Below are 71,911 nucleotides of genomic sequence, written 5' to 3'. Positions count from 1 at the left end.
AAAACCTCCCTGTCGGTGCCCATGCCGCAAGGAAAGGAGTGGGAGCAAGAGCAGGACTGGGCTGGTTTCCACCCCCAGGCCCTTGGACCAAAAGCCTCAGCATCACTTGCGAGGGACCTGCAATCTTCTTCAGAAATAACTTACCAAAAGAGAAGCGTCTGTGACTTCTCATCTGTCTTAATTCTATTTCAAAATTCATTTGACCCTTTCCTCTTGCAGGACTTGACGCTTGCCTCAGTTTGTTGTCCACCTCACACAAACATTTTGTGGCCAGACAGTTGCTCATAGTTTTCCTTTCTATTATGGAAACAAAGTCCTTTGTCCTTCAACTGGTCTTTTCACAGAGGTGTGACACAGCTGACAGTCATAATGGGACTGGTTTTGATTTAGTACATCAGGACACTGAGGTGGATTTGCCAGGGCAAACAAGGGGGCTACCGAGTGTGTTGTGCATGGTTTGGTGACGGAAGAGCATCGCTGCACAGTCCCACTGCTCGTGCTGTGGCTGCATGCAGCTCTTTAACACTTTACCTTGTCCAGAAATGACACAATGGCCCTTCAAAGTCAGCCTTCCGTGGCTCCTATCAGAGATTTTCAAGATCCAACTGGATAAAGCCCTGGGCAGCCTGGTCTGACCTCCTGATGGACCCTGATTTGAGCAGAAGGTTGGACCAGAGCCCTCCAGAGGCCCCTGCCAGCCTTATTTACCCTGTGGCCCCGTGGCTTTATGATTATTGTTGCCTTTCAGAGCTGCAACCCCATCCACGGGACTGAAAAACATTATCCATACTGTTTTGCAATTTAGCATTCAAGCCTACTCCTGAGATATGTCACCAGCATCTTTATTCCATGGTAGTCTCTGCCTTCACTCAAAGGTATTATATTTCCATTACCCCCCTTTTCCCTCAGGCAATGCTCCTCATAGACCTACCGACTGCCTTTACGTGTCCAAATCTCTTTTCCACCGGAGCCAACAGAATGCCGAGCTAAATATTGATTTTTAAAGGAAAACCGAATTAAGGTGAGACCGTTCTCCGCACGTGTTCATGGAGAGTGAGTCTCCCACAGCTCGGCAGCTCCTGCTGGTTTTCAGGAGCAGGTACCCCCGCAGCAGTCATCGGTTGCTATAGGAAGAAGCTTGGCTAGAGGTGGGGGAAGCTGCAGGGTGACCACAGCAGGGCTGCGCGACCGCTGCTGCAACCTTTCCGTTCCCGTAAGAGCGCTGCCTGCCCAGGCACCCTTCCCCATCACAGCCCTCTCCCATCCGACACCCCGCGGCTGCTGGGGGGGGGAATGACTCGAGCGGTACCTGGGCTTGGCGGCTACACGGGGCTATTTTGGGAAATATTAATCACTAGACCAAAAGACCATGCGTTTCACCTTTGGCCATGTGTCTTTGCAGTGAGTAGGCTGCTATTGCGGTCTCTACAAACTGGTGTATGTTGTGGGCATGGAGAAACAGTGACCAAATGGCCAAATCCAACACAAGTTACATCGTTGTCCAAATCCCCTTCTTATTCCCATGTTTCAGGAAAAAATATCTTCCTTCTAATGCTCTCTGAGGGAAGCTGTCCCAGCGTTTGGTAAGGACTACATTATAACACCACCTCAGGGCTCCAGCTGAGATCAGGGATTTGCTGTAAATGGTTCAGTTTACAGCAGAAATTACTTATTAAAGGGATAGTCTCTGCTCTGAAGATTTTGCACTTGAGAGAAAAAAAAGTACTTCAGGGAAAATAGAGAAAATTTGTACATGGTCTTGTCTGTGATGGAAATTGTTGTCTTTGCTGACTGCTGCTGTATTATATACACAATGCCAAAACTGCATGTGCAGCTGCCACTTTCCACTAGATCAGTGGTTTTCAAGAAATCACGATCTAGTCACAATTTTAATACACAACCACATATTTTTCATTCTTCCCTTTGCAGTAACAGTCACAAAATACCCTTTCTTCTGTGTAATAAGAGTCACTACTCCAAAAAGACCAAAACACTGTGATAAGACAAGCCATGCTAAGCAGTAGTGACAACAATTAACACTACATGAGTATTAATTTCCTTTTGAGGATTTCTGTATGCAAAGCAAAGATAAATTAACTTAGGCAAATAATTGATAGACAATTTTTCCATTTGCCAAAGGAGAACAATACCTTGATGAAGCAACTACAGTCATGTAGGAAGTCTGTAGTAAAACCAGGGACTGAATTCATATCTGATTTATAACCCTAGTCTTTGGCTGTATGCCCATCTTTCTTCCTCCTCATTTTTAATTTCAATTCTAAGTTTGTGGCAATTGAAATTAAAAAAAAAAAAACAAACACTTTCTAATCCAACTGCATATCTATCGCAGTTTTCCATCCAAGGAAACTACTTATGAAACATGCTCTAACACTTTCTCTATCAACTGAGGAGTCAGAAGTAAACTGGGACCAACATGAGTCTTGTTTTCTAAGAGTGACACCTAGAGTTTCATTTGAAAAATTAAAAAGCTTTACTTGTCTAGTTTTAAAAGGCTATAAGCTTTTGTCCATACTTATTGCTTTGAATTGTCAGTTAAATATGTTTAATACTAATTATTTTGCTATGTTTTTGTGAAGGTGCAACACAATATTTTTGGCTAAGTGGCCTGTGTATGGCGTGTGTCACTTATTGCAACATTTCTTTATTAAATAAAGACCTTTATTTTGCAGGTGCTATACTTTGCCTTTCATTCAGGAGTGTTTAATTAGTTTAGAAATGTGATTTGCATTACTGCATGAAGATGCACCATGCCCAGCGGTGTTACTGCTCTCATTTTATAGACAAGGCAACTAAGAATCTGCAAAGTGTCCTAAGCCCTATGGAAAATGAGAGCGAGAACCCCCAAGTCCTGAGGTTTTATGCCGTAAGATAACTTGATTTTCCTGTCAGATGGGTGGAGCCGCTGCAGGGCTGACCCCCCACGAACACAGTGGGGTGGCCGGGCTTGCCCTTCCCCAACCCCTCCACCACAGGGCATCGTGCTGATCGCCAGGGAAGAAGGTGCTACTTGTGGGTTGATTAGTAACTAGACAAATCGGTTAAATCTAGACGGAATCTGTGAAAATTAGTTATCGGATTCATTTAAGTCCCTTTCAAAGTTCATCTCTTTCTTTGTGTGTCACCTACATACCTTTGCATCCCTTTGAAAATCAGGTGGCAGTGCTCATTTTGTGAAATTATTTTTAGCCATGGAGCTCATATCCACCTTTGCACCTCAGCACAGCAGAAAAGACAAATAATCCACATGCAATCATTGTAGGCTGCTTCTGGAGTTTTCTTTTTCAACTCTGAACATCCATGAGGGGAGAAAAAGAAAAAAAAAAATCCCACTGACTGGATGTGGTAGTTCAGCAAAATTTCCACAAGAAAAATCTTCAGTGACTTGAATCACCTGAAAACATTGCCTGTGCGTTCTGCCAATTAACAGTGGAAGTTTTTGTGTTTGCAGGTGTCACTGGCTCTCTTCTGCACCCGAGAAGCAGCAGTCGTTCCTGCTCCCACAGCCGTGGGGTTCCCTGTGCTGAGCCCCCAGATCCCAGCTACTGCTCCCTGCCAGCGGCAAGGACTGGACAGTGACGTCTGATGAAGGCTGGCTGGGCCATGCCCACGGTCAGTTTTCTATTCCATACACCGGATTTTGGGCAAAAACCATTAAAACAGAAAGCAAACCTAAATCTCACAAACAAATGGATGAGCTGTGTGAATAGATTCATGAAAACGGACACCACATTAAACGAAAATTAAATTACTTGCTTGAAAAAGACCACAACGTTAAATGTACCACCTTTGCTACTGTCCCTATAACTAACCATTTTTGTTTTAATTGAAAAAAATGTGTTTTGAGTTGCAACCCCTTTGTATTAGTTAGACGTTCGCCCTGACACTGCAAGCTGTTGTTGAATATTGACTCCTCGGGACGGTAGGACTTCAAGGCAGTTGTTCGTCTGTGGGGAGAACGTTTGGAAAAACAGAGTTACGCTCTTAGGGGTGAGCAAGTGAACGGACCCCCAGCCAGATACACCTCCCTTTCCTCGGGTCCCCCCGCTGCCCAGCTCACCCTGGAACAGCATCGCACCTCGGGAAACCTTCAGGCTCCTGCTTCAGCCGTGTGTGGCCAGGATGGGTGCTGGGCTGTCGGGCGGTGGGGTCCTGTGCCTGCCCTGGTCTGTCTCTGCAGCCTCCTGTTAATTAAAGCACTGGGCCAGCTTTCCCTGCTTCTTCTCCCTGAATGTGCTATTTTGGCAACAACAGGCTTCATGAAATCTAAACGAGAGAGTTAGGGCTGCATTTTGGTCTCGTTAGCCTACTAGGTGTCATCTTACTGTGTAAGAAGAGCATTCCAAAACAGCAAAAAAAAAGGAAATTCAGTAAGATCTAAAGTCCAGAGCCAGGAATGCTGTGTTCAGACTTTGTTTTTTAACATAGTTTGCTCAAATAAAATACAGTTGCCTGGTAAGGTACTGCAACAAAATCTGGTGTGTCATATACTGCAACTCCCTCTAGTAATAAAATAACAAATAATGAAATAATATAACATAACATTACTAATAAAATAGAGGATTAAACCCGTGTCTCATTGCTAAACATGCAAGGCATTCAGCTGGAGCTGGTATTCCTCTAGAATAAGGGGCATAAGGCAGCTTTCCTCGCCTCGCCTGCATCTGTTCTATATTACTCCATATATGTTCTGGATTGGCAGGTCCCTGTCAAATTTAAAATCACCACGTAGGATGGCACATTAGGTTTGCTGTCTCCCCGGGTAAGAAAGTATATGCATAAGAACATTTTTTGTCAGGCATATCTATTATCCTTCACAAGGAACAGGTTTAAATTTATAGTGCCGAGGTATTAAGAACAATTTTAGCAGATGATATATTCCTCAGTGTTTGGGTCCTTTTATGGGGTTTTCTGTTGTTGGGGTTTTTTGAGAATTATTTACTGACTAGCTTTTACAGGACAGTTTGCAACTGAATTTATCTTACAAAATATTCTCACTCTTTTCTTGTACTCCTACCGTGGTAACCTGGGCAATCTATTCCCAAGTTCCGTCCTTTCATGTACATGGCTGAGGAAGCTGGAGATCAAAGACGATGTGAAAATGCTACAGGTCAAAAAAATATGAACTCTGCTTTGAGGAGCTTTCAGTCATCATCTGACTAGTTACGTGAGAGGTAACATTGCTTTATTCATGTATCATATTTCCTTTTGTCTGCATAACTGATTTCCCATCTTCAGAAGAGTAACAAGAAATAGAATTTGCCTGAGAATTGTCCATGGCAGAGACTGTTGGATTTTTTTCCTCCTTTTAGAGTTCTTTGAGTCAGTCCTTTTTTTTTACCAAACCTGTGGGATATACATAATCAGGTGAAATCGTGTTAATGGAAGAAAATGCTCAGCAAACTACCACGTATGAACATTTTTTTTATATGTGTTAGACTAAAACGTCTCCAGTGTTTATCCTAATCCATTAACAGGTGTGCCGAGTCAGCTCCTCTGAACTGGCACGTTTAATATATGATGACTAAAGTCAACACAGGGACATTGAGATGCCCCTGCAAAAGATGTGTACTGGTGCCATGGCACTGACTGCTGAACCCCGGAATACACTGAGCACACGAAGTGCACGCTGTTATTGCGGTCCTGGCACCATAGTCAGTCAGTGGAATTTCCCAAGAGATCCACCATTGTACTTTAACAGAAAAGTGTCCCATATTTCAGCCTGTAACTAATATAATTCCTTGATGTTAATTGCTAGAATACAAAGCTAGACAGTCAATGGTATGACAGGTCATTGCTTGTGCTGAAAGGCTCATGTCTTTATTCCACCGTTCTTCATATTAAACGTAAGTATAAAGAAATTGCCTTGTGTTCTCATTGGAGATAAGCCTTTGCATCTGTCTGAGGTCATTTGTTATATAAACCACAAATGCTTATAACTAGTCTATTGTCATCAGAAGCTGCTGTGTCTGAGATTTGCTGAATGTTTCGGCAGGTTCCCAAAATGATGGCATCCTTCCTTTTTTTTAATGAAGTAGAGGTGCTAATGAGTAACTTGCACATTGCAATTTAATATTGCTTTTCTTTGGCTTTTGCCACAAGTGGCCAGTGCTAACGCAGTGGGTTGCAAAGCTATGGAAAGAGCTGGTAAAGCAAGCCAGCCACGCTCCAGGTCATTGAGGCATCAGAAAGGACAAGTCACACACATTTTGCGGGTAGGGAGAGGTGAGGTGGGGTTGTAAGGAAGTGCTGGAGTACGGTCTAGCACGTAGCTCTGATCCCAACAGAAGCAGATCACAAGCTGGATTCACTTACAGCTTCATGCTTTCTCCCCTCCAGGATGCTGGGCAGTGATTTGCAAGTTGAAAGACGAGATGATGCTCTTCTCCCTCCTCAACCCTCACCATCCACTAACAACTCACCTGGATGAAGATCAACAGCCCACTAGCAGCAGTGTTGGCCCTTTCAGGAGTTCAGGAGTGGGAAGAGGCTAGGCTCCCTCCTACTGCTCTAGCTACCACCTGCGCGGGGACCCCAGAGAGTTTCTGCACAATCCCTGAAGGAACAAAAATGAAGGTGCGCTGCCCATAGCCTGTTCAGAGAGCGTGTGTTGTTGGACCCTGGAATCCAAAGATCACCTGTCAGAGACCAACCGCCACCCCTGGGCTCCAGAAGGCCACAATGCAGAGGAGGAACTGGCTCAGGTTCGTTGGTGTCAGCACACCCATGTATTCAATGCCCCTGACATACTAGCACTATGAGATCTGAAATTTTGCAGACTTTCACCCCCGTGGAAGTGCAAACATACAGGTTGGGAATATTTTTATCACCTAGATAGTTTCTTCGGGTAAATCTTTAAAAATGTGAGAAAGCTAGAATGCCATCTTCATTCTGTACCATATGAAAGATATTTTTGGAAACCACTACCATCATTTGAGTAACAACTTCCCATAAATGTCTTTCAAACCATTTTGCAATCCTAGTCCAAAGCTAATCCATTTACTGTGTTTTCTGCATTGTGTGATCTCATGTAGAGCATGTGGCATCTGAAGGTCATGCATGAGTCATAGGTGAAAGTTTTGACATTAACTGGAGTGTGTTTATTAGGGAACAATTATTACTTTAAATTAATAATAATGATAAGCAGTATATAATTAATTTTCTTATTTATATGTAGAACAGCTTGTGTATACTGTTATATAGCTATAACAACAAAAAAAAATGTTTAGCTTAGGGGAGGGATTTTCAAAAGTGGTCCTCGTTGCTTCGAATTGTAATCACAGGGGGTGGCACAAGGCATGGCTAGACCGTGCCCACGGCACACGGGACATCATTGTGTCTGATCCACATGGTAGCAGATTTCAAGTTACACCCATGCAACGTGTCCGGGGTCTGTCGGCGAGGCAGCTGGTAGGACAAGAAATACATCAGCGTGCTGCAACTGCTCCGGAGGCTGCTCTCGTACCGCAGGACAGGCGTAGCTGCTATGCCAAGCCAACCATGAAAGCTCTTGAAAATCCCTCTTTCTGCCACTGTATTACAGAGGCTCTCCTTCAGTGGGACGGAGTTACTGCCAGGCCCATTGTATGTCCTGCTCTCGGTTGATTTTCAGGCCTTTTGGGTAAGGATCTGTTCTTAGGACAGAAGCGGCGTGTTGTCTGTCACTTCCTCGTTCTTCATATGATGGTTTGTATGTAAGCCTGAATCCAAGGAAGGAGAATATCCAGCTCATGGATGGCCTTGTAGATTCCCTTCTCTCCAAGCTGTCGAGAAGATAAAGACGTTAGAAAAAAAACCACCCACAGACCTTGAACAGGGCAGCTGGGAGCCAACGCCACCTGCTCTTACCTTAAGAAATGTTTTCTTTAATTTTTTGACTGCAGAAGTTAACCTTTTGGATGGAGCACACGGAAGCTGAAAGGATGAGAAGAAACCAAAAGAGCTAGTTGCAGCAAAGATGCTGATGTAAAGGTGTAGTGGCAAGGGAGACTCCAACCCACAGTGTGGCACCACAGGACTACTGGTAAAGCCTGTGAACTCAGCATCGCTTCAATATCCTCTGTTACTACAAGTGTGTTATTTTACTTGTGTGCTCCCTAGCAAGTTTAGTTCATGGCACAAAAAATGGTAACTTGAACGCCACTAAGTCTTCTTCTTAAACACTTTCTATTTATCTCAGGGATCTTTACATCAGCTGCAGTTACAGCTTTTGTACAGCTCATCCTAGCTCTGAGATTGAAAGCCCTTTGAATCTGAACCTTCAGAGAAGGCGACGCTAAGGGCCAAAGAACTTTACAAATACAGAGGGCATTTTCACACTTTTCTGCAAACCCTTCAAATACGCTTATAAAGCTAATTTATGCTTCCCCCTATTTTCCTGCCCATTGCTCCAGCATCTGGCTAATTACAAGCTAATCCTGAACCCTTTTGTCAAGCTAAGTCTTCCATTAAGATCACTGGGAGTTTTGCCAGAAAGACCCTACCCAGCTCCCAGGCATCCCACCCAAATCAGTCAACAACATCTTACTTGCACGTTCTGGCATCCCTCTACCCCCGCTGTGATACCAGAGGCACAGGACTGTGTTACCACTGCAAGATTTGAGTTGGAAGCTGGTTTTAGGAAGGAAAGAGTCAATCAGTTCATCCTACAGGACCCAAAGGCTGCACCCCGGGTTTAACCCAGCCAGGGCACAGCTGACAGTGTCAGTGGGTCGATGCTCCATCCCAGAGGGATGCCAGGAGTGGGAACACTGGGGGACACCCATGTGTCCCCCCCGCACCAATGACCCCCGGGGTGCCCCATCGGGCTTAGCCCTGTCTTCACCACCCGGCTCTGACAGACCAAAACTGGTCCAGCCGATTTTTTTGGAGTTGCCTGGCTGAGCTTACTGAGCAACGCGGCTTGCTGACTCCCCAGCTCTCCAGGCTTTCCAAGGGGAAGAGTCATTCTTTCAGGGAAAAAAACCTGGAAAAACTGATGTTTTCGAATCTACAAAGACAACATGTTTGAAAAGGGAAAAGGCAAAGGTCCTCAACTCATATGAAAAGACATGACTCCGCTGAAATGGTTGGTTCGTCCTTCTTTCTACCTCACACAGAGTACTTCAAAAAGGAGCACAAAACATTTTCAAGTTACCATTTGTGCTTCTTAAACTCACCTCGCAGGATAAAACTGTAAATAAAAGCAACTCTAATTTGCAAACCTTTAAAAATCTTCTAACTAGGGCAGTTCTTTCTGACTCGGGGCTTTTTTTTTTTTTTTTAAAGTCAGCTTGTACAATGCAGATTTCCACAGAAAACATTTAGTAGCAGAACTGACCTTAAATGACTATGCTGGCTTGAGTGGTGATACACATTGCAAACTCTGTTCTTCCTGCATAAAGAGCAAGTAAACAAATGAGCAAGCAAGTAAGCTTGCTCATTGCAAGCGATGCTGCAGTCTCTGCTCGAGGTCTATGAGCTCTGCCTACAATGACAGAGCAAGGATTAAAAATCCTGCAGTGAATGTGTTGCCTTTCTGCACTCCACTCAAATACGAGAAAAAACTTCCATAATCTGCTACTGATGTAGAAACATAAGTCTGACCTCCGAAACAACTTCATACTGTTCTCAGCAGTGTTGCCAACCAGGGCACATGCGCAAGTAAATAGGTCAGTGATGCTGCAGGTGGATGTTCCCAGTATCCCAGGAAAAATGTCTGTTCCCTTTACCATGCAGTCATACTCTAAACAAAAGAACCTGATTTTACTGCAAAAAAAGGGATTTAGAGATTTTAGAACCTATGTATTTTTGAAAAACAGGACTCGGGCTCCTAAGTCATTGGAAAATGTTAATGTTTCCTTATTTGGACAAAGTCAAGAACTAGCAGGGTGAGAATCATAATAATAATATTGTACAAAGTCTTTGGAAGTGGTTTGGAGACAAATACTGTTCAGATTTTTAAATAGCATGCATGCCTCTAGCTGGCTGGATTAGAGCCTGAGTTTATGAAGGAATATATGGTGGGTATATATATAAAGGTATCACTGTTTCCCTCAACTGTATAAAGAACTTTATCCTTGAAAGGTAACAAATTCATTACATAGGTAAGTTGCCATGGTAGAAATCCCTTCTGATAAACATCTTATAACTCAACTAGATAATACAAATTGAAGGGCTTATGTAGATGGTTGAATGAGTTTGCTAATTTGTTGGGGAATAATATGATGGAGAAATCCCAAATTTGGTATTAGCAAAGGACCCATTACTTTCATTCAGTTCACAGTTTCTATTATTCTTTCACATGGTTTTGTATTGTTGGCTTTGAATTAATACAAATACTTTAAAATATGTTAGTTTCCAGGAATGAGATGTCTCCTAGAAAATCATGACAAGCCATCATTTTTCAAAGGTAGCTTTCTACTACCACAGGAAGTCTTTTCTCTCCTACCAGTATCTTTTAAGATCCAGGAATGTAAATTGTTATGTTTAGACTGGTGTTGGGTAAAACACTGGCACTAATTATGGCACGAAGAATGTAGGAGCTTTGAAAAATCTGCAGCTCTTTGTCTCCATACAGCACAGAAGCAAATGTATAACTAAGTTATATAGCAAGCTCCAGTCATTGATGGTATTTTAGAATAACTGATACTCTGCATTCAGTCACAGTTGACAATCTGAACTCCTCAGTGTGTACTGGCACTTGTACAGGGTGCAATTGCTTTTCCAGACAAGAATGAAATCTCTGTGTATTATAGCATACAATATCTGGAATTTTGATAGACACAGATAACCACAGCGGTGTGTTGAATGCTGTGAATAATGACTGCAAATTGCAACTGTTTAGCATGGATTTAAATGCAGAACCTGAAAGCTGGTGGAGTTTTCTCCCATTGAGATTTGAATCTTTTTACGTTATACAAATATTCCAGTTGTGTTTTGAGCTATAACTCTGCACAGACATCTCTGAAGCTGCTTATTTTTGCATTGCAAATATTTGCATGCATGTAGAACCAACGTCCTTTTCTTTCATGCTACCATACAATTCAGGTTAGACAGTTTTAATTCATTAACATTTCATTGACTTCTCGTCCTGCCCTTGCTTTTTAAAATCGCTATAGACATTTGCCTAGATAGCCATAGCCATATCTCACCCTAAGTCACACTCCACTTCTGGGGACACCGCCACTTGTGAGGACTGCAAGTTTGGGGGAGAAAAAAAATAGCCACAGGACATAAAGTTTTAAAGCACACTCTGTTGTTACTCATCTACCCTTAAAAATAAGACAAGAAGAGAAATGACCCACAAGTGACAGTGTCGTCTTAGCATCATAGTATGTTAGCATGCATATTTGCACGGGCAAAAGTGTGCTTTATCTGCTGTCCCATTGTTATTTACGGAGTGGGATGATGACATGGTAAAAGTGCCTCTTCCCTGGGACACCTGGATCCACTCTAGGGACATTTTGCCAGTGTCACTCCGTGACAACCTGCTCTGGCTGCGGGCATTGCCGACACATGGAAACTGCCCCAATGTGCTTCATAATTGCAGTCCCTGCTTACTCATGAGACACCACCAGGTCTTTCAAAATTCATTTACGGAGGAGCAGAGATGACATGTGAGTAAAGATGACACACGTCCAGTGGGTATGCTGCTGAAGAAGGAAAGCATACCCAGTGTTACACCGCGGAAACTTGAGGAGCCACATTTCTCCCTGCGATTACCCCGTCTCTTTGCAGCTTTGGTGCTGAGAAGGCAGCACGAGGCAACCCCATCAGCAGGGAAGTGGCTTGTCCCCACCGTATCTCCACCACCTTGCCCGCTCCCCGCAAGCTCACTCTGGGAGGAAATGAGCGGTGTTAAACTTCCCCAGCCCCAGCGGGGAAGCCCTCGGGAAGTTGGGTCCTCTGTGATGTGGGGCACACCATGACTCTGAATCACCCTCTCTGCTGAAAAAAAATGAGATAGAACTTTCCCTAGCCTTTCAGCCGGACACAGTTAGTTTGGGTCTCGGGAATATACTCACACAGGCGTTCATGTTCGCTTGCAGGACCTGGAAGGCACTAGTAAGGTACAACTTGTCACTTCCTACTCCAAGATGACTGAAAACATTTTTCACGTAGAAGGAGAGGAGCTGATCTCGAACACTGCAGTTTGTCTGAAAACAAAGCAGGTAAAGAGTTGCGAAATGAAAACCTCGCAAGTCAACTTTGGCCTAAAACTTCAGCCTCGTGAAAATTCGCGTGTTTAGAAAGCGTACAATCAATAAAAACATTTTCATTAATTTTAGTATCCCATTGGATTGCTTCCTTTCTTTTTAAACAGCTCAATGTACCCTTATGGTTTCTGAAGGAAAGGCAGGAGGATGCTGTGCTGGCAGCCAGAGGAGCCAGTGGTTAGTAAGACTAACCATGAACAGAAGTGACAGCAACAAATCTATTTTGCACCCAAAGAATAAATGGAAGATAAACTGGGGAGTTAAGTCAGACCATCTTGGCCAAATTGTAGGAGTCATTATGGGTGTCGTTGTTCCATTCCTCCACGTTGGTGTCCCATACCATTTGAGATGCTGTAGGGTATCCCACCCATCCCCAGCTGCTGCTCCAGAAGAGACCAGTCATCCTATACACCCTGTGTCATGTCTGCCTGGCCTGTGGGATCTCTTGGATACACAAAGGCATTGCAAATGGCTATATGCCTATTTTTAGGCAATGGAACCAAGTATCAGGTGTGAAATTCCCACCAATCTGCAGCTGCAGATTAAGCCACCCGGATGCAGGTGTCCATGTGTAGGTCCCACAGGCAAGTGAGGAGCCTTCACTACCACAGTAATCAATGAGATCCAGCGGACCTGAAAGGCCAGTAGGTCTCTACGTCAGGATAAACTGACTCAGTTGGCCCTGCTGACTAGATCTCTGCATTGAGGAAGCTAAAATATCTCACACACTTGTAGTTACTTACAAAGAGGCACCCCAAGTTTACTGTCTCACTCCCATGCTGAATCGCACTGGAGGACTCTGATCTCCCTCTTCCAGTGCACCTGCGGAGGTCAAAGCCCAAAGCAGCTCCTTGGGTGTCCCGGCTGCTCTGCAGCATCCCCGGGCCATCCACGGTGCCGCACACTCTCAGCAGAAGGTGCCTCCGCTGCCGGGAGGGTGGTGGTGGCCCTGGTCCTCCTGTCAATGGGCTGGTGCCTGAAAGTATTGCTGGGGGGGATTGCACCCTCTCCCCAAGACCCCTGGCAGAGCACCACTACAACCGCCTAGAGAGAAGTGCCTCCAGCCAGGCTTTCCAAATCCACCTCTTTCTCCCCGTTCCACGCTCAACTCTCCCCTCATGTCCCAGGGGAATATCCCTTTCTATGGGGCAGAGGTAACACCCTTCCTCTAAGCAGAGGACTTCATTAAATGTATGGCTTTCATAAATAGAATGTCCTTCCCAATTAAACACAAATTATTTTTGTCAGCTGTCATTCCTTTTGATCACACATTCCTATCTCTACTGACCAAAGGAAAATCAAAGTAAGAAAATGGAAAACCAGTAGTATAAATCTTACCATAAAAAGCATTTTTGTTGGCTTTTTAAGCAGTCTTGTGTTCTTGATGAGATCCTTCTGTAAAATACAATGTGCTAGTATTAATTAAGCAGAGGAAGGGAGACAGAGTTTTAAGTCTGGTTTGTACAATACTTAGTAGTAATAATAATCATCATCATCTTATTCAGATGTAGGATGAGGACTCAGCAAATCTGTCTTCCAATCCCAGCCCAGCTGCAAACTTCTTCCATGGCAAACTCCTTGGCAAACTCATCCCACCTCTCTATGCATCTTCTTTTTTCCCGTCTTTACAAAAGGAGTAGCATCATTACCCTCTCTCTCAGGACTGTAGACAACATTCGGCTTATTGAAGTGTTCAGGTCCTCAGTAATGAAGCTGGCAAAGAAGGATCTATAAATAAAATAAAGTTTCCAACCAGTGGGATCAACTTACAGGAATAGATGATTTTAAACTAGTTGCCTTGATACACAGGTTCTCTGTCACTTGGGAGAGGAGTCCTTTTCGGCAGGTATGCTTTCCCGTAGGTGACTTTTTGCCTTCCACAGTGAAAAGACAAAGCAGAACTAAAAAACGCCCAGATCTGAAAATAGAATATACTTTCATCTTCTCTCCCAAATCTTCGTGCCTCTACAGTCACACCAGCGTATGTGATACAGCAAGACTGGTTAGATGACAGAGGTTAACCTAATTTTGTTAACCCTCAAAGCAGCTTCTGCACTGAGATGCTCACGTAGATAACCTATTGCTTGTGTGCTGGCTGATCAGTATTGTTGCTGTGCTTTTTTAAACATCTTGCTCCACTTTCAACAAATTTGACCACAATCATCTGTGACGTTTTTCTAAACGATATCTCCATATTTACTGGCAGCAGGGTCAAGGTTTCCAAGAAAGAAGAACTTCCCTCTCATGTGAGAAGTCTTCTTTCATTTAAGTGGTGGTCAAGTGAGGAAAAAGTAGTTGAGCTGGTTAGTTTGGTTTCATAACAAAGTACATCAAATGTGTGAAATTTTTTTGATTTTTCCACAAAACCTTATGGCAGCACTTTTCTGGAAGGTAATGGCCTGGAGAGAAAAAAATCTTTGCTAATTTACACTAAGAAGCATTAGAAAAATCAGTTACCTATAAGGAAGTTGGACTGCACTGCCTTTAAAATTTCACTGTCCAGCCTTTGAGAAGTGTTTTCTTTCAGGGGTACAGCAGCTGGTAGCAAAGGAATTCGCTGCCTATTTTAATGTCTGTAATTAGTCTTTTGCCAGGGCAGGATTTGCCCCTGTAGAAGCAGCAGGCTATTTAGTGTGAAAAGGAGGGCTGCAGGGAGGGCTCTGTTCAATGACCGGGCATGCCTGGCTATCAGGTTGCCTGATGAGCCCACTAAGAGCCGTGGGCACTGGGAAATAACATGCAGGGTCCCAGCATACCCACCATGGATGTGGTAAAAGTAAAACCATAAAGTCAGATAGTCACTCCTCTACAGAGATGCTCGAACAGGGATTGGGCAGTCTATGTCCCTGGCCTGTTTCTGAGACAGCCAAATGGTGAGGGATTCTCGGGTACCACTCCAGACACGCAAGGAACATCACACCAAGGATAGACTTGGAAATGCTGAAGTGACACCAGCAATGTGAGGCTGTTCAGTCAAGGAAGGATGCAAGTCAAATGTCAGGACTCCTGGGACTGGTGTATGCAAGAAAGGGGAGAAAGCAGTTTTTGGTCCAGCATAGCAATACTTCAGCCTAGAGTGGTACCATTTTTGTTGGTAGTAAAAGCAAGCTCTTGAAATGTTCACCCAGGAGAGAGTTTTTTATTCCTTTAATGTTTCAAGAGCAACATAGAAGGGCTTAAACAGATCAGAGAAAATTATTTAAACTACTACTGATACCACTCAAAGGGACCTTGAGTTGCCAGAGCCAGCGGCAGAGCTCTGTGTCCCTCTATGGCACCACCAGCGCACCCATGGCAGGGGCATGAGCTGGCTTTGGAAGGAAGAAGGATGAGATGAGCTGGATAATAAACTCACCCAGCCTTGATCCCACTGGCCATTTACACAAACAAACACGCACGCAGCTTTCAGGCCAAGCTGGACGCACATCCAGCTTCAAGGATCCCACCTGTAAAGTTCTGGAAAATGCATTTTACCACAGGACCACCCACACAACCCAGTAGCTTCACCAGCACTGCAGTGCTGATGGGGTCCAGGGACAAAGAGGACCAACAAGGGGAGGAGAGCTTATATTTTTGGGAAGTGGAGATGATGGAGACCTGAGGCCCTATGTGCATTTTAGTGCGCATTTGAACTGTGGTCTGTACTTAAACTCTCTAAATGCTGTCAGGCTTGCCAGATGAGCTGCACCAAACTTCAGAGTACAAGGCAGGTGGACAGCAGATTAGCCACTCACTCCTAGTTTGTTCCTAGAAGAGAGGATCTTGGGCAATAGCAAGAGTAGAGTCAGAATGCAAAACTGCCTTGGGTTCCCAAGGCATGGTACTCCCTGGTCGACAGTTTTCCTCTAAGTGGAATAAATGGGTCATGTCGCCAGTCTGTAATGGCTTTTCACAAGAAAATCAATAATTTTCAACACCGCTGAAACTTCTGATGTTGCTGGAAAACCCTTGAGCCCACAAGTTTCATTTTGTCTGTTCTGCGAGCTCCTATCCCCATGCTTAGAGGGCTGTAGCAGTGACACTGTTGCGTTGGGCTCTAGAGACCTCCACACGTGAATCAGCTAACACCTCACTGAATTCGCTAACTTTTCAACTGAGTGGTGTAAAAGGGTAGAAATGGATGCAGATGCATGGTGACCATCTTTTAAAATAAATAAATAAATAAAAAGGAAATAGGGCTTTCCTATCTTCCCTGTCACAGAAGGATGGTGGGTACCATTTACTATCCAATCCTGTAAAATCAGTTACACTTCCACCTTTTTTGATATGCTGACTTAATTACTAATCAGAGAATAGCCAATATTCTTGAACTTTCTTATCTGTTACTCGTTCAGAACAAAGATGGTCTTTTCTTTTGGGGTCTCCTGTAGCGCTTTGTACACTGGATTTTAGTGCCACTTCAGCACTCAGACATAATTATGGTATAAATAATATAGAATACCAAAGAACCAGTATTTTTCAGTATTTTAAAGTTATATGAAGCAGAGGAAGAAATTAATTCAGGGACTCCAGCCCTTTTAGCCATGAAGACAGAAAAGATCTGCAAAGGTTTTTATGGGCAATGGAACTGATATCCAGAGCCAGTCTGAGGACAACAACAAAACACACCACCAAGCATGTTGACTTCCAGATGTAGGCTGGGAATGACAGGAATTCAAGGAGCTTGCCCCATAGAAAATGGGCTGTCTGCATATAGAAAATTTTAAATGTACAGTATCAGCGAATACTTAAGGAACAATACAATACTGATTACACATGCGAAGTTCATGTGTTACATTAATACAAAATGTGTAAAGTTTATGATCATGAGAATGAAAGAGAAAGAAAATAGCTAAGAAGAATAAGAAAAACTAACAGAGTAGCCAACTTATTAGAGAAGAAAATCTTGCCTGATTTACCCTGGCTAGGGACTAAGTTTCAAAGAAGGCTCTGTGTGGCCCGTGCTCCATGTGAGTCCATGAGACCACCAGTCTGGAGAAGATGATAGTTTCTTCACCATCTTATTGTGAACCATGGAATTGTCTTGTTCTATATGAGTTCACTAGATATTAATATTATACTCTCTTGATCCATGTAGACCGAACAGATATATCTACTACTGCTGCGAAGTTCCGTTAGTCTATTTAAGGTAACAATCATATCTAGTGGTTGTTTTGCAGCTTAATTGGCTTTCTGATCTCCATCCATAAAAAGCCTCATCTAGTTTCTTAATTCTGAATCTTCTCACCTTTCACGTTTTCTGTTTATTTTATTTCCTGTTAGTATAACTAGAACTAAATTAGTCGTGCACTTCCTATAAATGTTAGTCATATTTGCTTAGCTGCTGCTAATGTTATGCTGTCTCTTAAGACGATTCTCTACTATTTCTTTTTTTCCCTTATCCTGTTTAATTCACTTTGGTCTTCTGAAAAATAATAGGTCTACATGAAGAACTGCAGTATTTGTGCTCAGAAATGTGATTTGATGAGTAACAATGAAGTCTAGTGAGATTTTCCAAAAAATGATGGTGACAATACTCCTGTAGGACATAAAAAATTGAGATACCCTAGTGCCTCCATTGAAGAGAAAAGTTTGGAGTGGAGCAACTCCTAGCATCCAAAATGGATTCTGCAATTTTCTGAACATGGTTGTAATGAACATAGGCACATAGGCAAGCACAAAATACCCACCAGTGCTTAAACACTGTTTCTTGTAACTTTCTATTATTATAATAGGAACCTTTGGAGCTGCTGTAGATTTTGTACAATTACTGAACAATTATTAGCCAGTTTTTCAGACATGGGTACTTAAATTACCCATGAAACTCAGCACATAGGCACCCGACAATTCACTGCCATCAGCTTCAATAGTCATAAAAGGCAGGGGAACAGAATAGCATGAACAGATGGTACTAGCAGCTCCTGCTTGAATATTGTACATACACTGCTCTGCTTAGGAAAAAAAACTACATAACTGAAATTTGGAGAGTGTCAAGAAGGCTGAAAACATTGGATGCCTAGGACTGGATGTCAGTCGGGTGCCTTTCTCATCCCTAAACACGAAATCACTACACTTATTCCCATGACACACCCACGCTACATGCTGCCTGTCTGGGTGCACCTCGACTGCCTTTGCTGATGAACAACAAAGGCTGAGGTTGGAAGGGATCTCTGGATGTCACCTTGTCCAACCCTTCTGCTCAAGCACGGCCACTTAGACCCAGTTGCCCAGGGCTGTGCCCAGTCGGGTTTTGAATATCTCCAAAAATGGGATTCCACAACCTCTCTGGGCAACCTGTGCCAATGTTTGGTCGCCCTCACGGTAAAAAACTGTCTTATTGTGTTCAGATGGAATTTCATGCATTTTAATTTGTGCCTATTGCCTCTTGTCCTGCCACTGGGCACCACTGAGAGGAGCCTGGCTCTCTTCTTTACCCCCACTCCCCCTTCCCTCAGGTATTTATACACATTGATAAGATCTCCCTGACCTTTCTCTTCTCCAGGCAGAACAGTCCCAACTCTCGCTGCCTCTCATCAGATGAAAGATGTTCCAGTCCCTTAATTAGCTCTGTGGTCCTCCACCACCAGGGCCACATATCCACCACACCCAGAATTCTTTCACTCTATGCCTTAGACAAATTTCATAAAAATGTTAAGACATTAAGTAAAGCAGAAATCAGACTCAAACCTAGATGAACAAGACAAACCAACCAAAAAAAACCAAAAAACCCCCAAACCAAACCCAATTACATTTCCTCTGGGCATTTGCATCTCTTTGCACTTTATGAGTAACATCTTTTGAATAAGCCTCAAATGTGAATTGCTATAAAACATACAGTTAGTCTGCTCTCATCTTCAAGAAACGACACAGACTGGTTCCAGTGGTGGATCTCCCTATGCTACTGTCCCGGTTCTGTGTTTCACTTTGGTGACAGATGGCCGACAATTGTCTGTCAAGCTGGTTTTACTTCAGCCATCTGATAGGAAGGTCTCAGCACATTCAGGCTTTTCAGAGACAGATTACAGAGTATATTCAGGGTCCAGTTTGAAATCACCAAGGTACTAAAAGTAAAATTTTGCCTCTGTGCACAGAAAACAGACAACAGTTTAAGTTTTCACAGCAGTTGTAATTTTTATGGCCAACAATTAGCTGCTTTGAAAGAATGCTCAGCACTCCCTGAATATCTCAAGATGCCTTTCAAATGTCTCCAGCTGTGTAATTAAAAATCAGTAATCACTTCATGGCTAGACAAGGGTCTGAATTTGACATAAAACCGTTATGCATACAGCCTTTACTAGTCACATTCTTGTAGTCTTGTATTTGAGAAAAAAGATTATGAAAGAGATATGAAAAACTGTTCAAGCCTGTTCACATTGTTCCCATCAACCAGTCAAGTGATCTCACTTAATGACAGTGATTCAGTCCCCAAACCCTTTAGAAAACGTTCATCTGCTACCACCAAACTCACACCAGGAAACCCCTGTACAGCAATATTACTGCAAAGCATACAGATGTGCTCGGCAATAACAGACAGCTCAGCTTGCCCACGTAGGCAAGCGGCTATTCCAAACTCTTCATTTTCTCTTACGACATAGAAGACTGTTCAAGAGTCTGTGACCTGCTTTTTCTTATAATTTCATCATGGCTTTATAAAAAGGTTGTACTAAAATTATGGGGGGGAAAAAAAAAAAAAGGCAAAAAAAGCAAACTGGATGGAAACCTGGGCCTGGTTCTGGGGGCAGAGGATGCCCACAGCTGCTAGGTGGGTAGAAGTGGGTCAGTTTGCACGGAACCACTCTTATACGGAAAAGTTTCTCTCTCCTTCTACCTTTGTGCACCATTTTCCAGTTTTCTCTCTCTCCCTGATTTTTTTTACCCTTCTTGCTTGCTTCTCTTTTCAAAAGTAATTTTTAAAGGTTCTTCCCCTCTTTTCTCTCAACCCAGGACTTCCCTCAGCATCTTGGCTATGCCAACACAGGGTGCCCCTATAGCACTATGAGTAATGTCAACTGGGAGCTGGGCTAGAAGACTGTGAAGGTGCAGAAACTACAGCTTCCATCCTGGAAATGTTTCCTGGTGTTGGAAAAAAACATTATTTAAGACATGAATTGAGCAGACTGTTCAGAGGTGGCTGTATCCTGTGAGAAACAAATTTTGAAATGTAATTTAAAATAGTAATGAAATAGAATTTCTGGACAATATTCAGAAACTACGATGATAAGTTAGGACATACAGGGATATAAGAAACCTAACTAGATGCTGGTGAAAAATACTGGTGTGGCATCTTTCAGCTGGCATGGCCATGTTAATGGCATGCAGCAAAACAAACTACATTAAGAAAAATCATTATAGTTGATCTTTACTGGCAAGAACAGTCTTTCATTTAAAAAAGAAAAAAACAAACAAATGAAAAGCCAAAACTGTGCAGGCAATGTTTGTTTGCAGTGTATTTCCATAGTCGGACTGCCTGCCGCAGAAGGGCTGTGACCTTGATTCTCCAGTGGTAGCACCAGAGAATAAAAGCGAGGGAAGCAACAGCGCAGTAGCCACCGAGATGATGTGCCAGAGCATTTTTCCATTGGAGGTGCCATTCTCCCTCTGGTGAACTTAAACATATTAGTAATAAAGGTGCTTCCCTCAGCTACGTTTCCCTTGGAAGTCATCCTCAAGCCCTTCAGTCAGAGATTGGGGCCACGGTGCCATCTCCCCACCTTTTGTTCAACAACCCCTTCGTGTCTCTGGACTTCTCCGCTTCCCACTGTGTATCTGCCGCCTTTGTGAAGTGGTGCTTTCAATGAATCTCATCAGTAGGGTCATGTTTTGTGGAAAATTTACTCATTTAATTATCAGATATGATCCCATCTGGCACTTTTTTGCTAGAGAAGATATAGGAGCCGAATAATAAATTACCCATGAGAGGTTCATTTTCCAAAGCATGTGAAATCCTGTGACACAAGCCACATAAATGAGCACTAAAGTACCTGAGGGTGGAGTAAAATCTGGGTTTCTTGTTGGCAGTATTTAAGAAAAAGAGATTGTATTGTAAAGACTCCTAAAAGTTATAGAAAAATAAAATATCACAAAATATAAGTAGCACTTAGAGAGAAAGAACAGATGCCACATGTCAAAATATGCATTGAGATTTTCACTTCAGATCAGGGAAATTTTGAGAGTTTTTTCCAATTAAAACAATGGGGAAACTTTGTGTTACCATCTAAAAGATAGCATTGCTTATTGCAATTAACATAATTAAATCTTATTCAGCAGATATTAATGGTGATGGCGGTTGTTAGTTCTAGAAATGAAGGAGATAATAATGAAGTTCACATTTCCTGTATTATTTGTAATTTATTTTAGAAACTTAGGAAGAAGTAAAATACTGGTTATATCTACCTTTGGATAGCTTGCTTGACTGAAGTTTCATTCTTTAACCTATTTTTAGACTTTACTCAGTCTGTAGCACAATATGTAAAAACATGCACAATGTTTTCAATTATGGAAGAGATATTTTAACTAACACCTTCTTTAAGAACTTCTTAAACAAATCAGAAATATTCCATCTCTTAATACCTGTAGATTTAGTAAAGTTTTTAAGGAATCCTTATGTGCAAAATTACAGTTAGAGACCTGAGCATTGACTTCACAAACTCCCATACATCTGATTAATTTTGTAACTGTGACAAAAGTTTAAATCATCTAATATGCTTGTAGGAGTGAAATGAATTAGAAAGTTGTTGATGCTCCCCATATGAAAATAGCTACTTTTCATTTTTTAAAATATAGACCCATGGTTTCCGGTGAACAATGAATGAAAACTTCTTTTTTTTTTTTTCAAATTTAGTACCTGTACTGGGCTTTCCAGTTTTTGAGTTTCCAGGAGAAAATCAACACTCATGTAGAAAAGCAGCAAAAGCATTAATTTCTTCACAAAACCTGTTTTCTGCCAGCGGGGAAAAAAAAATTCCAATGCAAAAAGGCTTTGAGTCCTAATCAAAGCTTCAGAGCTACCATGTGATACAAAAAAAGGGGAAAAAAATTCCTTTGCAATCATTATTCTGAATATTTGTATTTGTTACATAAGCAGAAAGAGATTAAATTTATATCCCTTTGTAAGGGCTGGGAAAATCACATGGCAGCCTTGATTTTAATTACTTTTTTCCCATTTCTAATAAAAAATTTCAGTACTTGTACCCATTTGGGAAGAAGCTTTTATCAGTCTCACTGCAAACTTTAGTGGATTTTGACGCAATCCCAGACACCAAATAAGCTCTTCAGAGGTTGTAAAATGTTTCCTCACATTTCCAGGTTTAGATTAGATTATTTGAAAGCAAATTTTTCCACATGAGAATTCCTTTCCTTGGGAAGGAGCATTTTTCTAGCAGATTTCCCTTCATTCAGCTTAGCAGATCCATAAAAATCAGATTTGTTGCTCTGATATTCAGCCAACCTGTTTCAAAATTTGCAGGTAAGCCCTGAAAAGTATCCCAGGTCTGAAATGTTTGACCAAACCTCTGAACATACTGAGGTTTATTTTTACTAAGCTGTCACTTCTGAAAAACAAACATTTTATTTATCATATACACCTGTAACGACACAGCAAAGATCAGGAGATAATTTATCAATATGCAACCTCTCTCTTGTCTCGGTTCTGATAATGAGGTTACGGCATAAACCTAATCCTCCCAGCCAAAACTTCACACTGCAGCTCTAAGAAATTCTCTGTTTTACTTTTCAGAAGTGTAGAAAAGATGAGTTGCTCCCTTCTTCCTATTTTCAGAGAAACCTCACATGTTCATCTCACCTAAAACACATTCTTTATTCATTTCCAATGTCACTGCGTTACCAACATAAACTGAAGTTCATAACTGCAAGTAGTGTAAAAAGTACCAATGGAAAACTGTTAAGAAATGAAAAACGAAATCTAAATTTACATCCTTACTGCCAAAAGGTTTCCAAAGTAAAACGGCACAGACGAAGCTGCTTGTTTCTGGTTCTTTCTCTTCCCAGTAGCTTGACCCATGAGCAACGTAACACCCTGAAGTCCACACCTGGGATCATCCCGCCTGACCATAGACCACTGGAGGTGGATGTCTGAGCCTGTCCTCATCCCCCGGGGCTGATGGAGGGGACCGGACCCCCAGGGGACACCTCTCCTCGTCCACCTACCATCCCCGCTGCCGACGGAGCGAGGGACGGGCTCTGCGGGGGCCCGTCAGCAGCACCTCGGGCTTTGCTAGCTAGTTTTCTGGCACCAAAGCTAGGGCAGATGACTCATACAAGGCTGTTATCAAAACGAGGAAAACTTGTGGCGTTTTACCAATTCGCAGGATCAGAGTCCTGGTCACGGATTTGTTTTGTGTGCCCTGTCGCTGCCCACAAGTCCTTGTCATGTAATAATTGGATTATTGGCAGATTAAAAATGAGAGCGTGACGTCAAGGTTGAGCAGCTCCCTGTTTTGGAGGCTTCAACCTCACGTGTCAAGTTAAACCAGACATTTCATGTGCAAGTAAACTGTCTCACATTTTCTGAGACACACATGGGTCCCGTCAAACCAAGACGCTTTCCTAAACTTAATGGAACCTCTGTTACGTACAGGAGCAATGATCACCGTGTTGAAGTTGACGTGTTAATGCCTACAAAATAATCATATTGTTTGCCAAATGCTGTGCTTGACAAACAAGTATTCTCCATTTTTGAGTTACCAGAGTAAAAACAAGCATCAGAGTTGATAATCCCTAAATCTGGGATTATCTACCTAAAACTCAGTTATCTGATTTTTTTGGTGATAAAATATGAAAAAAGGAGTGAGAATCTGAATTTTCTTCTATTAAAGGCTGGCAGGAGTCACATTATAAAAGAAAACTACTAAAGGAGAAATGTTGCTCAAACCAGAAATTTTAGAGACATGTTTGATAAAAAGTATTAACCTAAGACAAAGCCTGGATAGTTTTAGACCAACAAAAAAAAAAAGGTCATTGCAATGACAAGCAGTGTCTAATCTTTATTTTGGAACCTTTGCTGCCCAAATAAGTGTTAATGCATTGGACTTTCTGGAACAAGCCTTTCATCACAGCAGTCCAATTCATCACTTCCATCAACATCTGTGTTGAAATCTTTCATCTTTTCTTTGTAATATAATTAACTTGATATATGCACAAACTACAAGCTTGATTTTACACACTTTGAAGTCAATAGTTTTCTTTCTATCTTCTGTGGAGCAGCACCAGGTACATGATGAGCTAATCCATTGGGGAGCTCTTACATGTCAAGGCTTAATGTAAAAGACAAATCAGAAAATCAATCTTCACGACTGCATAGCTTTTAGACTTTACCACAGATACCTGATTGCCCCATTCCTTTCACAGTTTAATGAACACCATCACCACTCCTTAAATGTACTGCAGGAGTCAGAAGCCACCCTCTTTGGGAAAACTATAGGGCAAAACAAACTTTAAATCAGTGCAATTTTGCAGTTTTTTGAAAACAATATCATTTTACATTCAGTCATTTGAAACTAGGGCTACAATTTCCATTGAAGAACCTTACTGGTTCTTGCAGAAACAACCATACAACAGTGTCAAGTCAGCTAGTCAACTACACTTTCTTCAGTCTGTTTTTTCAAAATATTTCAATTCACATTGCCGTGAGCAAAAGAGAAAATGTTTTTAGTTTAGAAGATTTGCCCTTTCTCTTTATTCAATCCTAGAGAAGAAAAAAGGCCTGATCTTCAAAATATTTAATGCTGTGCTTTAGTCTTTCATACTCAAAAAATGTTTATATTTGGGTCTCATTAATTAGTTTGCTGAAGACAGTTCTTCCCAAAATTTTTTTTTTTCATTTCTCCTTAGAGGAGGAAAGATGTAGGAATATCTTCTTTTCTAAACCACTCATCAGTGAATTCCAGATTAAATTATAGCAATTTATATCTGTGAATTTGGCCAGGGATTTGGAATGTAAAGGTTAAACAGAGAGAGTGACTTCCTAGACTTCAGAAGAAATCTTTTCACTTACATAGCTGTTTAACACTTTTGCTAGTGGTGAAATTCGTACAGTTCATCTGATAAGGTCTGCAGCTGCGTGTTAACCAAGAAAAAGGTGTTACAAATGGGGATGTGTTAAGAAGCATGTGTAGCCCCAGAAATGCCATCAGCCTTAGTGAAATTTGTATTTTGTAACTTACCTCATGCAAATAAGACTTCCTAACAAATTCTTGAATGGCACAGGATCCTGGTCTGGATCCCCTGAGAGGCTGCATTACTTTCCATCCTAAATATGTTATTTTCTGTAACATATCATTGGGTAGTGGCCTGCCAAAAATACCCTGGATCCCACAGAACTATATTGTAGGTTTTGCTTCTTCTCATGGTCATTACCTTCTTCCTGGCAGCATCATTCATAAGCCTGAGATTGACTGTAATGTCTCTGCCAATCCTGCTTCACATTAGCAGGCCAGTTCTGCTCCAGATTACATCAATTTTACAAACATCCATTGGGTACTGATGATGACTGTGACTGAAAAGGTTATCAGGCATTTATTGTCGTTCAATGCAATCCATACCTTCCTCCAAGCAGCTACTTGTTTAGCTAATTGTGCTTTAGAGCACAGGCTGACATAATCACATGCCACTGGTTTACCATCAGGATACCTTCAGCTCTTTGCATTGCCTGGAATATACTTCCAGCAGCAAATTGGAAATATCAACCCTCTATTATTCTAGGTCACTTAAGGAGTATATATTCAGACATTGAATAGGTAAATCTCACAACTGAGTAACACTCCATGCAATGTATTTAAGAGACATTTCTTAAACTGTCACCAATACTTACTCAGCAGGATGTGGAAACTTCTATTCATGCTTTGGGTTCCTCTCTCTTCACAATATGAAGTTTCAGAGGTAGTTTAAATGTTTTATAATTACCTATGTAGCAAAAAAAAGTGCCTGTTCTGGTCACCTAATGTAAGCGAAGGGGAGGAAGAACCAACAAAACGCAAATTTGGGAGTAGGTAGTTCTGTCAATTTTTGCTCGGGAAGAGGTCCTCCAGCCTCTACACCGGAGGTGTCCTCGATGAAGGATGTGGAGCGGGTGCCTTCCCTAATGGCACGAGGTCAAGGACCTCTGGGAATTACAAATAGTCCATGACTTGGAGGCGGGGTGAGGAAAGGAAAATAGGGCAACGGAAATAAGAATTGCGCGAACAACGGAGTTTCTCTTTGGTGACCCAACCGAAAAATTAAACCAAAAAAAAAATCATTTTGGGTGAGCCCAAAGCACTTCTCCAGCTCAAAATGAAACAGCTCATTTTGCTTTCAAAACTGTTTTCAACCTTTGAAAGAAAATGTACATAAAATTCTAAACCAAACTATTTTGAAGCATAAAACTGAAATGTTTTATTTAGAAAACGTCAGAACGAATCATTTCAGCATGATTTTCCTTTTCTGAGCCGTAACTATTGACTGAATTGAAACCCAGCTTGCCCGACTGAAACTACATCTTTATTTTCTTTTGGTCAGTAATTGTTTGTCCCAGACATTTCCCCTGGTTGTAAGGGAAATCTCCTCCAACTTCTACTTCCTTTGTCTGTTCAAAACTGATCATCACCCACCATCCTTCACACACCCACAAGTCACATGTGCCCTGCAAGAAAACCTATGAAGGAAATTCTGCAAAATTTGCTGTGTGTCATTTCCAGGGCTCCAGCTCATGAGGTTTCCATGGTAGAGTCTTCCAGCTGGTGGTTTTCAGGGTTGGAGAAGTTGATAAATAGTTGACTTTGGTTTTACACTTCTGTGGACAAATGGGTTCTCAGCTGGGTTTAGCCCCAGTGTGGAAAGCCTGAGATTGATTTGACATTTCTGGGTAGGGCAGCTCAATGAGGACAATGTGGAAGAGGCCTAAAGGAAGTAGAAGAAGGAAATAAGTTAATTATCCATTTGTGAAGAGATCATATCAACGAGGAACAGCATGTGTGGTTCATGGTCTAGTCTCTATTTATAATCAAGGAAGAAAACAGGTACTTTTGGGGCAAAGTCGCATTACTCTGTCCAAAGGCACAGTCTTTATAAACCTCTAATGTAGATGAGACGCATGACACCGGGGTAATTCTTATTACCCTCCACTGACTGTAAAGGGAGCCGGGTGTAGCTGGGGGATAGACTGTGTCTGTCAAAGGTCAGTGAGATCAATTCCCCATTTGGTGCTTAACTTCCCTCCCTCTGCTGTCAGCTGTTGCAAGTTTGAGTGATAAGGGAAAGGATATTGGCCAACAGCTCTTGACAACATCGTTGCTTATCCCACAAGAAAGAAAATGAATATCCTACTGAATATAGCAAAAGGTTAAATCGCTAACACTGTAACGTGGTACCAAGTCCTGGCTGGCTGTCACTGTTGGGTCACTTCTGCCTTGACTGTAAACAGGCATGTCATTCGTATGTTGTGGGATGCAAATGAGAGTGTGGAGCAAAGTAAGCCATGTTGATTGCATCTAGTTTGACAGGTAACAGGCATCCATCACCCAGATGGATCGTATGCCAGTCTAGCATGTGAGTTCCCACAAGAAAGTTATAATTTCAGTTCACATAAACCTTGTTCAAAGTAGGTATGGATGGATGCTTTTATCTCAAAATTGTTTCAGGAGCAACATGGGATAGTTTGATCCCACTTAAATGCCCTCTAACTTCAACAGCCAATGTAAGACATGTTGAGACTAACTATTTTTGGACTAATTTTAATTTCTCTTTGAATTTAGTTGATGAACCTGGCAAGGTAGATCAAGGTAGATTTCCTGCCAACAGTTTTCCTGTATTAGAGTATCTATTCGTGGGGTGTCTTCTAGGTATCCTTTTAGCAAGCATTTTTGCATGTATGTCCCTGATATGCTGTGTTTACAAAACTTCACCCTCCTTATCTGCACTGCCACCCTGAGTCCTTTATTTGAGGATATTCGTGGCGATTTTTTTTTCCCAGATGTGGACAGGATGCCTCTTACCCTGATGAATAAATGGTAAAGCCTTGTTCAAGAAGTTTTCACCAGTTGCTGACAATCTGCTCTTACATATTTCCTCTGGCCTTCTCACTATTCAGACGCTTTTCACGTCTTTAACCTTGGTCCAGCCACCAATGTCCCTGGCTGCACTAGAGCAACTCCTCTGTCTTTGCCTAAGGGACGTGGCTGAAGGACATGACAATGATGGATTAAACTGCTCTTCAGTGACTTGGGGTTTTTCTGTCTAGGAGCTTGTGTTGAAAGTAGGCACCAAGCACTTCTCTTCTGAAGTACTCTCAAATCCCTGATCCTGTAGAGCATCGTTTGTGCTCAGCGTGCAGTGAAAATGCAGTGCTCTGAGTTTTCAGTAGCAATTGCTGCCTGGTTGTTTGTCTTCATCTCATCTGATCCAGGGCAGGACAGTTTGGGACTTTTCACCAGCAGCTATTCAAGACGGGATCTTGTCTATGGGCGTACTGAGGCAGAATCAATGAACCAAACCAATGACTCTCAGCAGTGATGTTATTTTTCCCACCACCCCCCACAAGAAAGGCTGACCCACATGCTCCCCTCTAAGCCCTGGCCTGTGATAAGTTGAAATTGCAGCCTTATGGTGAAGAAGCCTGTCCCCAAACCGAGATTCCATCCTTTCTGGATAGAAGAATACAGCCACTGGCCCAGCAGTCCCACAGGCACAGTAAGTGTCATCTCCCTTATGTTTGAGTAAAAGAGACAAGCTCTGTAAATGGCAATATTTGAGCACCAAAATATTTATTGCAATAAATTAGAGAGTAAGCATTTGTAAAACAATCCATCTGCATATAAATATCACACAGCAGTTTTAATTTCATAGTTCACTTAAAATCCTCTGGTACAGCTTCATAAATACATTTCCTTGGATATTTTTCAATTAATCTATATAAATAAAAGTGCTGTATAATTATTACGTTAAAATAAGTTACCATTAAATATGAATAACAAAAAATATTTCTGAATTGGTCTGAAATACCAACTATTCAGGTAAAGGTCAGAAGGGGGCAACATATGCAAGAGAGATTTCCAAGTAAAAGACTCAAAACGTACTGGCTACATATCACTGCCTGCCTTGACCAAAGCTGATTCATAGGTGTCAAATCTCAGCATATAAAATACAGAAACAGTTGCTTTATTCCTATGGAGACAGGGAGGACAGGAGTGTGCCTTTGAAAATAACTCATGTCCTGTGTTGAAATGGAGCTGCCAACACTGTCCTGGAGTTTTCATTTTCAAAGGCGGCAGCAATATGCACCCTTTCTGTGCCCACTTAGTTTGCTGTTTTTGGCACAAGTGAAAAATATACTGCATGGGGGGGTGGGGGAGAGGGGTGCAGTTTCCATAATAGTTAATCAATTGGAGCATAGCAAGAGTTCTTTGGAGACACGTCTTCAAGCCTGATCTGAAATTCTGTCAGTTTTTCTTCTTGTTCCCTGCCTTCTTTGGGGCATCAGTACAGGCATTTTCTATGTAGTCAAACAGTAAATCCAGTTCTCCAATGGCTTTAGTCTTTCCATTCTCTCCCAACTAGAAAAGAGCAGAATGTAAGTTTTAGCATCTCATTATTGCTCAGAAAATTGAAATTAGGCTTGTCGCAGAAACTGAATTGAGAACTTACTCTCCTTATTCTCTCAAGTAGTTCTATTAGAGTCATTATATCATAAGACATAAACCAGCTCATTCAAATCTAGTCTAGCATATAGTTACCTGCAACTTGACTTCTGAAGGTTTAAATTACCATCTAATCCCCTCTTTAATGCCCCTGCAGGCTTCACCTCCTAAATAACCTCCAGAGTTCATTTCATAATTAAGTCAGCCTTAATCCAACTAAATGACTGGAGTTTGGAACCACTGTTTTTAAGTGTTGGGAAAAAATTTACCTGTTTCATTTTGCTCTTCATTTCTTCCACGTTCTTTTCAATGTGCTCTCTGTGTCCTGAGGATTTCTAAAAAAAGAAAACACCCAGACATAACATTGGCAGCTGTATGCAACAATGTGCTTTTTTTTTTTTCACACCTTTCTATCAAGCTCGAGTCTGATATCTTTGATCTGAGGTTTCCTTTCATATCACTGCCTTTTGCCGCTGTTTGCAGCATTCTGAGATCCAGGAGCAGCGACAAGAGTCACAGCTCGGAGAAGGGAAAGAAACCCAGCACTACTCACACATCTGCTCAGCTCTGAGGTCAGGGACGCCAAGAACTGTGCCACCTCCTCAGCGTACGGGTACTGGTCCTTGGCCTTGGTGAGGAGGACATCTTTCACTACAATCTCCGCAATCCTCTTCATCACGTAGCAGCGGTTGTTTTCCTATGTATGCAAGGGAGAGGTCATGTTAAATCACAGCAAGAGACCAAGGAGTGCTGCAGAAGGATGCAAAGAGCAGCCTCCCGGTGTAAGGCTTACCTTGACATTAACATAGAGCTGCTGCCCAATGAGCCTGTTGTCTGTGTCCTCGTCCAAGACCCTGGCCTGAGAAGAAAAAAAGGGAATGTCAGGTGGGGATGGGAACCCTACCTAAAAATTATTTATAAACCCTAAGGTTTTCATCAATAATAGTGCTGGTGAAACAAGGGAATGGACGCTATAGACAGTGTGTTACAGGTCGCTAAGTTGGACACTGTGTCTGTTTCTCCCCTTAACTGGGTGAGATTCAAGATCAGCATCACTGGAAAACAAATGAGCAGAAGTCTGAATTCCCGTCCCCCTCTTAAACATCAGATGTCGTAGCGGTTACGATGACTAAACCAGACGCCGCAGGTGGCCGACCTCACGGTGGCCCGCAGCGCTGCCAGGAGGTGCAGCAGCACTCGATGGTGTAACCGGCAGCCCAGAAACCTGCCCGAGCAAAGAACCATCAGACGCCTGAGGAGCTGCCTGGCCGTGGCTGGAGGACGAGCAGGCCCAGCTCCAAATGGACCAGGCAAACAGAGAAATGTAAGCTCCTGTTTCACGTTGATCCAGTCCAGCAGCAGCCGCTGGAGAGAAGGAGCTGAGCTGTGCCGGGCGCTGCCATTCCCATGGGGAGCAGGAGGAGGAGGAGAGGCAGCAGCTTCCACCGGCTACACAACCAGCGGGCAACAGACCCGCTCCACGCGCCCAAGCTCTGCCTTACTGCAAACACAGGGGTTTTTTTTCTGGAGAAAGGCATGCGAAAGAGAGAGGAATGCCGAAGGTGAGAAGCCAGGGCTCTGGCAGAGGAGGAGATCCTCAGATCCCGCCGTGAAGGACACGTGGGTTACTGTACCATTTTAGCCAAGGTGTAGGTGCGATTCCTGATGTAGGGCTGCTGGAAGTTGATTTTCCTGAGCCTGCAGGCATGATGGGTGCTAGAAGCCACCCCTGCCCCTTTCGGAGGCAGAGGGCTGGTGAGAAGAAGAGGGAGACAGCAACAGCAGCAGAAGAAGACCCATCCTGAGAAGTTCTTGGTCAAGGTCAGCAACGAGGCCATGGCTCACGATCCAAAGTCGTCCGTCCCAACAGGTTGCAGCTACAGCCCTCAGCACTGACGAGAGACAGCAGTGTTAGCATCAGGGAGAGTGGGCAAGGCAAAGGGAGAGAGGCACAAAGGCTGCAAGCCTTACCTTTGCTGTGATTCTTGATGTGCTCTGCAGGAGGTGAGGTGCACCTTATATAGGGCCACCAACATCTCTCTCAGCTTTTTTTTTTTTGGGTACTGGTGGTGAAATAAAAATGACATCAGCAAGTCTCCTACTTTCCAGTATCCTCTTCTGAGAACTACCTAACCACTACAAAACCCACAAATACAACTTCGAGGCCATTGTAATCTTTAGCTTCTTATAAAATAAACCAAATTTTAATGCAGGGCAAAGCAGGGACTTTTACTGGGGCAGGAATGCTGAATTCTTTTTGCATAAAAATGTTTGAGAACTTTATGGGTTTGTGCCTCCTGTGCTGTTTGTAACACACTAATTGGATTGGCAGTATGATGGCAGATAATGTAACTCATATAAAGTTTTGTTCATCTTCTGTGGTAAAAGACTGGTGCTCCGCCGCTGCCGACTGGTATACCCAAGTGGTCAGGCTGTACCAGACCCAAAGCACTGCCCACCTACGGTTCCTACCCTGCAAATACCCTTTCTCACACGGTGGCCTGCTGGAGTCACCGGCCATCTGCCCATCACTGTGCGATCGTCTTGGAGAGATCGGAAACTGCGTAGGACCAACACCACATTTATCACATCCTGATCCCATTTTCCAAAAAATCACCCATATTCCAGGCTGTAACCGGGTGTAATGACCAGAGCTTATCCAGGTGATTTCCACGTTCCTGACCCTGTCCTGCTAACGTAAAGACAGAGCTGTACCTTTAGTCTGAAACGTTACGCAGGGTGCTAAAGGGAAACGGTACTCCCTTTAGAGAGTAATTTGCAACCCAGCTGTAGACAGTAATGCGTAAGGACGCAGAACTGGTACAAATGCAGAGTCTTGGCTGTCTAATGCCCACAAGGCACACAGGTGACAAATGTCAGAAATTGGAGTGGGAAATCCGAGGCTCCAGTTCTGCCTCCGGGAGTCAACAGGGGCATCCCTGGGGCTGGGCTTCACCCTTTGTGGCTGAGGTTCTCGGGACAAGACCCATAATCAGCCTCACCCTGTGGGCTGAAACGCCCCGCTCTTTTCCTTATACCCGAAAGGAAGCCGTTAAAGGCTGGCTGTCGTCAATTTGCACTTTAGCCTCCCCCGAGGCATCTGCAGCACGAATCAGTCCTGCCTCAGTTTCCCTCAGATACCTGCCACATCAGCTCTGCACGGGTCTGTGCCCTTGAAGATGCAGCCCCTCACCCTGGAGCCACCATCACCACGTCCCTTTCTGTGTCCCTCTCAGGGACCCATTCCCATGCCCAACCTTCAACAGCATCCCGACCGCTGCAGGCAGCAGAAGGCACGGCGGGAGCCAGGACGTCGACAAGCTATTCGAGAACAAGTTTATAAACTCTTTTCCATAAATGTTTCATCTGCTAGGCTAATGGGCCCAGTGGGGGAACAGGTTAATGAGAAGATGGGAGGCTGAGTTATACTTAGTCAAAAGACAGACATTAAAGACCAAACTGGGAGAAATCTGGACAGAGAGGCTGTTTTGTTTGATTGGCCTCCCCCGAAGTGCATTCCCGTGAACTCCTCCCCAGGCATTAAACACAGGCTGATAACCAAAGTCTGCTTCAAACGGAGGTTTCTCGCACTTCTCCACCAGCTCACCCAGCAGAACAGAAGTCCCAAACCCAGACCAAAAGCTGTGAATGGGCATTCAGACTCTCCCTGGTCCAGACCCCCCGTCCTCCTGCCCTGCTGGCAGATCCCACCTCTCCATCCCTTTGGCTTACCCTCGTCAGACACGGATCCAGCTTGCCTGACTTCTTCTTGTGGCTCCAGCCCCATGGAAAGGGTTCATGACCTGGGTAAGTAGGTGCTGTGCCACCCGCATCTGTTCAAACCACTGCAAGGAGCCCACCTGGTCCCAAGCTTCCCACACCTCCTGATGGATATTTGAACAACATCAGGCAGGTGGATGAGGAAATTGATGCTGAATCTTTCTTCTGCCCTCTTTTATGTAGTCATTACAGGATCTCTTCTGTCTGTCTGCCCTAGTGTTGGAAATCATACACCGGGACATACCTATTTTCATAGAAAATGTTAAGTTAGACTTGATAAGGCTCTCTTTCTCACATCTGTATTGTTAGCCGCCTCCCTCAGTCATACTACTTTTTGGCTGTGCCATGATGTCCTCCTTCAGAGGCTTTTAAAAAGCTTTGTTTCAGTTGTTACATTTACCTCCCTACCTCTGCTATTCACCTTTATTTTCCAGACACTGAAATGCTCAAAAGCATATTGTAAGTTCATTAATTCATATTTTACAAATTCTGTTTTTATGACACTCCTAAAGCCTTCACATTATTTAACCTTTCGTTTGCAGTTGTGTTTGAGTTATAACAACCTATCTTCCATCTCTCTAGCTTACTGTGAGTATGGTCCAGCCCAAAAATGAACGTTCAAAATTTCGCTGAACACTAATTTTAGCAGACTATATGGTTCCCGTGCTCATCAGTCCACTCCTGGCCTCTTCCCAACCACCTTCCAGGAGATGACTGCTGGTCCTGGATGTACCACTGAGTTACGGTGTGGCCACAGTCGTGGCTGCAGTTATTCCCTGTAACATGTCAAGAGACTTTCTTTGGAAGTGCCCCCCATTCCTAGGGTCTGCTGTTGCTGTTATGAGATTGCATTGAACAAGGATGTGACTAATCACTGCTATCACCTCTTTTGACTAGCTCACCACACCCTGGATGGGAAATACACATTCAGCATTACATCCTAGGGAAAGATGGAGCTAAAAACCTCTTACTCCAGTCCTCAGCTGAAGTCCAGAGAAGGAAGAAGGAATCGGAAGGTTTTCTGCTACAGTTGAGGAAGAATTTCTCTTTCTTCTTGTTTGAGGAGGAAATACAATAAACTTCTGAAAAATAAGGTCTTGAGCCAGCACTGAAGGTGAACCTCACGGAAATTGCTTAGACACCCCTCCCCAAACAGGCTGCTCTGAACTGTAGAGCTGACAGAAGAGATCGGTGGAAGGATCTAATTTAAAATGTGGTACCCTAGCTGAAACCACCACTGGTGGGTCTTACTTTGGGGAGAAAGAATAAAGTGGAAAAAACGCATCTGAAGAACGTGTCTTATAAGAGCAGCCTTTCTCACTAATTCTTTCCTATGTTAATATTGTCAAGTATTCTAGCAAGTGGTATGGGAACTGGTAATTTAGTAATTGCTCTTTGAGCCTGAACTACTGATGTCTTATGATACATGATAGTACCAAGCTTTTCTTTATAAAACAATGCTCTTTTGAAAACAAACAAGCAAACAAAAATGAACTCCAAAAAAGACCTCTTCAAGGTCAGGTAGGGGAGTTGGGGGGGAGAAGAGGGGGAGGAGGGAAGTAATTTTGCTTTTTAATTTTATGACTTTTTCTAGGTTTAATGATATTTTTGATGTTTAAGGCTAGTAACCCTGTTTTAAATACAAAATTCTTACAAGAAAACATACCTGCAATGCTTTTAATTAAAAACAAGACCTCTGAAATTCTATAAAGTACCCTCTTTGCCTTGCTTTTTAAGTATAATTAATTAAAAAAATAATTTTGAAATTGTTCACAGATCATATTTTCTCGCCAGTGCCATCCCAAGAGTTAAACGTCTATCCTGTCACTGACCTCACCAATAAACTTGTAACGTGTAATTACATGGAGTTTCCCTAATTCATTAAGAAACCATAGTGGTTGAATATTCTCGACAATGACTTCTTGACCCATATTGAGGACAGAGGATTTTTTGAGGAGGACTGGAACTCTACATCATGTCTGCCTCAAAAGCCACAGACACTTCCTTCTTACTTTGAATGAGGCCACAGGTGAATAACCAATACTGTACTTTGACATTCAGCTGTTGTGCATCATCACAAGCACACTGGCATGCAGGATTTTTTTTGAGCTTTAATACATTTTCAATCAGCTAGGATTATACTGCATTACCAGAAACATCCTCAGGATCGGACACTGGGCTACAAACATTGTCAAGAGTAGGCATGTGGAAGAGTGAGCCTGTGTATTGTCCTCTTGGGTCTTCTCCCTGGCGATGAAATTCTCCTCACTTAACCATCTGTACAAATGGATCACAGGTCATATAATGCCTAAAACTGAACACGCTATCTATATGCAGACATCCTCAACTTTCAGGTCACACTCATCCCCTTCATTTTGCTCCAGCTCATTTGTGAGCTAGTTCATTGCATTTTATCTCAGTTCTTCTCTGGTTTTGCCTAGACTTTCAAGCTTGAAAAGATTAAAGAAGACTTTAAAAATGTTTCAGCTCAAGCTCCAGTGGAGCCTTATTTTAGTCAGCTCTCTGCCCAGCAATGAAAACACCAGTAATGGAAGTTGATTTTTCTTTATAAAACTTGAAAATAAGGTTTTCTGTAATTCAGCCATTCATTATGAAAACATCCTAGTACACAGGCAAGTGTCTTCTGAGCATGATCATTAGGAGTGGCAGAAGGAATTCATTTTCTATGGAGGAAATTATAGCAACGCAGAGATTGGGAGAGGACAGATAGCATTTGACTGTCATATTTTTGCTTTTTTCACCATAGGTTTAATGTTGTGTAAAGGACTCTGAAACTTTTGGGAGGAGGATTAGTAGTAGTATTAAAATTGCTTAGCCTGGGAGTGCTTGTTGACTTTGGAAAAGACTTGTGTCGGATCTCAGTACAGACACTGCTGACTCAGGCTTTTTGCAGAGGATGTGCAATTCACCTACCTCCCCTGACAGTAACACTTTTGTTACACAGTGAGTAACACATTTCCTCTGTCAGTAACACTTTTGCTTATACATCTGGTATTTCATCAAACATCTTTGTTTCTGACCTTCACTTGGTTGTTACATAATTTCTAGGTCTCCTAAGTATAAGATGCTATATAATAAACATAATAAAACTGGTATTCCATACCACAAAAAGTCTAAGTGGAAGGGAACTAATAGTTCATTGTGGTCACTGTTTTAAATTACACTCTAGGACAAAAAAAATTTGGTTTAAATAACTTTATTCTCACCTCAGAAACATTCATGTAGTGGACATCCAACAGAAAGCCATCCAGAGACACGTTAAGACAACACCATACAGCTGCTACCAACATTATTACTGCTACTGGTGTTATTACTGCTACCCCAGGACCAATGATGTAACTTTTATTGCAGTGCCAGGAGGATTCAGTGTTTAGTATGAAAACAAACAAACAAAAGAAAACCCACCAAAACCCAGTGTCAATGGACATGCAATAGATACTGCAATAGTCCAGTGGTCCTGCCTCTGCAGACAACTGCTGCCAACATTAGGAAAGCATAAACAAAAGTTTTAATAAGACTTGCCGTTAAGAGCTGTCACTTATCACTGCAGACAGAGAGACAAAGAGAATTCAGACCATCTCAGTGCACATTGCCTCATGCCACCAACAGCGTTGTTATTAACCCTTCCACCAGATGGCTATTTCTTTTAATTCAGAGTGTAAAATCGTGCATGTATTATGAGAGTCTGTCACTTTATATAGTGACCTACATATATCCAACTATGTCTGGTGAACAGTCAGATCAGGTGAACTGAAACTTCTGTGCTTCCTGTTAATGTGATGTGGTTGCACAGCAGTGACTCAGTGACATGGCAAAGAGGAATTACTGACATAGTGTATCTCAAAGAAAACCACTCTAACTGGGAACAGAATTTTGCAAGCTGGTTTATAATCCAGAATTCAGTGACAAATAGTTACTCAGATTAAGAAATAGGTCCAGCATTACGCACCTTCATTTACCAAGTATCATCAGTTTTATCGTGTAATGAATCCACACCACCTTGAGGATGTGTGGCCATTTTGATGGGAAGCAACATTATTTAAGGTGAAGTACTTGTGCCCACACACCAGCACTTCCACCGAGGCTGTGAGCTCAGCACCATCTCCTGAAGGTGAGCCCTTGGCCGCTCAGTTATTCCGTATAACAGGGCTGCTAGAGAAGGCGGTGTTGGTTCCCATGTTGTTAACAGTAGTCTTCTAGTTAGGATCCGTCCCTAGGAAGTCAACAGTCCATGCCCCAGCCCTTCCCCAGCCCGAGGTTATGCTATTGCGCATCTCCCAGGAGAGCCTCCGAGTCAACGAGTTTCCTGTTGGAGTGGGACTATTGTCAAGAACATGAGATTTATGGGGCCAAAAGGAGACCAGACAAAATAGCTACAGCCTAGCAATTCGGATGCTGTTTTCCTGGGTTATCTGTTTTTAGCCACATGTCGTGTAAGCTAAAATATGTAAACAGGAGCCAGCTTCCCAGTGGAAACACGAAGAGTATGCTCCTCACGAGAGCACTGTTCCGGGAACTCACAGACCCACTCCGGCCGGGGGGACGCCGAGCCTCGGCAGGGTTCCACCAGCCCCACAAGAGACCTCAAGGGGAGAGCTGGGCACCAGGCTCTCCAGAACAGGGTGCATCTGCAGATGCCTGTATGTGCGTGTCACACCAACTCAGCGACCAGAAAAGGACCCAGGAAAGAAGAAAACCAGAAGCACAGGCTTTCTGGATCCTGTCAGCCATTCCTGTTCTACTTCAAGTCTTGAAGTAGGTGCTTTGGAGACACACCAGCACCAGACATTATTAAATAAAGTCACCTTGAACAAAAACCTATTTTTTTAATGTATATACAGACACACATAGGTATATACATACACAGACACACATACAGTATGTGTGTATATCAGATATAAACACAGTTTAAAGGAAAAACTTCAAGACCCACTCAAAACCTGCCCAGGTCACTGCCTTCCTTACCTCAGGAAGGGTAAGCTGGCATAAATGTGAATCAGTGACATTTACAAAGCTGATGCACACTTACCAGAAGACTTTATCAAGAGCTCTGAAGAAAGTGGGGAGTGAGAATCTTCAGTTGTCCTTTTCCCCTCCACCGAAGAACTGTCTGCACTAAGGAGGATTTGCTGCCAGGACTGTGGCCACCAAACTCCCCCTGCAACAAGCAAGCTCATACCAGCAAATGAGTGCTTTTGCTCTTATACTGTTATTCCAGCCCAATGAATGGAATAAACTGATCCAACAAAAGGCGTGTAAGCTGTAAACACTATCAGGCCTTGCTCGCCTTCCCAAAGGACCGCCAGTCTCCTGGTGAATCTTGTGCGGTTCTCAGTCCTCCACCCTAACAAGATGCTGCAGGACCACCGAGCACCATCCGTCAGAGTTTCTCAGGGCTCTTCCCGAACGCAGCACGTTCAGCACGCCAAGTTTAGATCAACTGGGCAGGGCCCAGTCGCTCCACAAGCTTCTCCAGAACAGAGCCTGTGAAACAGAAACCTCGCAAGGTCAGTTCATATCTGACATGGATGAACTGTAGTAAATATCAAAATATTTAGGAAGCTCATTCACATTTTTAACGTGGAACTCCTGATGTCCTTCTTCAACACAATATTAATCTTGAATCAAAAAGCAAAATAAAACTTGGATTTCTGTGAAACTGGAGCTTTCTGGTTAGCTACCATCCACTATCCACTCTCCAGCTTTTGCTTTCAGTGTGATCACTGCTATGTGAGTAACACTTTCCCATTGGGTTTCAATGCAGAGCAAAGCCTAAGAACTGACTGTGCTTCAAAGAGTTAACGGCAGCCCCACCGTCCCCCTCACTCTTCCCAAGGCTCCTGTCTGCAGAGGTTTGAATAACTGCTGGAATCAGGACGTTAATTTAGGTCGCTTCACATGAAAATTACCATTTGGCTTGTTTTATCACACATTCGTGTGCATCTAGGTAATGGAACAATTTGGCTTCAGGCTACGCTAAAACTTGGTCAACGAGGGCACAGCAAAACTTCCACTTGCATCAGATGGCGATGGGGCTCTTTGCTGACAGATTTTACCAGACAGCAAGAACTGCTCTGACACCAGAACATTAGGTGCCAGCTCAGCCTTGCAGGAACAGGCAGATGTAATAAAGCAATATGGCATTATGCAAATAAGCACACTCTAAATTGTTCAAAGAAGCTATGCCTCCTGCCTCATCTTCAAGTACTAGAAATTTGCTTGTCGAGTGTTATGGATAGTATTTGGAAATCCCTTTTTTCTCCACTCCTGTCTGCCAGAAAGCAATGACACCAAGAGTCAGATAAGGAAAACATCTTAGTACCTGGACTTGAAGAATTTGTGAGTGAAGGAGAAAGCTGGTGGCTGGTAAGTAACTTCGCTTCCTTTCACCCTTCTGCAACACGCACTGGGCTTCAGCCTGTGGCCCTTAGGTCCAGGGGGAACTCAGGCTACCTGCAAGGCATCAGGGAAAGCAAACCTGTTTTCAGGAGGTTGTTACTCACTACATAGGGATCCACATGAGCAATACAGAAGACATATGGATCTATTCATTGAAAAAGTCTGAAAAATCCCTATAGAACAACATACCCATAGTGATTTAAGTATCACTGGAAGAGCACTGGGTGACCTTGGGACTTAATCCACACTGTGTGTCCCAAAAACATGTCTTGTTGCCTACACCTTCCTTAAAAGCAATCCAGCTCTGATGGCTAAAGAAACTTGACTGCTTACATTTGTAAGGTTAACAACATTTATACACTTCACACCATGTTTCAGAACTCACCTCAGTATGGCATTAAAATTTGAAAGTAACAACAAAATACTATTGCAAAACTAATGCATTTTAGCAGGATTTTTTTAGCAGGATGGGATTATCCACAATCTCAGATGTCCTTCCAAACTTCCCTGCAGAGCTGGAAAGCCCCAAACAATTCTTCTCAAACTGTTCAATCCAGTGTTTCAGGGGTAATTTCAGCATTTTAAGTAGAGAAGGCTGATGCATCGTGAAAGGCACTGGAAACCGAGACTCTGAAAAGAAATGAAAGCCCAGAGACATAAAAGGATGCAAGTGCCTAAATACTACCTTGCTGCTACTGTAAGTGTTTAGCTAAATCCTCAAAAACCCTCCTTATGCCCAGGGGCATCCAAACCTCACTGGAAGAGTTGCCTAAGTGCTGAGAAAGGTGCTTCATCCCTCCTGGTGAAGTCATTCCACGACTGATTTGGCCAGAGAAAGGAGGGAGAGGATGCTAGAGTGAGCATAGCTTTGGGAATAGGGAGATCTTTGTTCCAACCCCTAGGTCACCAACCATTTTTATCCAAAAAAAGATTCAGCAGAAGAAACCGAGAGCTCGCTTCTCATTCTCGCAGACAGGCAACAGTCTTATTATCTGGCAAGATGGGAGGTTTTTGAGACGTGACAGACTGGAATCAAGTCTGCTCTTTGTGGGCTTGCTGGGGGAATGCTTTATTGGCAGGAATACTGGGTAAAGGAAAGCCTTTTCCCAGCTGGCAGCAGTCAGTGAGAAAGAGCTGGCTTCTTTACTTGTACAGGGGGTTGAGAGCTGTGAACCCCCAGCAGTGAGATCCACTCAGCGGGTATACCCAACTTGGGAACAACAGCTGAAAACATTCAATTCAACACTTATTGACTGGGTCCATTATTAATGTGCTGGTTTTGTAAGTCTTGACCTTAAGACGACAAGATCCCAAAGCTGTTTATTCCTTAGATGCATCTCCTATTGGCAACTGCCTTCCTCCTTGTTTATCTACTTGGTCTCTCCAAGGCTTCTAAGATTTCCTTTGAAAACAATACACATTCACTGTACAGCACGCACTTGTAATTATTAATAAAGGGTGCACTTTTGAACCTTTTTTCCATGTTCAGCTTGCTGGAAAACACAACAGGAAACATGTTTGAAGGTTGGTCTGAAATATTCAACAAAACAAAAAAAAAACCCTCTTCAGCTAAATAAACAACAATAGCAGAAAGCAGGCATAAAGAATTTTACATCTGCCTTGAAGACTACAGAAGAGTACCCTTCAGAAGCTTTGCACTAGCATTACTCAAAAAGGGTATTTTGTCTACATTTCTCTTAAATACTTCTGTCCAAAAGTAAATTCAATTAGAACATTTCAGGCAAAGGCTAAAATTTGTTCAGATAGAAAATAATGTCATGATGATGTGTGGGACACCAGGGGCTTCCATTTTCATCTCTAAATTGGGTTTGTACCCCCATGCAACAAAAATGTCTTCCTCCTTTACCACATCTGTTGTCTCCTTGGCAGAGTATCAATATACACATACCATACAGCACACATCTAACAAACTCAGAGCTACCCAGATGCACCAGCAATACTGTAAGAAAAATTGGCACCTATGCTGTTATATCATCTATGACTTACAGGCCTCAAAATGAGGCCTGCACAAAAACTCTGACAGAGCTGTTGGATAGCCAGGAATCCCAGGCAAACCTAGAAAAACAAAAATAAAGGATCTAAAAAGAGGATACAGTTCATAAAACTCAAATTACAGGTACTACAGAAGAGAAGTAATGGATGATGAGAGCTCTTGGCCGTAAGAACCACAAGAATGTGTTGAATTTGAAGAATGCAGACAGAAGACACACAAATCAATCCACCTGCAATACATTGTGGCAACACTCCTTCCTAAACAAAAATATTTCCATTGTTTAAGCCATTAAGTTTTCCACTATAAAACTATCATTTTAGAGGAAAACTGGCAATTTTCATAAAGGCTGTTGGACACAAATACAGTTTCCCTTTCAGTAGGAACTTTCTGACCAATTATAACTTACATATTAAGTGCATGCCACAGAATAATCCCAGAAGTCCTCATGATAAAATAAAATACCTTGATTTGTTTCAAACAACTCCACTGGTAGGAAGCTACTGCAATGCATAACTTCTGGAAGAAGTGGACACTGTTTTCTAACATGGTCAGTGCTAGATAGCACTCACTCTTTAAATCAACACCTCATTTGTTGAGGGCTGGCCCTTTGGGCACTGCAGCCTTCCAGCCTGCATAGCATCCATCTGCTCTGGGTCACAATTCCAAGTATCAACATATCTAGCTTTAGTAATGTCTTCTTTCTAAAGCTGAGTTCCAAGGTAACATCTTGTCTTTCAAAAGTCCACAGATATTCCAGTTGAACAAGTGAAACACAGAACTAAACAGAGAAGAGCCAACATAATAGGCTCTACCAACTTATCTGGCATAACTTGAACAGAAACAAATCAACCAACCTCTTTTATTTTCAGTAATATGCATACATAATTGTGTACAAAATTGAAATGTCAGCAAATGTGTACAAAATTCAAAATGTTCTTGTATAAAATTTCCAAATGAAGTAGTATTAAAACTTGAAGCCACACACAAAGAACCAAACTGCCTGCTAGCCACCTATTTCCTCTACTTCATGTTAACTTGTTTGCATCACTTGGAAAGATAAAACAAGCTGTCAGCATAAATCACAAACCTTTTTCACTGTGACAGTAGTAACAGTATGCTGGTCTCCCAGAAATGGGCAACTAGGAGGAGAGGTAATTAAAACATCAAAGTCAAGAAAAACATTCTTCTGAGCTTACTTTAAGAGATCAACTACTCCTAAACACCTGAGTTTGAAGTGAGGATGTGGAAGGCCACTGTTTAAGGTGGCTGAGGTTGCTTTTTCTAGAAAAGTTGAAGTTAATACTAAACACAGGTCTTGCCCACAAAAAGACAAAAGTTCATGTCAGTACATCTGATGACTTCAGTACTGTACACACTGAACTCTAATAGTCATCCTGGCCAAAAAACTGTGGACAATGAACAAACCCTCACGCTTAGTGTTCTTTTCTCAAACTCCTGTATGTTCCATGTTAGCTTCATTAAGAAATAATAAGATTTTTTGGGGAACAGGTTAAAAGCAGTAAGTAGTAAAAGTAACTTTTTGTTACAGCACTGTGTTGTACTGACAATTCATGCAGTAACATAAACAAATATACCACAGTGGCCTTTAAGATAGTTAAAATCAAGCAACTGAGATGTTTGGTGAATGATGGTGTTGCCCCTGAATACTGTCCCAGGTCATACCACATGACTGCAGCAAAATACCTTGAAAAGTAACACACAGGTTGTATAAAAAAATAATTATCTCAGTTTCAAGAGGTGCCACTGAAAAAAAAACAAACAAACAAACAAAAAAACAAAACATGTGGCTGTTGTGACACAGTGAATTAAGACATAACTCTCAGATATAAAGGACCTACGCTTTCAACACTGGTTTAAATATTGAAATTTTAAATTGGGATGGCAAGTCCTAAAAGTTGGGCCATATTAGTGGTAAGTGAAAGGATGCTGCATGATATCTACAATCACAATTTTTTTAAATGTACACTACAAACTATAAAAAAGAAATAATTTTACAGAACAGTTTCTATACAACAGCTGGGAGAGATTATGTCTTGCCCCAGAAATCCTTCCTCTTCTGAGCTCGTTCCAGTATCTGAGATGCAAGTGAGCTAGATGCTGCCGAGCGAGCAGAAATCTGAGACAACCTGTCATCTGTGGGGAAAGCGACAAGGAAGATTAAAAACACATATTAAAGCACAATTAACATTTATGGCAGACTTTGAAAGTGCAAATATTTTTATGCCCTCTTTCACAATGCATGCTAAAATAGTACCACAATACACTTCAATTCTATTACTTGGTAACTGACATGCTGGAAAAGAATCTCACTAGAAAGCTACTAGGATGCTAAGCTAAGTTTAAGAGAGCTACATGCCCAACTCTTGACAAACTCCAGAATGAGATCCCTACTCTCACCTGGGAATTGCCCAATTCTCCAAGTCATCTCTACATTTACTCTCCTCAGAAATTGTTCCTCTGCCACTGAAGTCTGTACAGACCAGACTTTGATAATATATTCATGAAAGCAACCCACCTCTTCAAGCAGAGCGGACAACCATAGAATAACACATAACTAAAACATCAGAACCTATGCTGCCGAAAGGGCCCTTCTGTGCCAAACCCAGCTAGTGTCTCACAAGCTGTTAGAAGAAATGCGTCTTCTGAAGAAAACAGGATGTTTAACACAAAGACAACAAGAAGCATGCTTTAAAAATGTACTTTTGAAAGGTCTTCCTTTTGAATACAGGGTCCACTTCACACCCAGCAGAACTCTTAAAATTAAGCAGCCTAGATGCTGCTTCTCTGATACAGCACAACATTATACTTCAACATCATTATTAAAATGTTGCTACAGCTCTGTCAAGATGCTCTGTATGGAAAATGACACCCATTCTCCTGCAATGGATTAAAAAGAACTGTATCGCTACTTTCCAGCCCCCACTACCAACAAAAAATCAGCAAAAAATTCCACAACTCAATCCGAACAGGACCTGTACTTTGTCAGTCTTTCAATTAACTTTTCAGCAGCATTTCTGAATTTTTGAAATACAGTGATCCAAACAGCCCATAACAGGCTCACACAGTATGCGTAACAACTATATTCCCATGTATGAGAAAACTCCTAACTGCACTTCTGCAAACAGACATGTCGTTGGATAACTCCGAGTTTTGTACGTATATGAACAAATACGAGCACAAGAAGTATCTGTAAGCTGGTACGTTGCATCAGTTTCTGAAAGCTCATATATCATCACTCAGCTCATAAAAAAAAAAAAGAAAAAGAAACAGCAGTTACAGCATTTAGTCTGTGTGCAACACGCTTGTGGGAAGCTGCAGAGTACTATAGGATTTTGCATGTTTTACATAGATACACAGATGCTTGGCTGAGCCATCTGCACAACCCACATATTTTCCAGCCAACTACAATGAGTAAAATAGAGAATCAGCCTAAACCTTGGTTAAAACCAAGGAGCAAACAAGTGTAAGGGGTACAGAAAAAAGCTTTTGGTTTCTCTGGGGTATACCTATAAATAAACTGCAATCAGATATAAGCTTGCTCTGCCCATATTCTAATCTGAACCAAACACAGATGATTGTGACTAGCACAGCACCACACCAAGCTCAACCTCATACACCATGCTAAGAAACAACGTATAGCAGCTCAAGCTAAGGAGGCTACAGGGCCTTTGGTTGACTCACACTAGTGAAAGAGTTTACTTGTGTCTGTCCACAAAAGGGCCAAGAAGATGCACTGGTGGACTCTGCACTGGCTGCTCCCCCACATTAACAGAAAAAAAGGCCAAACCAGCAATCAGAGTAACAGGATGCCATAAGTGCCCCTAATACACTGAGCAAAGGAACAGGTGTGAAAATTAAAGTCAGTAGCATCATTGCATGCTGCGTATCTGGTGCTGAAGTCTCACAAACAAAATCTTTTTCTTAAGATTTCTGGTACTTTTAAAGTTGCATCCAAAGTTACTGCAGCTGCAACCTGAGCTGTCATCACTTTGCAGATTTCTTCTGTTGCTATCAACACAAGGGCTTAAAAAATGTGCAGGGAGGAAATGATTTTAGGTATGCAACTGAGCAAGCTATATTAACCATATTGAACCACAATGGTCTATTTAATTTTCAGCCACATTTAATGTTTATTCATGCTAGAATATACCTTCATATTCATACTTCAGATCACTAGGATGAACATTTTCAAATTATTTTGATGAAACAATGCAGTAGTTATTCATGCAATCACATAAACCAGTATTACTTACTGCATTCAGAGACCTCTCACATTACTGCTAAAGTTAAAATTAATCTAGGTAACATACACATGATATACAACAATACTTTGGGACGAGAAATACCTTCATCATTATAGCTTCTTTCCTGAAAGGGTAACTGGAAAGATCTCATTTTGGGATTGCCAACATTCCCTAAGACAAAAAGTCAAAGGCATATTTTTGAATCATTTCAAACAGACAAAGGATAATATTTCATTTTAGAACGTTTAAAAAGGTTACAACATTATTTCCAAAACATGAGTCTTATAAATAGCAAACATAGCAAAAACTCCATGAGATTCTTTCACTCTAAGCTGAGGTAAAATAAACTTACTTTACTCTATTCTTCTCAAGGCACCTATCTTTGGTAGATAATAAAAGTTAGTGAACTGCACTTGAGGTGCAGAGCTAGAACACAGCACCAATTCTAATCTCTTTCCAAGGAAATTCTCTGGATTTCACCATCCCACTTAATCTGACAACTACTTGTTCCATTCCAGAATGGAAATACTACTGTAGTTTACGTAATCTTTATAATTAAAGGACCAAGCAACTACAGAAAGTAGTGCGACCTTAAGCAACTACAGAAAGTCTTTCTGGAATGGAGACTTAAGCACCTAAACTTTATTTTGACTAAGGGGTGAAGGATTCTTTTCTTTATCAAATTTATGCCCCCAGTAACCCTAAACATTGCTAAAAAAATCTGTGAAATACTCCAGCACAAATTCCTCCTCTGCCAGGAAATGGCTTTTCTCAATATCCAATACATCTTTTATAGATGGCTTCTTTGTTTCCATATCCTGCAGAAATATTTAAGGAGCTTATCTCTCAGACATCCACAACTCCTGCGAAATAATACCACACTGTAAAGGTCCTCAGTTACACACCTGTCGTGGTTTAACCCCAGCTAGCAGTGAGGCACCAGACAGCCACTCGCTCACTTCCCCCGCTCCCAGAGGGATGGGAAGGAGAATCAAAAAAAGAAGTAAAACTCATGGGTAGAGATAACAGCAATTTAATAACTAAAGTAAAATAAAATACAATACTAATAATATAATCATAATGAAAAGGAATATAACAAAGAAAAAACCCAAAACAAAAAACAACCAAGAAAAGACAAGTGATGCCCAGTGCAACTGCTCACCACCCGCTGACCGATGCCCAAGCAGCGATCCGCCTCTCCCGGCCAACTCCCCCAGGTTATATATTGAGCACGACATTCTATGGTATAGAATATCCCTTTGGTTAGCTCAGGTCAGCTATCCTGGCCATGCTCCCTCCCTGCTTCTCGTGCACCTGCTCAATGGCAGAGCATGGGAAACTGAAAAATCCTTAACTTAGGATAAGCGCTACTTAACAACAACTAAAACATCAATGTGTTATCAACATCATTCTCACGCTAAATCCAAAACACACTGCACCAGCTACTAAGAAGAAAATTAACTCTATCCCAGCCGAAACAAGGACAACACCGATGTTGGTAATTCCAGATGGAAAAGTGTCACAGCATCCAGTTGTAGCCTAAAGATTAAAAATTACCATTGTTCACGCTAAACCAAATTATTCTCATAATGAGTAAGTACTTATTAAAATTAATAAGGCAAAATTAGACAACGGTAGCAATTTCCATCCTGTAGCACTCTAACACAGCAAGTTAATACACAAAACCCACCATTATGCTGGAATTCTGGATCCTTGAGAGTCCCTTGAATACGACGAGAGGGACTCCAGCAAGGCACAGAGCAGCTTTTGGCTGACTTCAGCACGGGAGGCGTAGAGGAATGCTCTTGATGGGCTGAAGCAAGAGGAACCTGCTCATCAGAAACACTGTTAGGAGGCCACTGATCCTGCCTAAGTGGCAGAGGATCCAAAGTTCCCAGCCCGGCAGGTGGAGAGGTAAGGAGTGAAACAGCTTCCACTTCCACATCAGGCTAAAACACAATAGAAAGGAAAAAAAAAAAATAACCAAAACCGACAAAAATCCAACATCTCATATACAGCCTTCCAGTACAGATCCTCACATATGCAGCACATGTTAGCTTTACACTGTTACACTTCTCATGAGGATACTGGAAGAATAAGTATTTCAAGTTTGTGAGACAGCTTAAAGAAAATCTATTCCGAGTAACAAGTGTTTAACATGGTCTGAAAGTAATTTAGTCAGGTCAAACCAAAAGCTTATTTTCTTCACAGCAAAAAACTGTGTTCTTAGATTTTAAACCAACCTAACCAACTTCTCAGGCAAGTGTGTCTGCTTCTGTTACAGAACCTACTACAGAGGACATATGCAGTGAAATGCTAGCTACCTTTGTAGAACACTAAGCACAACTTGACAAAAAAAACACAATTTTGAGAGGAAGACAGTTAAACAACTCCTAAATGTTTCTATTTTTCTTTTAGTAACTATGCAAGCTGCAAACTAAAAGAAGCACAAAAGTAAAGGAAAGAGAGAATGAAACTATTATGGCACATTTACCTATCTTGTACATAGACACCCAACCTCTCCTTCTTGAACTTCTTTCAAGTCAAGGAATCTGGAGCTGTGCCCTGTGTCAGTGGCAAGCTACAGTAACATTAATCGGGAAATTGACAGCTCTTGGTAACAACTGTTTTTTGGGTTTTTTTTAAAAAACAGATCCTGTGCATTTAGCAGAAAAAGACAAAATAGAGCTCATCCAATCTCACTCCAATAGTCTCAACTCCTTTGCTTGATTCCCCCCTAAAAATTATTTATTCAGACATTGGCCTTTTTAGTCATAGATGCTGAGAATTTTAGAACAGTAAATGACAACTCAGGAAAAAGATTTATTAAATAAATTATTCACAATTACTTAAAAAGCACATTCCTAAAATGCATAATGGTAAGTCTCTTTCCTGGCTCACCTGGAAGGACCTTCTTTTGGAAGCTTCTCTTGCACCTTGCTTAGCCAAAGAAGGGTCTGTTCCTAAACCTCGTGTTCTCTGCTGTGAAGACGAAGACTTGAATTTAGGAGGAGACACTAGAACTGCACCTCCTATTGTAGTGAAGAAGATGAAAAACGCTTTATTACCTTAAATAACCTAATAAATTAATTCATACATGTCTTTTTTTTCTTTCATTCTTGAAATACTGCTTTGCATTTAAAAGTCTTTTTACCAACAATTGGGGTAGTGAGATCATGATGAGTCCTCTGAGCTCCACCAAGCGCTCTCAGCTTTGGAGTAGGAAGCCTGCCGCCTATCCTCGAGGATACAGAAGAAGAATTTGACACAGCTGCAGAAGAATTCAATACTAAGGTATTCTCACTGCAAAAAAAATGAGCAATGATTAAAGGATTAGCTAAGGACTGAGAAGCCTTGCACTCGAGCTTTTTGTTTCCAATACATTCCTACAATGAAGCCTAAGGCAAGACAGTTAGGGCCATAAAACACCAACAGCCTGTAGCTAAAACATCTGCTTGGAATGGGGAGTCCTGGATTCCAGCCCTTGAGCCTCAGTTTCTGTATTATTTTTTTTTTATTTAACTGGATAAAATACATAAACAGTCTCAAGCTGCAAATTCAGGCTCCCTCTGTCCCAATACACCTTGAATGTACTGCTGCACAGTAGCAGAGACTCAACAGGAGGGCTGGAATGAGTACTCACCCAGAAAAACTTTGAATGTGGTTGCCACCTTAGAGGTGGGAACGTGGGTTTGACTCTTTTCAGTCAACATGATGGAACTGAAACCAAGTATCCCACATTTATGTAACCACTCTAGCCCCCAGGTTATTAAATAAATCAGCGCCACCACTTCTGTCTTCCTCCAGATGCATTTCAAAAGGACACGGCAGCATACCCACACTGTGCAAGGAACCTGATCCTGTCAGTGCATGCTAGACACGCTCTGAGGACATCTAGGCAAAGAATGCCTCATTTCTAGCTCTCAAGCAGGCTTAGATAACATGCAAGTGTTAAGCTGCTCTGCATGGCCAAGTCCAGAGCATATCTCAGCACACACATTGCAGGATGACAGAAAATCTTCTGTGTCAATCAGAGATACATTTATAAACTAGATCACGTCTAGAATCAGATAGAAACTTAAGAAGGTTTTCAGGATGATGGTTTTGAAAGCCTGCATTTAATTTCTATTTGAGTCTAGCATCTCAATCTTTCTTTGCCTGGGTTTGCATATAGGATATTAACCCCAAAGGAGACAGTTACAATCCCTTACCTTTGATTCGTGCTGCAAGACCAAAGGTAAAACCCAATGAGGAATACAAAACACTTAGATGGTATGGTAACAAGGGCCAAAGTTATTCAGATTTAAGTATCTATCAAACTAAAACATTGTTCTACCAAAAAAAGTATGCAGAATTTGCACAGTAAAAAGCCTGAGACTTCTGTAACTAGATATAATTTGGATCTTTCAACTGTCAATTACAGTACTATGCACATACTGAATTTCTCTCTCATTATTTCTACACCTTTTTCCCACCTGTGTTCAGTAACATAATCACCAGTAACTACTGGGTGCTAGTTATTTTTTCCTCCCATCCTTCATCTTTGTGCATGAATTTTTTTTAAGAAAAAAAAGATGCTAAGTACAAGATCAGCATGTATTCTATCCTTTCAGTCCTATCAATCCTATGCTGTCAATCTGAAGGAAATTGTGAGCTTTAATTTTCACTACACTTGGCTGCTGTGTAGTGAACAGCCTGTTCTGAGAGGCCCATACTGCAAATTACATACTTTTGGAACAAAAAAATCAGAATTGTTCATGCTTCTACAAACTTCTGTCTTGCAAGTTAGAAATCCAGTATTCTTAATGGTAGATCCATTTCCATCAACCACCTCAGTGTCTTGAACTTTCTTATTCTTTCTAATACCATTAAAAACAAAGTAGTCTCACACCAACTTATATTCTCTTAAGTAAATCTGATTTTAAAACAAAAATTAGTTAACCTACAGATTTCTTAGATGTTAGAGGAAAAAATTATACATATACACCACAAAAATGTTCGGGTTTACCCTTCAATTTTCTTATCTTCATTGGCATCTTTATTGTTTTCTTCTAATTGCTGAGCCACAACTGCAGCCTGTTCATCTTGGTTTTTTTCCTCTTCTGTTGATTGCCGATTCTCCCTTTCTTCAGTACCTTCTTGTTCACCCCAAACTAAACGCCTTTTGACTGGAACAGTTAAAGCATCTGACATGTCTTTCTTCTCAGTGCTGTCCTGGTGTGGCTGTTCTCTGGAGTCAGGTTGCTGCAGCATTTTGGGGCTTGGTGCAGTCTCTTTTTCAGAAACTCTAGGTAACAAAGAAAGCAGTGTTTCATACCACTGATTTGCACAATTTACACACGTCTATGTAGAACACATTCATCCAGTTCAGTCCTTTGCCAAAAGTACAGCTCAGATATTAAAAAGTGGTACAGTTGACATGATGAATGGTTAAATTTCCACTGAAGTTTTAACTGATGTTCAAGCACAACCCATTTTCAAACTAGATTCTATGAAAACTCCTTCTAGATCACCATTTCCAAAAATGGAATGTAAAATTAGGGCTTTATTTCCAATTTAAACAAGTTCGATTATCAGAAGTGCTCAAAAAATAACTAGTTCCGTGCATACAGACTGTCTGATGGCACAATTTTGAAAGCCAAGCAGTTCAGAAGACTCCTTTTTAGGCACAACTTTTGAAAGTCTTAAACTCTCAACTGCTCACAGAAATCAGTGCAAATTAGCCCAGTGCACAGAAATGAGATTGGCAAGAGGATCTGTATTTCACAGGCAAAAACCAAACTAGTAAACCAAAAAATTTACACCATACTTAATGTCACACATTATAGTCTAATAAATACTCTTTTACATGTCAACCCTCAACCCTTATTAGAGCTACAGTCATGCAAATGGGTAGATCTCTCCCCCACACACAAGCAGTGCACATACAGCAGTCTAAGTGGACTGCAGACAGAGGCATCCAAGGCACTGTTTTTAAATATCAGATCTCAGAGAAGACACAAATGGTGCTTTTTTTTCTCCTTGCTTCAGCAATAGCTGTCTGTACATTTTACTAAAACGCTAATTCTGAATTTTCCTAGCAAGGGACTTAATATCTGATGGCCTTCAAAGAAAGGAGAAAATGGATGTACACTATTCCTGACAAGAACATTGATAACATCCGAGTACGCAAAATGTATTTCATATCATTCCAGTGGAAAGAAGAGTATTACTTCAATATGACTCAGTGTGAAATTCCTCCAGACTTGATGAGACTGAGGTTGCCATGCTAAATATGCATTCGTGGAGAATTACAAAGGAGTATCTTCCTCTTCTTTCAGAAGACTGGACTGCGCCTCATTTTCTATTTGAGCACAGATCAACTGATGTATCTGTGAAAAGGTAAATGCCCTCATCTGTTCCAGAGAATTTACATATCACAGAAACACAGAACAGCCCAGGTTGGAAGGGTCTTCGAAAGACCATCTGGTCCAACCTTTCTTGGGGAAAGGGAGCCTAGATGACATTATCTAGCACCCTGTCCAATCACATCTTGAATACAGTCAAACATCCAAGATCTCACAGCTATGCTAAGCCTATATTCAGCATTTTGCTCTGTTTCAAAGCTACAGAATAATAGGCAGGAATGACCACCTTACCCAGCAAGATCTAGTGCTCTGATATTGTTGCTGATGCCTTCTTCTGAACTGGAATTTGAGGACACATCCCAAAGACTGTTATTATCAGACAGAATCTGATTGAGATGGTATCGGGAGAAGTGTGTTCCTTCTACTCGTTGCCTGTAAGCCTTTGCTCTTTCTCGAAGTTCTCTCACCTGCACATCAAGGTTTCATAAGTTGCATGTCTGTTTAAAGTTCACTAATAGGCTACAACATTATAACATATTTGCATTAGCTAATGGCAGCCAAAGGAGAACGGCAAGTTATTCATAATACAGGGCCACCCACAGCACTAACATTGCATGCCGCAGTAAATGCAACAAAAGGAAAGAAAAAATAACAAAAGCGTGTATTTAGTAAGCATGTTTGAGCCATGAAGCCAAAGCAAAATTGTCATTTACTCATTCAATGAGCACAAAAAGTTATGCAGCAACTATGAATAAGTGTAGTGCTGGATTCTAGTTTTTCCATCAGCGCTCAGACACAGTGCTCCAAACATTCAAACAGGAACTTAGATGCAACCAACCTCCATATACCACATGGAATTTAAGGTGTTTTGAGATGCCTAAGGAGAGGAATACAGAATTATTTTAAAATTTCTTATTTTTCTCTCAACACTGTATTGTTATTATCACCCTTGTAACATTATTTCAGTCTAAGTAAGAAATTATGTACTAAAAACCTGTCAACATAGCTCTATGCTGCCTCCCTGAGATTCAGTAAAAAGCTGTAAAACAAATACATCAGCACTGGTATTTCACCAGTCTTTGCCAAGCTTGCAGAAGTTAATTTAGATTTCTAAGCCTTAACACTTAAACATACATTCACCACACACAAATTTATGATTATTTCAAGTCAATAGGTCTATGTGCATGTGTAATACTGAGTTTGTATGCTGTGAACACCACAACTGTCTCTAGCTACATTAATCTTATCTCAGTGAGGAGGTGATGATTATGTAAGAACTCTTGGTGCTTCTCTATGTAAGACATAATATCAAAAGCATTCCTTTGAGGCTATCAGTAACTGTAAGAATGAGATGTCAGGTTTAGTCTTAAAAAAAAAGTGGTAAGCCCTCTCTTTAGACATTATACTGCTGATTTTACACCATCATTTTTATGGTTAAAACTATTTCAACACTCACACAGTCTTGTGTCCTTCACCCAAACACAACTGAAGTGCAGGAAGAGAAAGCAACAACAAAACTTCTATGTTTAAATGATCAAAAATAACTTTGTGATATTGTTGTGTGAATTCTGGCTCACTAAAAATGGCTCATAGGAAATAACTATTTTGTCAAAGAGCAGGAAAGTAATACTGACACCTCCTCTAGCACATTTTCATAGCTTTTCTTATTTATTCTTCTTTCATGTTAGACTTCACATCGTTCTTCCTGCAAGGAACAGAGTTAAGTGGGCCAAATCCCGTTAAACCCACTAAAAGTAATTGGATGTAGCAGATGGAAATCTACTTAGCCCACACTAGCTAACATCTCACAATATGACCCACTAAACTTCCAAAGAATAGCCCATTAAAATATATACTTAATATTTTAAGATGAGAGTTTAAAGTTTGAGGTGCAATTGATCTACTGGATTATTCACTTTAAGTAGAAAAATGAAAAATTAATTATGATAGCCACAACAGAAGGAATATAAATCCAGAGGAACAGGACACTGCAGGGGGAGGAAGAATACTATGTCTCCAGCAAATTGTGAAGAAGTACAAAGGACAACCGTCTCCTCCAGTGACTCAGCAGGCAGCATTATCTCAGCAGGACACAGGCCCCAGAGAGTCCTACTGTGATTGTGAATTGCCCGCATTAATTTTTCAAAAGCATAATTCAAAGAGATTTTTTTTTTCATTTGACTGCTGAAAAGCAACCCTTAACAATATATTGTAGAGGCCTAAGAGTAATCGCTACAGATAAGGTCATATCAGGATTCTATTACAGCCTTTGCCTGTTTGGGCTCAGAATTCAGAAAGTCTGCTTTGGACACAAAGTTACGCATGTGCAGTCACAGCTGAGGGAGAAACTAGACTGAATCAGTCAGAGCTTATAATCTAATCACGTATGCAAAAGATGTTCTGTAGGCACCCTCAGCGGGGGTGAGTCTCAACAAGCCATCAGAGGCAGAGGTTAGGTACAGCTTTGAAGAACATTTCTCTTCATGTGAGTGCATTAGTACAGGAACAGGCATGGAATCATGTAGAAACCAAAAGGACTGTTGGGCAGCCTATACTGTGAATGGCCAAAGTACCTTTGTTGCTTTACAGTAACACCGATGCACTTGACACTTTTTCCAAGTAATGAATACTTTCATTAATCTGCTCTTTACATATTTATCAAATGGCTAGATTCTTTTTTAAGTCTGAACTGTGAATGAAATATTTTATTCAGTCCTACCCTTTTAGCCATGCTGGATCCCATCCTGTAGTTCTTAAAACAAAAATATTGATGGATGCTTAAAAAAAAAAAAAACAAAAGCCTGCCCAAGGATCAGGTCTATCAGCATTTGTATTCTTGTATTAACAGAGGGTTTAAGAATTAACCTTGGTTTTCTTCCAGTCTGTCTTGAAGACCAGAAAATTCCAAGCTTTAATATTGCTCTTTGTTTTCACTACACCCAGAACTTCTTTTTGAAGAGTTATAACCCTCAATGATATATATGGAAATATTAACAAGACAATAGTGAATTAAAAAAACTCTATATAGAAAAAATCCCAAACACTATCACATTTACACAACCTAAATATTATTCTTTGTCTACTAGCAAAACTGGTTTGATATGCTGTACTGGCTTTGGCTGGGATACAGTTACATTTCTGCAGAGTAGCTTGTACAGGGCTATGTTTTGGATTTGTGCTGAAAACAGTGTTAACACACTAATATTTCAATTACTGCTGAAAGGTGCTTACACAGCCTCAAGGCCTTTTCTGCTTCTCAGACTGCCCTGCCAGTGAGCAGGCTGGGGGGGGCACAAGGATTTGGGAGGGGACACAGCTGGAACAGCTGACCCCAACAGACCCAAGGGATATTCCAGACCATATGACATCATGCTCAGCATATAAAGCTGGGGGAAGAAGAAGGAAGGGGGACATTTGGAGTGATGGCGTTCATCTTCCCAAGTCGCCGTTAGGCGTGATGGAGCCCTGCTGTCCTGGAGATGGCTGAACACCCGCCTGCCCATGGGGAGTGGGGAATGAATTCCTTGGTTTGCTTTGCTTGTGTGCACAGCTTTTGCTTTACCTATTAAACTGTCTTTAGCTCAACCTATGATTTTTCTCACTTTTACCCTTCCGATTCTCTCCCTCATCCCACTGGAGAGGAGCGAGCGAACAGCTGGCTGGGGCTTGGCTGCCTACTGGGGTTAAACCATGACATATGCTTACAGGCATGTGACTTAAAAGTCTGAGAGGAGAAATCCAGGTAATTCCATTTATAAAAGTCTCTTCTACAAGAAGTCGTACTAGGATCTAATGTAGGTATGCATACATTAAAAAGTGCGTGTAAGCTAAGCACATTTGTCATCAATAAAACATTTGTTATTATAGTCTTAAAATTAACTTGGTTCTTCCAGCTACCCAGCACAACTCTTCTGTTTAGAAGGCCCTAAAAATCCTAATAATTCTTTTTTGAATTCTTCATGCCTACTCCCAAGTGACTTCCTTCTAGTTTCCTCTGCAATTCCCTTGTCAGCAAGACAATCTCCATGGAAAAGTCAGACATATCCAAACCACATATCTACAGAGTGGGAATTTCTTTGTTTCTCATACGTTCTAATTAAATGCCGCATATATTTACTTCCTACACCTCTCAAACACAACCTGAAAAGGATCCTGCCTGGTAAAGCAGAACACGCATCCTTCACTTGCAGTCTCCTCACTCCTTGCCTTGACTCTGCTGCAGTGACTCCTCCCAGCTGGCTGTGCCGCAAACACAACCTACTCCAAGGCAACGCGCCCCTTTCCCCTCTCTTGCCTACCAGTCAGTTGCTCTTGAAGCTGAGCACTGCTCCTGACTGTTTTGAATGCTACTGATGCAACATCCAGTCTCCAGACAAAAGCCTTACATGCCAGGAAAATGACATAATATTCTACAGAAACATTCTGTATACTGCTTACAGTCAGGCTGCATGCAGTAGTTTAGATTACTCTACAGCCTTAGTGATGGTAAGGCTAAGTCTAATGCATATATCAATACATACAAAAAATAAAAATATTGCTTGGTTTTAGTCCTCTAACATTCTCATGAGACTGTTTTTCACAGAATGGATTATGTCATGCATGCATACACAAAATCGGATTATGAATTGTCTCAAACTACAATATACTTTAAACTTTGAGACCTAGTTCTCATTCAGTATTTCATATATATTCAATATAGATTTCTTTTTGCCTGAAAAGAGAAATAAAATTACTTGTTAGATCAAGTCCAGTGAGAAAACATAAAACTGAATGCTACCACACTACACCAGCAATTCCCAGAGAATGTTATTTCCAAAATCTCAAAGCCCAATACCCTAGAGCCATCTGCTCCGGTTCTATCTTCCACATCAGCTTGGTCCCAACTGATAAGGAAACTCACATTTCCAAGTATTTGCCACACATTTAGCAACACACAGTGTCTCGTGAAGGTTCCCTCTATCAGCTGGGAGAAGCCCCAAGTCACTTCAGTGAAATCTGACAGTTGCAGAACTAGCTCTAGCAGTTTCTTCGCACACTGCTAAAGGTTTTGATTTACTTGACTAATTCAGGAAACCATACTCAATAATCCTGCCCAGAAATCCTACTGTCCTGAAGCTGTTCAGCATTTTCAGAGTTCTGTCAAACGGGTTCCTATACAGTGTAATACTGATCATAGTTACTGAATAAACTACATGAAAATACTTAGATTGGCTGAAACTTGCAAGAGAAATTCTTAATTTTGTGTTGTGTACAACTGAATTCAGCTGACCACTTTGAATGGATTCAGCATGACAAGCTAATAAGCTGATCTTGACTATCAAGCTGACCTAGGCTGATATGTACATTGGCATTTTCCTTGTATTCCCTTGGAATCACCTAATTCTACATTTTGAAAACTTAACACTTGTTACAACTGCACTGAACATCAATGCTACAATCATCTGCTCCAAGAGACTCTGTTCTGCATGATGCCAATTTGTAAGGGAAACAAAGCTCCCCCCTCACTTTGCATGTGTGGCGGTACATTTCTTTCCCCCTCCCCAGGCTGATTCACGAACTTGGGAAGGCTCGCTAGGCCTTAGCGTAAGTGTAATGACTCAGGCAGTTAAGCGACCCTTGACTGTGCCAGGAACTCTTACACAGCTAAGAGAGGGAGGTATGCTGTGCGTCTCATGGACTCCTGCTACACGGCGGAGGTGGGGGACAGGAGTAGAGATAGCTAGTTCTCATAACAACCTGCAGCCAGTTCTCTCTCATAACAACCTTGAGACATTACAGTCCTCCCCTGACAATCTTGGAGCATCCCGTATCTGTTTTAAGCTATTCTGTCTTGGAATTTTCCAGCGCAGCTGGGATTCCAGCAATTTGTTGATGACAAAAGTCAATCATCTCCCGAACCTACAAGCAGTGGTACGAAGTGAGGCCCTTTGAGCTCTCCTGGACCGCAGCGGGCTGCGACCAGCATCTCCCTCTGAGCAGGACGCCTCTCGGAACTCTTCAGCTGGTGAAGATCAGAGGTCTGTGGCCAAAAGCCAACAGGACCTGGGCTGATACTCCCCGCTCCCTGAGGCTCAACCCTTCGCCCATTGAGAAGGATGCTGAAGCATTCAACGTGAGTATTTTCACTGAACTCGAGGGGAATTTTTAACAGGTATACCTCTTTTAATTGCTTATGTATCTCTCTTAGTGCCTTTATGCACGTGTGTGTGTACTATTTCAGTCATGATTTTTTTCAATTGTGAATGAATTTTAGGCTGCTATTATAATCCCTTTAGACATAAACCACTAAGTCTGGGACTAGGAGTCAATCCAGCCACACCTAGGCTCCAACAGGAATCTAGAAAGCAAGGGGGTCTTCTCTGAACCTCGTGACTCAACGGGAGGGTCTCCCTTACCCTTTCCCACATTCCTGATCTTTGCACAAACCACAAGAAACTAATTCTTTGTAACATTCCCTTTTACCCTGTTATGTTTTTGGTCCCTATATACATAAGTTTAGCTTGATTCTAACTTAATTTTCCTGTGTGCATTTTATCCATGTAATAAGTAATAGAGTAAAACTTGCCATTGAATTCTCTGAGGTTGCACTTTCATATAAATTTCTATTAAATCATTTTCCTATTGCTCATACAATTGGGGGTGATTCTTTAAGCGATCTGAACCCCTCATTTCCCACCCCCAGGACAGCATGTCACATTAATATATTCTCTAAGTTACACTGTCTCTTTTTTTTTTCCTACTACATATTATACTGGCTTGTCAGAACCTAATTTTCTTTGTATACTCACCTTTGGGAACTTGAGTCATTAGCATTACAATCTGAAAATTGTATCTTATAAACACCACAAGTCAAAGTTTTTTGCATACAAAAAAATCAAAATACAAAGCATACTCAGGCTTCAGATTTTTTAAGAATACTCACCTGGTCGGGAACTTTACTCCTGATTCGAGACCAAACTCCATCTTTGTAGAAATACTGGGCTGGAGACAAAAATTTTGACCTATACTCAGTGTTCATCTTCCTAAGAAATCAAGAATGAGGAGAGGAAAAAAAGACAGAAAGAGTAAAGCTTGATATCCAGAATGCTCTTTAAGAGAACTTTTAAAGTTCTATCAACAATCATAAGTATACTTGCACTTAAATGCCAGGACTGAAACGCAAAAAACGCATGCTTTGAAACACAGCTCATCCATACCAACACAACTAGGAAAGCTATGAAAAAGGTCATTCACAGTTGGCAGCTCTTCAAGTAGTTACTCTTGTTGGTTTTTCCTCACAACCTTTCTACCAGAAGCTTTTGCCCTGACAGCCAAATCAGAACGTAATACACACATAAGCCTCAATTACTTCAACACAAAGTGAAGCATTTTGGTTTACGCCACTGATGAAGGTGCATTTAAGTAAAAATGCCTTGTCTGGCACTAAAGTGTCCAAGACATTTCTTTCTATGAATTCCACTCTAAAGGAGCTCTGCATATGGGTGGGGTGAACTGCTGGGGCTAAAAACGCCTGACTACCAGAACAATGGTCAGTATAATTTATTTATGTCCTACTGCCTTTGATCTTCAAAAGGACTCAGTACTTGAAAAGATGGATTCATTTTGCCTTCTGCCACACACATACATACACAGACAAATTAACATCATCTAACCTATAGCAGGCAATAAGAAATACTTCAAGTCCTTAAGCACTGAACCGTGGATTTATCAGCCTAAATCTAAAAAGGTTTTTGTCTTTAATCTTGCTTCAGAACATTACTAAGTTTATTTTAATATATACAGCACTGGGTGAAAAAGCCCTTTTTCAATCCTTCTTCAGAAATAGATCCTAAAACCTGAAGTCAGAGAATAAAATGCACCTTGTAGAAAGAAAAATACCAAGGTAAAAAAACCTTTTATATTCAAAATTTCTTTCCATATGCCCCTTTCTTTGAAACTGACAGAATTCCTTCAGTTTTGGTTGCAAAACTAATGTATTAGCTCAAAAAACACATCACTGCTGTGCCTTGATCCCAGTCATTCTGCTGCAAAAGCAGGCCATGCAAGGCAGCTTGCATACAAAGTGACAGTCCTGCCTGCATATTGAGAACTTGCACATTTTGACAGCTATTTGCCCAGTGACTGTTTTGGAAACTTTTGTCTTGTGCTACCACACTGAAGATATAAGAGGCAGAAATTTGTCCTTAAATGAAAAAATCACAGCAAATGATGAAGAATTTTACACACTACTCACTGCAAAATTGACTACAATCTACTATGTTAAAGAGCTACGAAAACCAGAGTTAAAGGTTTTAACTACACTATAGCCACTCACCTTTTCATAAAGCAATTTTACTTCATAGAATTTTGGGTGATCATTTTGTAATTATCTCCCAATAGCCAACAGCATTCAGACCTAGGTAAGTCTCCTCTACCATCTTTAATCTAATGCCTTAACACTGCCAGAAAGTCATGTGAATGAAAGCAATCACTGGGACATTAAGCACAAAGACAGCAGAGATGGATTAATTTATGCATTTTAAAACCTACACCCGTTCTGGGTTTTTATTTCTCTTGGCATATCTCAGATGTGTAGAAAATGGAAACATGAGTTCAGTTCCTGCAATGTAGGTATGTGGCAGAAGAAAAAGGTACTTAGATAGCACTCAGTAACATACAATTTCATTTTGTTTCCATGTTTGTCAGGTTACCCTAAATGGGACAGATTTCTTTACTTCCCTTTACCTCATGTGTTTGCTTTTGTTACTCTGGGACAGAAGGTGGTACAGACTAGAAAAAGCAGACATCAGTTACAATCATCACAGTTTTAAGGAGTGGAGCAAGCACAGGAGAGCAGTTTGAAAGGTGACTACAACTTTCAAAACACTCGCTGAAAGTCTAGTAGCAGCACTGCACCAATTAAATTTCATTCATGTTGAATTTATTAATAATATTATTATTGCATCAGAAGGTTCAACAGAATGAGTGTGGTTACAAAGCTTCCACTTCCTCTGCCCAGGGAAGGGGATGGAAATTAACACCAGGTTTAGATGTACCCAGAGGAAGCTCAATCCCAGCACTACAAGGGGGCATCTGCAGCATGGCATGGTTAAAGGTCCATCGGTCTAAATACTAGGCTGCTGTACACCTACTCACTAGGCTAGGTTTTCCTATTTCATACATACCCACGACTTGTATGTAAAGAGAGGGGCTTTGGACTGATATGTTGCTTATTTTTTTGTTTAGGATGTTTCTGTTCTGATTTCCCTTGTTTTGCTGCATCTTCTGCTGGCTTTTGAAACGGTTCTTCCCTCTTACTCTAAGGCAAAGATAATTTTAAAAATACCACATTAGCTAACAATCTGAAAACCCTCATATTCCTTTTGACATCAAGCTTTTGCAAAAAGTTAATTTATTATAGCTTTAGCTGTTTTGCATATTTAATACAAACAAGAATATTACATTCTTTTGTTAATACAAAAATAAACTAGCAAAATGCCAAAGCTAAGATTCTGAGTGCAACATCCATTTAGTTAGTTGATCCATTTTGTACACTTTACAAAATGAATTTAACATGAAACAGAAATAAAATAATACGATACCTGCGCATTCTAACCCGAGTTGTTTAAGACTTAACATGTATATTTCTGGGATTTGTAATAAATAAAAAACCAAAAACTCTTAGCTTTATAGTCAAGCAATATAAACCAATTTATAATAAACCAAAAGGCAAATTTTTAATTTGCTGCCATTCTGGTTTATAAAGGGTCAGATTGACTTGTTCAGTTTTCACACTAAAGGTGGTATTTTTTCATGCTTGTTTTATCCTCTTGGAAATCTCATGCATGATTTCTGATTCTGCTAGAGATCTTTACAGATATTGTTCAAATTCAAGGGAAAAAAAAAAAGGAAAGCAAAATAAAAAAAAGCCCACCAAAATCCCGCAAAACTTTTTCAAGATATTCATCGGAGAAGAGATATTGGTATAAACAAAAAGTGTTTCAGATGCTTTCACCAAAATTCCCTTCTCATGTCTTCTCTTCCTTTACTTTATTAGCTCTCTTGGGAAAACATAACCTGAATTTCCAGTGTTAAAAACAAAGAAATGCTTCCCATGCCTTTCAAGCTTTCCTCACATCTGCTAGAAGAGGCAAAAGGGGACATAAAATTCCTCGCTGCCAGATTTAAAGCACTGGGCAGGTCTGAGTTTTAAATGATAAAGCCTCCAAGCCAACAATCATCTTTAAGAACCTCCAATGTACCAATGGCTTAAACTGACCCACAGGCACTCCATGTTAAGTATGTATTTTGCTCAGTAATGGTCTTAGTGAACATGTTGTCTGATAATGGCTCTTTCTGTTTATCAAGGAACAGAGATGGATACTGAAGAGACTCATACATGGTCCTTTTACCTGAAGGATGATTAGCTAACCTGCAGGAATTCAGACAACACTACACTTGGCAGCTTGCTACAAAAATAGAAACTCACATGTCCACCTTGCAAAATAGGTTAGCTGTCATGCAGCCTAAATTGCTCTCACCTATTTTTAAAAGGTCTCAACCTGAAACAATTTCTTTTCATTAAACTTACTTTGTAGAATGGCCATAGCCATGTTTCCTAAAAGTCCACTTAAATTTGTTCAAGCCAAGAGCAAGACAAGGAAATGCAAGGCCTCAGACAGCCAAATTACTTTCATAAAAGACATTTTAATGTTTTGAACTGAGTAACAGAGCCTACGCAGACTACACAATGTCCTGTCATAGCCCTCTCCTAAACACAATTACTCACCTTTCAACTTATCAAGGCAAAGGGAAATTAATTGTAACCTTTCCTCCATGTTTCTTCAAATTACAACTATTGGCTGAAAATCAGTTCTAACTGTGGCATCTTCCATACATCAAAATATTTTTTTTAATTCACACTATGTACACTATGTCTGATTTATGAGATCCAAAAAGTTCCAGACCTCCCATCCAGCCCTCCTGCATACCAAGAGACTGCACTGGTACCAATGAGAGTATAAATCAGAGATCTAGATTTCAGAAACTATCCTAACAACCAGAAACAAAGTTTCAACTAAGAAAAAAAAAAAACCACCCCACACTTGAAAACTCATAAATTAAGGTGACAGGAAAAACACACTTAAAATGTCATTGTAAACTGAACAAATGCACTACAGAAACTACAGAACCCACTGCAGAAATCCGTAAAAGCAAACAGAGCTGTACAGTGTTGTCTTTTATAGCAAAACCACTACTGAGTCCAGTGTCATTAGCAACAGCTCTAAACTAAAAAAATTCAAAATAAACCCACCCCTGCATTATAGAAAAGAACAATCAAAATTATGTAAGTATACTAATGCCTTTCTTTTAGGGCTTTACTTGTTCACAAACTGGAAATTCTTTCTCTTCTGAACCACCTCTTTCTTGTGGACCCTTAACGGGAGGAGACCCTTTGAAATTTCTCTCATGTGCAGTTTCAGAAGTAATTGCAGGAGATTTAAATGGAGGTATGGATTTACTTGTGTTGCTAATAACCTGGGGAGGAAAGAAAACAACAACAACAAAAAAAGTGTGATTTGCTTACCTTCAGGCTAAATTTTCAAAATCACTTAACCACTTCAAGTAAATACACTCACGTAAGAGCAGAGACAGTCACATGTACAAATACAGCAAGTGCAGACTAATTAACTTCCAGGACAAATTAAAGAGAAACTTAATTGATAAAAATACATTTAAAAGCATACAAGTCAGATGCAGTTAAACCTGTGGTCAAACGCTGTTCTTACTGAAGTTCACTAACAGAGATTTTATTCATTTTAGAAGACAGTTCACCTTCAGAGTTGTATGTAGGATCCTATTTTTTAAAACATATGCCATTAAACTTCCCTGTGAGTCCTCAGTACATGCCTAGTCCACAAGTAACAGACAACTGTTCTGTGTTTTAAAACTGGAAGCTTAGGGCTTGCATAATTTGAGCTATCCACTATTTTTCAGTCAATACGGTATTATAAACCAAGGTGGAGAATTTGCCTAATACACAGTCAGGTATCATCTCCTGATGGGGTACTGAATTAAAAGACCATGTCCTATGTCACAAGCATACATATTCCCCAGCTTTGCTAAAAGAGTTTAGGTCTGACTTATAACCTAACTTGGATAACTTTGATATTTTCACAGAACCTCTTCAAGGGAAAGGTATTGTCAGTATTCAGCGTTAGGTATATTCTCCATTATATCAATAGCAATCAAAAGAATATAAGTTTGTTAATAGGTATAACTTTTATCATTAAATTCTAATCTTAAGTTTAGAACCTGCAAACATTTATACATATTTAGATTGTCTCTAAGTTCTATTTATCTAAGGATTTATAGTGCCTATAGACTTATTCTTACAGCTTCTTATTCTGTATAAGCTGTGAAAAAAAGGTTTCAGATTTCAGTCTTTCTTCTGAAATAGCACAATGTTCAAAAGCATCAGTAATTAAATTATCAAACTGATTTCTAATAGAATCAAATGGAATTCTCTACAAAACTTTCTGTAAGGTGACTTTCTGTGATCTGCCTCTTCCTCAAATGGTCCTTTGACTTCTATACTGTTGTCATGCATTTCAGTGAGTTTTCCTTGGATAAGGGACTGCTGGGAAACACGTATCTCACAGTAAGTTGATCTGCTTGGCATTCCAGCAGAAAAAGACAGGACAGTGATCGATCCTGGTTATCAACATTTATTGCCTCTGAAAGCTGTTACTGAACAAATCTGCTACCCGTGGGTAAAAACAGAGAGCTCACCATCTGCAGTAATGCCATTAATGTATATGCTCCTAGTGAAGAAACAGAAGATAAAATAAAAGCAAAGTGCCTATTTTATACTGTAAAATGACCAAAAGATGGACTGAGTCTCTGAAGTCCTGATCCCAGTAACAATGAATTGAAAACACAAAGCAGTCTCACAATCAGAGTTACTGTGTGGTCTGATTAGAAATAGCAGCACTTCCAATCCTACAAAGTCCCAAACTCATGAGATGTATTAAAATGCCACAAGAGTATCTTAAAATCAGAAGATTCCACTTTTAAATATAAGCAGTTCTCATGAAAGAAAAAAACACTACAGAGGTGCACTTTAGAGCTTGGAAGTATATATGCACAAAGATGGAGACTGAGAATAAGAAACTGTGGTAACCCATAAAAGACCATGAGAATAAATAGTGAAACCTGAATGATTTCAGTGGCAAGACATGTTGTTAAAATACAGAACACCTGAACATTCCTCTGTCGGTTAGCTATATTCTAGATAACATAAAAATTATAAAAATGAAGGGTAACATTGAGTAGGATCTTAGTGCTCCTAAGGTAACTTAATGCAAACGGAAAAAAATGGTCCTGTTAGAAAGGATGGAATACAACCACGGATAAGGAAAATGAGTAATTAGACCTGACTACAATAAAGAATCACAGGGAAACAAATCTAATTATACTGCACTTCTGTATATTGAGAGAAAAAAAAAAAAAAAATCACGTAACAACATCCAAGTTTGTCATTCCCCTGCCAAAAGAGAAAGAAAGGAAATCTTGGAAGGTAAGCAACTTTGCTGATACATAAAAGAAAGTATTCATTTACTTTCTGGATTCTTTAAAAGTTACCTGTTCAGCTGCAAGTATTGGTGACTTTTCATGAGGACTCTTCCAAACAAATTGGCTTTGATATTCAGAATTTCTGGGAAAAGTATTTAAACGTGAAATATTCATGCCTGCTTTCCTCTGAAGGACTCTGTGAAGCTGACAACATGAAAAAAGAAAAAAAATAACACCAGTTGTTCCCTTTCCTACAATGTTTTGCAAGTCAGATATCTTTCAATGCACACCTACAAACCAATGGTTTGGGTTTTGGTTGTATGAATTAAATGAACACAAAGTACATTTTCTCATTATAGCCAACAACCCCCAAAAGTCTATATATTATTAGCTAAATCCTTGTTTAGCTGAAATCAATAGTGATGGCACATGAAGGGCATTTCCTATTGACCTAAGTGGAACCAAAATCTGGTCTCAAAAGTACTGTTCTCCCAACAGAGAAGCTACAACGTAGAATATCAAGACACAGAACTAAGAAGAGAGTTAGACAACAGAGGCTGGTGTATGTGCATTAAATTACCCTAAGTATCAGATTAGTAATTTTTATATTGGTCAATTAAAAAAAAAATAAAAAATCTTCCCTTACCCCATTACCCATTTTTTCTAATTCCTTTTTTGGAGATGAAAGTGCTTCATTTCGATTTGCTGAAGCTGCAGAGGGTGATCTTTTCATGTTGTCTTCTGCAAGGGCAAGGGCTGTTTCACCTTTAGAGTCTACTGAATGTGACCAAGCTTCTCGGGGGAGTCTGGGTCCTTCTGGTGTTTCAATTTTTTCCTGATTCACATCATTGTTGTTGTGGTCTGTGTGCAACTCTGCAGTTCTAAGAACTTCAGTTTCAAGTGGGTCATTCAAATCACAATCTGCTGTCCATTCAAATGACTTTGAAATCTGTGGATTATGGTAAGGTACCCTTCTCTTGGAAATGAAGTTTGGTTCTCTCGTGATTCCTGAAAAAGACATATTAGGTTTAACAAAAACATTCTACTGAAGACATAATACGACTCTATTACCAGACTGAACTAAAAGTTTATCATACAACTGATTATTAGAAAAAACTATTTTAGTATCTTTGAGCAATGACAGCCTATGAATTATGGGCACGGCTGTGAAATTCTGTCTTCTTTCCCATCTGTAAATGCCTTTCCTTTCCACTAGAGACAGGAACATGGTGCTCCAGGACCATGTTGGATAAAACCCTATAAAGCAAATATGGTCACAGGACAATCTTTTGCAAGTTGATTCTGGGAGCTGAACAACAACAAAATTAACACAGCCAGTGAAAAGAATGTGGTTCACAGAGATACAGAATAACCAACCTGCAGTGATAAAGTATGCCACAAACACTTCTCATTACACATGCACAATACACCTTGCTAAACAGGTTCGCACCGATTGTGACAGGACAGTGACAGATTCCTATCCATCTAATACAACTGTGATTTAAAACCACCTCATATAGCTGGTGACTTTTTACAGTACAAACAAAAAAACATTTCCAAAATTGTAAAAAGACTATGTAACAAAACCAGGTATCAAGTTATTTTAAAGAATTGCTGGTCTTTACATGTGCAGATGAAAATAAAATTACCCCACTATTTTAAGAGGAGGATTGAATGACTGAACACATTTAAAGCTGGAAATCATAAACCAACTGCAACGTGCTCAACTGTGATGGAAAAATAAGTGAAGGCCCCTAACTGGCTGAAAAAAACACTTTCTAGGAGAAAGAGAAACTCCTATCTCAGTAAAAAGCAATGTAGAAAGAGAGAACAACCAACAGTGAAAGATATACAGAATGTCTGGATGTCCGACTACACATACAGGTGGTAGGAAACAACCTCAGTGCAAAAACACTGGAAAAGTAGCAGGAAGGAATGCAGAGCACCTGCAGCTGTTAACTTTTTGTGGTGATGTTCCAAGTCATTCTTAAAACTACCAACTATGTGTTTCAACAGGAAAAAACAGAAGTGAATTATCAATAACAACCTGCAAGTCCTATGAGGTGTCAAGAGCAACATTCGAAGATGTAGATGGTTAAATGACCAGAAAAGAGGTGGGAGTGAAAATGAACACAAAGGTGTACGAAAACTATACCAAGGATGCACAAAAACACTGCTACAACATGAGGAGGAGGACAAACTGCTGTATTGCTAACTTATGACTTTATTGCAAGACTTGTAAAATTTGCAGGTTTTTTTGACTTAAAAGAAGCATGGATTACAATTTTAAAATGAAGTTAATGTGTTTGGATGTTTGGGTGGTTCAGAATTCGTGGAAGTTATACTTTTCAACACAGGTACCCACGCACAGAGCCACGTGCTAGGGAAAGTAAGATTAAAGAAATATGTATTTTGCAGTAATGGAAGAAAGCAGTAATATATGTAACACAAACTTTCGCATGACTGAATTATTTAATAAAATGTCTAGCATCTTGATGAAAAACAAACTCTACTCCCAGTGGTCAGTTCTTAATTACTACACCGTAATTTAGAACACTTATCATGCTGTAGGAATGAATATATTGGACTCTAATTACACGGACTGCATAGTGCGGTTGCACTGAATTGTACAACTTTGTTAATCTGTCTTGTGCCACTACAATAATACTATTTTTTACTGCTCCTTTTCAAACCACTGCAGTTGTCATCACTCTCCAGCTTACTCCTATTCCTCAACTCCCTATGGGCCTTTCAATCCAGATGCTATTTCCTTTGTCTTCTACTTCCCAGCCCCACATTTTCCTGCCATGATAAAGTCTACAACCCCTAACTCCTAGACAACAGCATCACAAGCTTTTCCATTTAATGCTCATGGGTTTGTTTTATTTCAGTTAGCTGTCCCTGTTAGTCTTCATAACAATTTCACTTTGTATCAAACTTTGCCCCAAGTTAGTCTCCTATTAGATACGGAATTTTACTTGGTGTTTCCATGCACCACAGGTAACCCAATGCCTCCTTCTACACACCCTGTATGGGTTAACACTGCACCTGTGGTTCACGTTTGAGACTCAGCTTACACTGTACGTCAGAAACCACGTATTTTTCAGGTTTTATATAAACAGCACTAAGGGGAAAGCAAGTGTCAGTGCAGCCAGAAAGAATATGGCATTCAAAAACATATTCTTAAATGATGACCAGGAATACGCTTTTAACTATATAAAGTGCACAAACTGCAAACGCTACCAGCTCACTATGGCTGTGCACTCAATCACAGCAAACCTCTCCGGGCCTCCTGCGGGCCAGGCTCACCCTTACGAGAGCCGGCTTGGACAGCGCCGGGGTTTGCAATTGGGGGTGCAGTTTTCAGGGGCGCTTACCAAACTGATCCGACCGAAGTCCTGCCCACAAGGATTTCTGCTGTTGGGACGGGCTACAAAACTCTGGGGTTTTCCATCTGAAGTTTCTCTTATATTCGCTCAGTCCCTGCAGCAAACAGAGAGGTGTCTGTCAAGCGAGGGGTGCGTGTCCCGCTTCTGGTGGGAACAGATCGCCGAGGGGAGAAACACCAACAGGGCCGCTGCGGGATTCAGCTCTGCACCTTCCAAACCCACCCCCCATCGAAGAGCAAAAACTACTTGATCGCTCTGCAGAACCAAGCGTGGAATAATTTCATGCACCAACAGGTACGCCTAAAACCGACTCGTATCTTCAAGCGAATAAACCTTCAGAACAAACACCGCCTGAACCCTCCGCCCCCCACACCACTGAACTCTTTCGCTTTTTATTCACCGCCCCTCCTCAGCACAAGGGTCTCCCGCTTTACCGGCGGCACCCCAGAGACGGCTGCACCCCCTCCTTCTGCCCGCCGCTCTCCCCCCCCCCCGGCCCGGTGCCCCTCCACGCACACCCCCGCAACCCGCACACCCCCGCACGGCCGCTGCCCGGGCGGCCCCCACCGCCTCACCCTGAAGCGCACGGGCATGGCGGAGCGCGGGCTGCCGGGCCGCGGCCCTCAACACCGCCGTTCCCTTGGCGAAGCCGCCGGCCCGTCCCGCCTCGCCTCGCCTCGCCTCGCCTCTCCTCCCCGGGCGCCTGCGCAGTGGCCGCCCGGCGGGGGCGGGAAGCGCGGCGGCCGGCGGTCCGCTCCTTCCCCTCACGGCGCTGCCCTGCGGGGGCCATGTTGGCGGGGGGCGGTGGCCGCTTCCCCTCACGGCGCTGCCCCTCGGGGGCCATGTTGGCGGGGGGCGGCCGCCCTGTTCTCCACAGGAAAAGCCTTTTCCCCCTGGCCTGTGGCAGGAGAACGGTGCCGTATCGCCGGTGCAGCGTATCTGGGGAAGGAGGACGGGGAGGCGTGAGCGCCTACCGGCGGGTCAGTCAGTAGCGTCGGGCACTTGGCGCTAATGCAGGGCAAGGCCGGGGGAATTACTGGACGACTGGTTTAAAAAAAAAAAATATTACACGCCCACGCTCGCAGCGTTGTGCTGGTACAAAAAATAAGAGTTTACAGAAAGGAAAAATAAGCTCCCTTACCTTTCCGGAGCCTGTGCGATGGCGTGCCAGCTGCCCATCGTCCTTTGCCACCTCACCCGACCTCGCTGCACCCTCAGGAGACCCTAATCCACCTTCTGGTTCAGATCTTCCCTTGGGGCTCGCTTTTTTGACTACCTTCCAGCTGCTAATCTCCATCCTGACTCTTGGTAACAAATAAAAAATAATTGAGAGGGTGGTAAAAAAAGGGGGGGGTAAAATAGATACACTAAACAAAATAAACGGCTCAGGCAATCTTTTTGAGTTCCCTCTGCCCGTGGCTGATGACCCTCCCTGTCTTTCTTCTTGATAGGGCTTGTTGCTGGTCACTGATGCCTCTAACGCAGCGTAAGCTTCTTGAGCAAGGGCTTTGTCACCTCTGCCTGCAAAGCACACTGCCAGACATGGGAGGAATGATTTGGTGCCAGTCCCACTGTCTTAAGCAGAGTTTAGGCCCAGTTGGACCCCGTACAAAAGGAGAGCAACGATTTTTTCACCGTTGAGGCGAGGAAGGACAGAGCACCAATCTGTACGAAAGGTTTGCGAGCAAAGTAAAATGTTCTGCGATGTAAACAGTGGGGGAAGAAAAGGAATGAATGTGCTGCATCGATAGTGTTTCCAAGTTTCACACATCTTTATTAATAAATTTCAAGATCAAGACAATAATTTTGTTATAATTTGCTTGCTGATTACACTTGAAACTGCTAGGTCCACCAAATAGTTTGTTTTGTTATTACAGTGGTTTATTTTATAACATTCAACCAGGTCTAGTTCTGCAAATTTTCTAAAGTAATGCGTAAACTTGTTACAGAATGTGAAAAGCCAGCTGGCAAACTCCTTGTTCAAAATACAGATTCCAGGTCTGCCAGGAATCTCTCCTCTTTGATATGTATGGAAACCAGGCCAAACATAATTTCAGTATGTTTTTAGGGTGTTTTCCAATTAACCAAACTATAATAATGCATTTAGAGATGGTTTGGGGCTGTCTGGATTCAGAGATGGGTTTGATTCTTTAATGCAGAAACATAACATGACACCACACCATCCTGAAATGCAGGATATTATATTTCTTAACAGTGTCTTTCCCTTTTTTTAAGATGAAGCAAAATCAATTATCCTGAAACAATGGAATTCACATTCCTCCATATGCACTGATTGATTTAAATTGCATTTTAAATCT

The 71,911-nt window shown here is 41.4% G+C and overlaps 3 protein-coding genes across 4 annotated transcripts; all 3 read right to left on the bottom strand.

The window, feature by feature from the left end:
- Positions 1-7,694: 7,694 nt before the first annotated feature.
- Positions 7,695-14,156, bottom strand: IL26 (interleukin 26). Its single transcript, XM_075058056.1, has 5 exons — positions 13,986-14,156; positions 13,554-13,610; positions 12,024-12,155; positions 7,867-7,932; positions 7,695-7,781 (listed from the first exon to the last, which is right to left on the bottom strand). The coding sequence occupies exons 1-5, from the start codon at positions 14,154-14,156 to the stop codon at positions 7,695-7,697; spliced, it is 513 nt and encodes a 170-aa protein (XP_074914157.1).
- Positions 14,157-29,626: 15,470 nt separating this feature from the next.
- On the bottom strand, positions 29,627-31,662 carry IL22 (interleukin 22). Its single transcript, XM_075058136.1, has 5 exons — positions 31,459-31,662; positions 30,618-30,683; positions 30,378-30,521; positions 30,094-30,159; positions 29,627-29,740 (listed from the first exon to the last, which is right to left on the bottom strand). The coding sequence occupies exons 1-5, from the start codon at positions 31,660-31,662 to the stop codon at positions 29,627-29,629; spliced, it is 594 nt and encodes a 197-aa protein (XP_074914237.1).
- An 11,221-nt stretch (positions 31,663-42,883) lies between these two features.
- On the bottom strand, positions 42,884-70,303 carry MDM1 (Mdm1 nuclear protein). 2 transcript variants are annotated; one of them, XM_075057823.1, is made up of 15 exons: positions 70,169-70,303; positions 69,582-69,687; positions 66,851-67,212; positions 66,274-66,408; positions 64,012-64,167; positions 61,815-61,948; positions 59,573-59,672; positions 53,489-53,527; positions 52,942-53,117; positions 51,312-51,590; positions 49,458-49,606; positions 49,205-49,335; positions 47,994-48,252; positions 46,406-46,474; positions 42,884-44,192 (listed from the first exon to the last, which is right to left on the bottom strand). In XM_075057823.1, exons 1-15 carry the CDS (start codon positions 70,184-70,186, stop codon positions 44,086-44,088), a joined length of 2,220 nt encoding a protein of 739 aa, XP_074913924.1. In that variant the 5' UTR covers positions 70,187-70,303; the 3' UTR covers positions 42,884-44,085. The 2 variants fall into 2 exon arrangements, with proteins under 2 accessions (XP_074913924.1, XP_074913925.1); XM_075057824.1 differs by lacking the exon at positions 64,012-64,167.
- Between the last annotated feature and the right edge of the window lie 1,608 nt (positions 70,304-71,911).

Source organism: Buteo buteo, chromosome 26, assembly GCF_964188355.1.
Source record: "Buteo buteo chromosome 26, bButBut1.hap1.1, whole genome shotgun sequence".
NCBI lineage: Eukaryota > Metazoa > Chordata > Aves > Accipitriformes > Accipitridae > Buteo > Buteo buteo.
This window is presented reverse-complemented; position numbering and strand designations above follow the sequence as displayed.

Coding starts and splice junctions, on each gene's coding strand:
- IL26 (XM_075058056.1), bottom strand. CDS start 14,156: ATGAAAGTATATTCTATTTTCAGATCTGGGCGTTTTTTAGTTCTGCTT. Junction 7,933..12,023: donor AAGCGAACATGAACGCCTGT/GTGAGTATATTC, acceptor TCATCCTTTCAG/CTTCCGTGTGCTCCATCCAA. Junction 7,782..7,866: donor TAAAGAAAACATTTCTTAAG/GTAAGAGCAGGT, acceptor TCTTCTCGACAG/CTTGGAGAGAAGGGAATCTA.
- MDM1 (XM_075057823.1), bottom strand. Junction 64,168..66,273: donor CAATACTTGCAGCTGAACAG/GTAACTTTTAAA, acceptor TTTCCTCCCCAG/GTTATTAGCAACACAAGTAA. Junction 53,528..59,572: donor GGAGTAAAGTTCCCGACCAG/GTGAGTATTCTT, acceptor TCCTCTCCTTAG/GCATCTCAAAACACCTTAAA.
- IL22 (XM_075058136.1), bottom strand. CDS start 31,662: ATGGCCTCGTTGCTGACCTTGACCAAGAACTTCTCAGGATGGGTCTTC. Junction 30,160..30,377: donor CCTCAGAGCTGAGCAGATGT/GTGAGTAGTGCT, acceptor TTCTTTTTTTAG/AAATCCTCAGGACACAGAGA. Junction 29,741..30,093: donor TGAAGAGCAAAATGAAACAG/GTAAATTTTTTC, acceptor GCTCTTTTCTAG/TTGGGAGAGAATGGAAAGAC.